Raw genomic sequence first — 60,948 nt, 5'->3', positions numbered from 1 at the left:
CAAACCGAATCACTTGCTCTAGAATGTCTTTCCTCCTATATTGTACACACACACACACACACACACACACACACTCTCTCTCTCTCTCTCTCTCTCTCTGTCTCTGCAAATGAGCACCAAACAGTTTACTCAGGATTCACCCAGCCCTGAGACCTGCTTCCAATCCAAGATTCACCTCTTACTTTTTTAGTGGAATTATTTTCTGGGATTCCACCAGACTGTTGCTAGTACCTTTATCCTGAAGCTTATTACAGTTTGCTGTTTACTGTCTAGTCCTCCATTTCACAGTTAATTGCTGAAAACATAAAACAGATCTTCATCTTTTTTATCTAGAGAGTGAAATCCATTTACTTGTTTCATTCTTTAAATGAATGAATGGGTATCTTAATTGGCTGCCCACACCGCTTTTTGCTATGGCTCTCTCTTCACCTTCTTCCCCAGCTAGACATGAGTTGGGCGCTACATATAACTTGACATTTTCTGTTTCACTCTAGTCTCAGATGAATCCGAAAATGATTCTTGCCGCTGTTCACTTTTCCCTTTGTCTTTTATTTTATTTTATTCAGTTACTCAAAGTCAGCATTTTCATTTCATCATGACTGTGGCCATACTGCCTAGCAGATGATTTCAACCGGAAACTCTGTTGTTTTCCCCCAAACTCAAAGCCTCTACATTAATTCCTTTGTTCAGATGTTTCTTTTATGGTAGAAAGGTCACAAGGAACTTTAACTTCAGGAGTTTACATGGGGATGGGGCCCGTATCATTTGTAAATAAAGGGTTGAATAAATAGTCATAATTATAGCGGACATATACTACCCTTAGTAATGTGGGACAGATAGGTAGAGGTATATATATGGTCATTTAATCTTTACAAGAACCCTAGAAAGCATTACAATTATCATTATTTTGCAAATGAGAGGACTGAGGTGCAGAGAGACTAAGTACCTGGTTCAAGAGCATAGTAAGTGCAGAAATGGATTTTATAGTCCGGATCCATTGTCTCTGTCCTTACCCACTATGGACTTCTAAGATGCCCTGGGCACACGGGTACCAGGCTATGTCTGGCAAACGTGGATTCCATAGTGAAGTAAGTTTGGGAGATACGTGGGTCCCCGTTGCTTCTTGCAGATTCACAATCCCCATCATCGTGTTAAAAGCTCTGAGAATCTTGCAGGAAAAAAACCCAAAACTGTTCTGCTCTTTTATCTAGCATATTCTGAACTCTTCTGAACATGGAATTATTTACCTATGAGGGCACATCGGGAAACTCTGAAATCAAGAGACTGTTCCAATCCACTTCTGAAAATTATGTATAAATCAGCATTAGCAGTTTCCTTTCCTTGAGGCCAGTTTCAAATCCAAGCAGCTCGAAAAGACTTGGACAATGAACTGCCATTCCAATAGCCAAGGCAAAGTGTCACCCAGAGGAGATGCTGTGGGGCTCGCGGTTTCAAGTTGCTCTCCCCTTGAGTTCAGTTTGAGAACTGCAGTCTGCCTGTACACGAAGGGGGAAAGGTGAATATTCGTATACCTCAGGCAATTCTAGAAAGTAGAGCAAGGCTTGCAAACAGGACCTCGGGACTACAGATGTTGCCTTGGAGTATGGCCGGTTACCTCCTTCACGATACTCCACTGAGGACATAGGGTCAGCCTCCCCGCAAATCAGGGAGACTACCCCCTTGGTGTAGACACAAACTCACCAGAGGTTGAGTAAACTCAGATTAGAGTGGGTTAGGTTAGCACAAGTCCACCTGCATTACCTCTAGGAAAACAACGGAAGCCAGAAGTACTTCTGACAGCCCTTCCCAACAAAAACAGACACACTTATGTCCATAATACTTGGTTTGTTGAGCACTTATTGCTAACTTAACAACGCCTTGGACCTCTTGCTTATTCATAATAAACTACTTTCAATTTCCCCAAAGCCCAGGAAGGTAGGACAGAGGAGGGGTTGGTGAAATGTGGAATGGACAAGTAGAGCCACTTGAGGCCACCTGAGCCACCTGATACAGGAGACGAGTCCCTTTCTACCTGTCAGGTAGAGACCCTTTGAAGATGTAACAGGTTAACCCCGTAAGAGATACCTCCCTGAATACCACAAGTGGATCCTTTCTTCTATTAAATAACTCTTTTGGAACCTTTTCATCTCTATGTTCAAGAAGTAAACATTCACTAAATTTATTGAGATCTTATTACCTGGTAGGCACTTTAGACAGTCTTCACAGTAAAAGGGTGTTTAACACAGATAGATCATCTTGGTTACCTCAAAATGGTATTTAACCTACATAAACAGGCAGGCTCCAGAGTCAAGTTTTCATGAGTTCAAGTTTCTGCCACTTTTTGTTTTTGTGATCCTGGCCAAGTTACTCAGATACTGTGTCAGTTTCTTGGTCTGTGAAATGGGGATAATGCATGGTACCCACAAGACTGCTGAGGATTAAAATACACAAGGTACACAAAACAGTTCCAACAAACCTGGCACTTAATATGTGCTCATTAAATGACCCACCATTTTCATATCCTGTCACTGCTTCATTGTTTCAGAGAACGTGTAACAAAACACATGTGGCCTCTCCTCTTTCTCAGATATAAATAGAATGAAAAAGCCAGGGTAGATGCTAATAAGACTTTGCCTCATGGTTACGCCTCTGAGGAGTTTGGGGAGGTACATTCCCATTCAGTTGTTTTAAACATTATGGTCTTTTTGCTCCCATTAATTCTAAGAAGAAAGGACAAGAAAATATACTTTGGGTGAATAGAACTCTAAATGACTGAAGTCCAGTTAGGTTGAAATTCAAGATTAAGGTCTCTTATTATTTACCACCCTAAAATGGACTTGTTTCCCAGATCAGAGGGGAAAGGGTGCAGCTCTTTCGAGCACTAGCCCTTCTCTGCTCATTAATGGGTCCATTCACTAAAGGCCTGCAGAACTCCGACAAGATGCTAAACAAATGTTTGATATCACAACTACTCATCTCTGTCCAGGGTTTTACCCTCTGGATCCTAGGCAAGAGTTTATGATGTCATAAGTCCTCCCTGACCCTAATGAAAGAAGAACTTTATTTGCAACAACTCTGAAAACTTCCCACAAGGGTTTCAACTATTAAAACTCAGGAGGTAGAAAAAAGAAATCTATAGAACTACTGTAATTGATTACATTTTCCTCTAGTGATACCTGCTAAATGCAAATAACCCTTGAATGTGAAAATATTAAGCCTTTTTTAGTTCTTCTAATTTTATATTTGATGCAGTTCAGAAACACTGGTCGTGTCCTGTTCTGTTTGCATTTCTAGAAGTAAACAAATTTCTGCTCTGGACTAATGAAGCAGAAAGGTTAGTGATTTCCCCAATTATTATCTCCATTTTGTAGCTACAGGTTAATCTAAGACAAAGTGATAAAGAGAAAGGAGGGAACAGCGGGCAGGGAGAAAGGCTTAAAGAGAAGATCAGAGGTGGTGAGAGATAAAGGGATAAACTCACGAGATAGGGACAAGACAAAAACAGCACGGCGGAGATAAACACCCTTTAATGATACTCTGTGGGAACATTCGTCTTACCCTCTGGAATTATGATTAGTTGATGGATTACTGTGTTGGCTTTTGGACACTCCTATCTCTGCATATCACTCCATTTCTGCTCTGTGAGAGTTCCAGCAGGAGGAAGTCTTTCTTTCGGAGGCAGTCTCTCAGTGGCCTGGGCTTTGTCAGCCCCAGGGTCTACTAAAATCTGGTTTGCCTCTGGTGAAGTTCATCCACTAAAATAGCATTTAGGGACTGATAGAAAGAAATGGACATACGAGGACAGTTGGCACAGAGTATAAAATGGACACCTGCTTAATAAAATGCTAGTGTTGTTACAAAGAAGCTAGCCGTGGGATTTTCCTTAGTCAGGGCAGCGTTTGCTACTGAAGCTTACAGAGCATCTATGACTTTCCTCACCCACCACCCAGCAGTCCAGACACACTTCCCAAAGCAAGAAGCCAGGAGTAGGTTGCTGCGGAGAAAGGCAGAGAAGTATTTCAACAAGGCACAAATAAAAATGAAAGAGGAGTAGGGAAAAAGAAAAGGCAAATGATAAAGACACGATTAAGTTCTCATACTTAGAAAACATGAGCATCGCAATGTAAAGTAGAATTTTTATTTTCCAAGATATGTCATCTTCTAAATGAATTTGTCATCATCTCAGTGGGTATCACTGTGTGAAATTCTGAACGTGTGCATTTTCATTAGTGAAGTTACCAACCTGTCTCAAACAACCTTGTCTTCCCGTTGCCCCGATTATCCTGCAACTCTAAAAAATGAAAACGACACAAAAGTCAACAGAGCATAGTAATTGCACATAAAAAGAAAACCTGAGTGTAGCTTTTTATGTTAGAAGGGAAAACTAGTGAATAATTATTTTAAAAAACAGAATATAAGTATACTCAATAAATACTTTAGAAAGCAACATTATATGAGTGGCAATAATCTGTAAAACTGGAGACTCAAGACTACAAACTTTCCCTGATGTGTGAGTCTCAGAAAAGAAAGCTCCTACAACTGGGGTGACCATATAATTCATCACACAAGCCTGAGCACTTTCAAGAGTAAAGAGGATGCTGTTCATAAATACATTAAGATAAAAAGGGTAAACAAGGATTGTCCCAGATAGTTACCCTATTTTGAAATGAAGCCACTTTAAAATCTGAATCTGTAATATCAGTTAGACATTCACCTGTTCTTGGCTGCAGTAGTGATATATTTTGCACATTTCCAAGCCTCTTGGTTTTTATCGATGCTTCAGATTCCAATAATCACTATCAGAGCTTAAATTTGAAAATGCTTCTTTGTACAGCATTAACATTTATATACGCATGCACCACCCCAAACTGAAGCCCCTAAGAGGTGCTTGGTCAAGATTCTTTTGAGCTCCATGAAAGCCAGTCTCCCAATGGAAAGGAAGAAGATCTTAATAATTGGGATTAATGAGCATTTCATGTATTCTGTCCAAAAATTGGTTTTTAAATTTTGGAAAAATAACAATCGATAAGTGAACTCGAAAAGTAAAAATGAATTCTGTCCTCTCATTTTAGTGTGTGGAAAAAAGAACAGAATGTTTCTGTTTGCTATCTGGTGCTTATGGGTCACCTAATACTTTTTTTACATGTTGATCTCCCATGTTTTAATAAACACTAACAGCTTCACAAAACCAGAATTTCACTTAATTAAAAGTATTGTTTCCTGTTAACTTGAAAATTTTTGAGATGGAAATTCCTACAATTTCTTCCTCCTTAGATTATTTCAGTTATGCCTACATGTTCCTTTAAGTACAAAGGCAGTATCCTTACAGTTTCTGTCAATGGCAGGCTATTTACCGTAAACGAAAGAAATACATTTAGAAAATGGGTGTGTGTTATGACCCAAAAACAGACTTCATAATACACAAACAGGATTTTGGTTGCCTGGTCAGTACAGATAAGGTTTTGGGTTTTGCTTCTTTCAGAAATCATCATCTGTTAAGGTTAATTAAGGTTATTAAACAACAGACAATTACAAAGTCAACCTAGTTATTTGATGAGTTGTAAAAATTAAATCTAATCAATGCCACAGTTGTATCCATTGTTCAGAAACTAGCCACTCATCTGGTTGTAGGGGAAAAAAATTTCTATCAATCAGTTAATTCAATGATAGCTTAAATCATGCCACCTAGAGGACAGCAGTGATATTTCTCACAATTTACTATTCGGAGAAAACCAACATGCTCAATTTTCTGAGTATTTTCATCACAGCTTATTAAACAATCATACAGTTGTCATTTTGCTGTAACACCTTTTAATAAAAACAATCAACGGTTTCTCCTCAAGAATATTTCCCACTGATTTGTTGTTTCATTTCCAGAGGAAAAACACTACATAACGAAAACTACCGCACAAAAAAATGAAAGCTACAATTTGACATTTTGAGAACATACACTTTTAGAAAAGATCCCAGGTCAGTAACAATGGAACTTCCTTAATTCTAGTTATCTCCCAGTCGGTATCATTCTAAGCTAAAGCCTAGTCTTCATTCCTAAAACATAATTTAAATATCTAAATTCGTAATAGCAAAAATGTCAGCACTTACATTTTTATGAATCATCGAGTGTCATTAAGGAATGAACAGAAGCATCTGGGCCATATATCGTATCTTGGGAATGAAAGGAGCAGCCGTCATGTTCTAATAGACAGAACTACTCGATCCTAACCCACTAGTGACGGCAGTTGCATTTTGCAGGATCCAGATAATTAAAACGTTTCAATTACCAGACATACTCAAGACCTAAAATAAATTCTTCAGTAGTACGTCGTAAGCTGACAGCAGCTACCAAAATGAAGCTTGAGAGGATAGGTGTTACTTAAACTCGAAACTGCCACTTCCAGGAAGGTTTTCGCCCTTTTGATACTTATCCGTTTCAGGCCATAGGTTGGTGTCCTAAGTAAATGAGACTGAAAAATAGAACATGTGCATTTAGTTTTTCGGAGCAAAGTTGGATTTCTAGAATCTCACTGTCTATGAGACACTAATATCACCTAAAATGTAAGGAATTACTGTTGTGGATAGCAGCTCTGTTGATTCAAGCTTGGACTTGACTGTATTGGCTGTGACCTTGCCTGTTCCCTCAACTGTTTTTTGGGGGACAATGACAGCATCTAAAGGCATTATAAGACACTGTACTCGCATCTGGCACATGATAATCACTGTATAAATGTTTGTTGTTATTATTACTTGTTCTGTTCCAATCTAAACTTGAATGAAGGATGGGACTATCAAAATAAGATGGTTGAGTGTGAAGCAACATTTTAAAATAAATCAAGGAAATATTCTTATTTCAAAATAAATTCTTATCAATCAAGAAACACAAAGCGACACATGAAGAGACAAGATTCACATTTTTTATGTTCGATGTTCAAAGCCAGGTAACTACTAACATTTAAAAGAAAAAGCAGGATTCTAGCCAGCAGGACTCTTGCTACAGTCGTCTTTGCACTTCTCCCTGTCAACCCTTCAAGGGTCCTAGGTAAGACGGCATTTTAATGTTTCAGTTCTGGAACAGTGTAAGTAGGCAAAAGATATGTTTTATTTTAATATCTCATTAAATGTCACAATCTTTTTACTCAGTGTGAGACTTGTCTTTCAAACTGTCAAAATTATCTTTACAAAAGAATGTATTCTTATATTCATCTAATGAATTTTTGGCATTTAAAAAAACTGATCCTATCCATGTTTTTAATTTTACCTTTTCAGTGACTGTACCATTGACCATGACAATGTGACCATTGACACATGTGTTTCCACCGGTCTTCAGAGCCATCATTCTAACTGGTAGCAAAAATGTGGAAGGACCGAAATTGATGTAAATGACCTCTTATCACTGAACCTGTAGGTTGTCCAAAATTTCTTGCTATTTAAAACAATGCTACAGGGGGCACGTGAGTGGCTCAGTCAGTTAAGCATCCCACTCTTGGTTTTGGCTCAGGTCATGATCTTGAGTTTGTGAATTTGACTCTACATCAGGCATATGAGGCTTTGTGCTAACAGTGGGGAGTGTGCTTGGGATTCTCTCTCCCCCGCCCCTCTCTGCTCCTCCCCCACTCGCTCGCTCTGTCAAAGTAAATAAATAAACCCTAAAAAAATTATTAAAAAAAAACCCCAACAATGCTGTAATACTGTTCACACAGCATTTTTAAAATCAGGATTTTTTCCTGAGTAGGGTTTCTAGAAGAAGGATTACTGGGTCTCAATATGTATCTACTATCTGCAGACTATAAACTTTTGTTGGGAGGGGGGAGAGGAGACTATCTAGAAGAGAAACATTTACCATTACATAGATCAGAAACGAATGACAAGTCTACATGCACAGCACCTGGCCCTCGAAATGCATAGTAGAGACCCTCCCTACTCCACAGCAGGCACTGTGCTAGATAGGCATTGTGAATACATTGTCCCAATCCTCATTATATGAGCAAGTGTATCCCAATGCCTGATTTATATGCCAGTGATATATAATTTCACCTATCAGTAAGTGTACTTGGGAGAACCAAAACATGGCACTTGTGTGTCACATGATCTAGTTATTACTAGTGCTTGTAGAGAAAGATAATATGACCTGGAATCTTGTGAACTATCAGCTTTTATATTAATAATACATTTAAGAGAGCCCAGTGTTCTTGTCCAAAGACAAATATTATATAGAAACAACCCTGCCGTTATGCTTGGGACTACACGGTATTTCAGGGGACTGCTGTGTCTGGCTGCCTTGCTGGTGTTTTGAGGGCTGATGTCAAGCCACTGTGTATGTCCACTCCATGGGAGGGGACACATTTTTACCTCAGATTGAAGTCTGGTTCTGCGAGCGCAAAAAGGCAACTGTCTAGTAGCCTGAGGGTGAATGGACAGCTGCAAGGCCACCCACGTGTAAGGACACAGCTCTCAGCTGTCTCTCCATTCAGAGCCCCAGTTGGTCCTGACCCCATACAAATCTGGTGTTCTCGCTTTGATGTTTATGAACCGATTGCATTGAAAATGCAGGATAATGATTCAGGGGTTAGAGAAACTGTTATTTATACAAATGTGGTTAACACCTCATCATTTTAAACTGGCCGTGCTAATAATGCTCATTGCGCTCTTTGTTTTCTGTTTTTTTGCCCAAATCTGCAATCTGCATTTGCTCTGGCAGGATGTCGAGTGTGTGCTGAAATAGACTGGAACTGGACAAGCCTAGAGCCCTGCAACCGAAGGCACGCCTTCAGGGAACTTCCTAGCTTAGATGTGATCTGGGATCTGTGGATCTGGCAGGTCCCCAGATGTCCTTTTTCCTGTATCGGGAATCTGTTCTCTTAGAGAATCAATATGATTTATTGGTGTATTCATTCTGAAAGCTGCAGACAATTATACTTAAAAAAAGTGAAATGCTATTTGTTATTAACAGTGGCCTCACATTTGAGGGCAATAGTTACCTGAGAAATAGTGTTAATTGTAAAGCAACTTAATATATCTTCTTCAAAATACAAATAGAAAAAGAGAAATCGACAAGAATTCAATTGATAAAATGACACCGATATTTGTATGTACTTATATTGTATCCATAAAAGTTTGTCAGAACGCATAGACATGATTTCGAAGTTTACTGATATATTATCAGACTAAATATATGCTCTGTAACATTATTCTCTTTAGTTAGACCATGACTAGCCACATGTAGCTGTCAAAATTTAAAGTAATTAAAATTAAGTAAAATTTAAAACTCTGTTCCTTTGGATCACTAGCTACATTTGAAATACTCAGTAACCACTTGAGCTACCGTATTGGATAATGGAGATTTAACATATTTCTAGCACCTCACACGTTCCTACTGGACAGTACTGACTTGAACACTGAAATTATAAGGAGTTATTTTCACTTCTTTAACACACATGCCTGCTTACATCCTTGGTTGTGAATGCTACTTACAAAGAGCATTTTAGCAGAAAGCTCAATATGAACCCCTGCTACTGGAGGGAGGGGCAAAAAAAGTGGGAAGAGGTGAGCAGTGCTGGACTGGTGATTCTTGACAAAACATGTTTTGTGACTCTCTCTCAGGATACCTCTTGTGAGCACAGAAGGTTTATCACACATGTAGATAAAAAGCCCTACATTATAACTCCCTGAAATTATGCTTAGTAGTCCAGATGAAAAATATTACTGTGGTTCTCTAAGCTAAAGAGGACTCTTTAGAAAATCGAAAATTATTTGAGAAGCATTAGAAGTTATCTTCCACCTATAAAATTGTGATTAGATTTGTTGCAACTTAGTATTTTATCACTGTTCTAAATGTCTTAACATGAACTTTGAAGACCATTCTACTTCCAAACCTGTTCCCAGGCCCTCTTGATTAATACATCTAATCAGGTCTCAGGAGAAGTTCACCCAGTGAAAAAGTTCACCGGGCCTACCTTTGCAGCAACAGTCACTGAGATTCATGTATCCAGTTGGCCAAAATTCAGACTCCTGTTTTCTTGGGGAGAGAAAGAGAGAGTTTTTTGTAGGCGTGGAGTAGTCCTCCCTCCTGTTTCCAGAATTTGTTCTTACTGCCAGTTCACCTCGAACAGTCCTCATACTCCTATCTCCAGGCCTTAACAGTCTCTCTACCTATCACTAACATATCGAATGGAGACAAATATGTCACATTAATTCTAAGAGGTGAATTTTAAAAAAGAGCAGAATGAATTCGGCTTCCTTCATTTAACTTTCTAATTGTATTAAATTTAAGTCAAGAAACAACAGTAAAATTATTCTACATCTAAGTTAAAAATGTACAGTTTGCTATTTTACACACTGCTATGGATTGAAGATGTGTCTTCCCAAATTCATATATTAAAGCCCCAATCCCCAATGTAATGGTATTTGGACATGGAACCCTCTGAAAGGTAATCAGGTCACGAGAGTGGAGCCACGGGGTTAGTGCCCTTCCACAAAAGACTGAGAAAAGCTGATCTCTCTCTTCCCCAAGGAAGACACTGCAAAAGGTCAGCTGTCTACAAACCAAAAAGAGGGTTCTCACCAGACATCAAATCTGCTGGTACCTCAATCATCCCACCCTACGGAACAATGGGAAATAAATGTTCTTTGTTTTAGCCAGTCTTTCATATTCTAGTATAGGAACCTAGGCTAAGACAGACACAGAAAGACAGACACACACGCTTCTCCTTAAGAAATTACAAAGGTTGGGTGTCCAAACACTTCACTTTGGCTCAGGTCATGATCTCACAGTTCGTGGGTTCGAGCCCCATGTGGGGTTGTGAACGACAGTGCAGAGCCTGCTTGGGATTCTCTCTCTCCTCTCTCAAAATAAATAAATAAACTTAAAAAAATTACAAAGGTCCAAAAATGTATCTACTCATTTTTCAAATGTTTGTTTTTAAAAGTGAAATCAGATCTACATACTAAACACAATAGTAATACTCTGAAGTCATTAAAAAGACTGAAAAAATAAAACCTACATCCCATTTCCCTTCAGACTCTTTATTTAGCACATATATTTATTAAAATCTATCATAAAAATAACAAAAAATAAGTAAAGATAAATAGTGAGCAAAACAATTATCCAAAGGTTGTGAAAGTTATCACCTTATTTATTTGACCTCCTCCTCTCTCTTCTATAGAAATACTTATGCTCTTTGGAGATTCCTTTTCAGGCATGGCCTAGGCTTTACAATTCCTTTAACTCCTTAGCAACACAATTTATATCTTCAGTCTGTCTATGTTTCTGTTCACACTTCAACCTCAGGACGTCTCTGCTACTATATGTTTAACTAGGACATCTTCAGGCATCCGTGAACTGTAGTCAGATGGCTTGGTAATGAAGTACTGTACTCTCATGGCCTGAAGACCGGCACAGGGGGCAGGATTCGTTGGTGGCCACTGAATATTAAGTATATTCATAAACGCAAAACACAGTGATTAAAAGAGTCCTAAGAGGTTTTCCAGAATATAAACATTCCCTTTTCACTCCCTTGTAAAACACACCAAATATTTTAAAGAACTTGGACTTACCCTCAAATAAACCTTCCAGAACCTCCTAGTGAGTCATTTTCGGCTCTGAGTACTGAAGGTGAGCCTTTGAACTAGCCCATCTAAAGGGTTCCGAGGTATGCTTTTCAATGCGAACCATACTTGATCTGTGTAGAATTCTAGGGAAGTTGAAAATAAATCCAGTACTCCAACTCCAAACTACAGTGCTAAACTACTAAGTTTTTTCGGTCTGAAACACGTATTAATTTTGACTTGGAGATTTCAATGCCTAAAAACAATTACTGACCAATACTAAACTACCCTAAAGATTGAGAGCATTCACTGCAGCCATCTAAATATCTGGATAAGGGGATAATACCTAGTTACAAGTTATCTGGTTACTATTTTTCATATAGTCTTTCTAAACAAAAAAACCTTTTTATTATTATTGTATTCTAAATAGTTAACAAAAATACAATCCAAGTGTTGTTATATTTGGATAAATTGGGGGTTGGGGTACACAAGTGCAATTCTTTTTCTTTTCCCTCCTTAACTCGAAGACAATATAGGAAGATGGGAAAAATGCAGACTTATCTGGCTGATGTGAGAACTTAAATGTTGTAAGTAAAGTACTTAGGGTAAAGATGACAGAGCTAGAATGTTTAAAATATTCATCTCCAGATACATACTTAATTTCTAAAGCAATAGGCTGATACTTGGATTTACATTCACATACGATGATATTCTGGCTACACTTTGTACAGCCAAGAGGCACCATTACTAATATGCATATCAAACATCCCATCTTTAGGACAGAAATCATTTCACGTACTGTGAATATGCTTCACAGCCTTCTGAGAGAAGAGATAAAATTTTTTCTTACACTGGCAACTCATTTTTATTTTGGGATAAAATAATTTCCAAAAGAAGAAAATTTGCATATATTCTTTCTTACTTCCAGTTAAAAAATCTTGACAAATTTTTAAAATTAAACCAAAAACCCAAGTGTATGTTTCAAAAGTGTTTTCGTAAATGAAAAGTGGTCTGCCCACTTCTATCACCCAAACGTCCTATTTAGAAGAAGTTCTGCACAGTTTTCATATGCTCCAGAATACGATTAGTAGCAAAAAAGAAGTATAGCCTTTAATTTTAGGGAGGAAAAAAGCTTTTAACTGCTGCAGAGAATTTTCTTTTCCAAAATTAGGTATGCATTAGGTTATAATAAAATACTTATCTGTGTTAAGTTATGTCGTGATATTTAGCACTCTTAATTACTATGGAGTACTCGAGTACTTGTCCACATTTATTTAAATTATCCTGACCAAATGGTAGTTCTATAATTTAATAAGACATTAAAGTTCAAAAGTTGGGATAATTACAAAAATGCATTTTGAGCTTTGCTGGTTTAATCACTTGATCTTAGGTGGACACCTTCCTTTATGCTGACGAATACCAGGCCACGGACTAATTTAACCTTAGATACCTAATATCTGTGACACTCAAATGGCTTTGAAAATATCAGTATCTCTGCTCCAGCATAATTTTGAGGTGAGGATGCAGGTATTTGCAAATGAGAAGGGAATCATTTTATGATGGAAAAATGGAGAAATTTATTATGGAAAAATGATTCATTAAATAATTCCTCCACAAGCTTTACATCTTAGGCCCAGTCTCACAGAAATTTTGGAATGATATTCAACAGTCTTACTTTCTCTTTTCTTTTTAACAGCTAGATACTAAGTCACCCAATGTAATCACTTTTAAGGCAACAATAAAGACCCGAATCTCCAATCCCATAGAGGATTCTGAAGCAGACCGCCAGCAGTCTAACTGCCATTTCACTGGTTTCAGTCAGACCATAAAAGAGAACTTAAGCTAACCCAAAAACAGGGAAAAGGGGGTGGGGGGAGCTAAAACATGTCAAATATGCTTTCTAAGAAATTAGGCCTCACCGCATAAGTTAAACATGAGAATTTCCGCCCCAGTAAGTCTCTCACACAAAAATAACCTAACACTTAAGATAAATCTAAACCATTATATATGTATTACTCAGCATATAAAGGGCCGTAATATAAAAGTAAAGATTTGGTGTGCTCCTTAAGTCTTACTAACCAGAAGATCTAAAAATGAAATCATCACCCTGAATCAGAAATACTGTATCACTTTAAATGTCACTACACGGGTTTGCTCAATAGCTCACCCAAACCAATACCCCAAATCCACCCCCTGCTGCAAACACACACACACAGGTCTAAGAAGTTGGAAAGCTGAAACACACTGACTTCAAGGAGTTCATTTTTAATTATGAAGAGCACTGTATTTCTAGAAACTAGTGAAACTGGAACAAAACACCAATGTCCAGACCAGCGTGTAAAACTTACAATGTCCTGGCAAATTGTGCCATCTCGCTGATCAATAAGGAACACTTCTTTTCACAAATGTTTTGAGCAACAATGCTTAAAAGTATACATAGTCCGAAAACCTAATTTTCACAAAGTTTTCATGAAAAGGAAAAACACCAAGTTGGTAATAGTAAAAGTCTTCTGGATTTCTTACAAATTTTAGCTTTATAAATGTCCAACTCAGAGAGCATGAGGTATTTTTCTAGGAAAAATACGACGACGGTATATGCGTTTCCTCTACAGCCTATGTGTCGGAGTCGCTTCCAGACCCCGGTCTGCTGTTATCCGCGCCATCGCTTTCTTTGTCCCAGTCTTTCATGGACGCTCCCATCATGAAATCATCTCGTAGGATTGTCCATCCAGGGCCCTCTTCTGATTTCCCTTCAGTCTGAAGGCAATTACAGAACCAAAATATCAAAAGGCAATTTAATTATAAGGAAATAATAAAACCCAAGCTACAAAACAAACTTATCAACACTTACTTTTACAATAGGAATGAAAACAAGACAAATTATAGACTGATTTAATTTATATACTACAATATATGCATAAATATGTAATAGAGCTATACGTTAGTATTTTAACCCCATAAAGGAACAATGAAAGCAAAATAATTTTTTTGCAGGGGGAGGGAATATAGTAAAATCTAGGTTTATTGCCAATTTTTTAAAATCTGGCAATCAAAACCAACAAATATTATTTAACATTCAGTGACTATTAGAAAAATGTTGGCAAATTATTTTAAAACAAACAGAAATTTAACAAAGGCTTCTAACCCCCCAAAACAAGAAATAAAAGGAAAAGTAACTTGGTTCTGTGCTAGATTTTTATAGATGTTATCTCATTTAACACTTGATAAAAATTTGAACCAAATGTTCTTTATTTAAGTTATGATCTCATTGCCTGACCTAATTATGTAATCAAAAGACTAATCACATGCTAAAATGATAAATAACTGAAGCAGGCAATAAACATAATAGGTAGTCAATTCATTTTACTTATTTACAGGATTTACGTACAACTGTATGACAGCCTAAGAATTACAGCCTTTCATTTCATGGTACAACAGTACCACCTTGTGGTATTAATTAAGTAATACAATATATGCGGAACTCAAGCTCTGGGATTTCTTTCCTTCATTCCACAAACATTTACTGAAAACTGTGTATCAAGCACTGTTCTTCATGTTGGAAATACACTGATGAACAAAACAAAGTCCCTGTCTTCCTGGAGCTAACAGTCTATGCCTTTCTATTTATACCATTTACAAAAATACACAATGTTGGAAAAATCTCCCTAAACATGTAAGAACCCAGGATATTTGGTTAGAAAATAGTGTTATCTTTATTGGGGCTATGCAATTTTTAAGAGAAAAGATATTAAAGACATTTTCTAGGTTACAAGAGACTACTTATCTAATTCTGAAGCTACCTTTTATTTTAAAAAACATAGCCCTGAAACAGTCACTCCATTTAGGGGGGGGGAAAAAAAAAAAAGAAAGAAAAGGACACTATTACAAACCAGAAAACATGTCCTACTGGATTACTCGTGTCTTCCTGGGATCAAAGAATCAAGCAGAGCTTGTACCCAAATATAATGGGAAGACTGGAGAGCATATAAATAAATGTGAGCAAAAATTTCAGAATTGACTTAGTATGTCAAAAGGCATACTTGTACTATAATTTAACCAACGTAAAGAACAAAAAATATCTGTGCTGGTTAAAAACCAACAGTAAAACAGTTCTAAAGGCTCTCCTGCCACACCCATAGGGGAGCAATCAAGTAAGAAGGAAATCTGTAACTCTCCTCATGGAGTATGCTAACACCTTCCCATCCCTCGTTTCTACAATATCAAACCTACTTTCCTAAAACTATTTTTGCTTCTGTTAGATTAAGTTACTTAACCGGAAAAAAGGCTATTTTTATTTTCTTTGCTTCAACTGAAGTTTTGTTTGCTAATCTCCTCACCTTAATTACGAGAAAGAGTTGTTCCCATGAAGGGACCCACTTTGACACAACAATTAAAACACCTCCCTGCCAAATTAATCATTCAGTTTTCAAGTAAATTCTAAAAAAATGTATGCTTCCTGGTATAGCCACATGCAAGTTACTGACTAGTAAAGACTTACCCTGACGTTGACGTTTGTGTTTACGTATAAATATGCAATCTCAACGGTAAGCTTCCGTGTTCAGACAAATGCACCCAACATGCTATCAACATGTTACCAACCAGAAGGCAGATCTCACATGACTGAGCTCAATCCAGACTGTTCCTACATGAGAGCTCATCCTGACAGCCAACTTCTGCTGGACTGAGTTACTCCTCTACCAGGCGGTGCCACTAAAGCTCTTAGCACCTGAAGAAATGAGGGAGGCAGGAAGGGTGGGAAGGGACAAAGCCTCAAACCCGTAGTTCAGAAAGAAAGAAACAATAGTGGACCAAAGGAAAGGACTCCTTAATTAAAATGTTGAGACCATGCTTGTCTTGAAAGACAATTATGTGAACATGTATTTTAGGCAAGGAGAACAACAACAATAAATTCAAAGCATCTCTCAATTGATCAATTTGAAAAATAACAATGAAGTAAAGCTTTACTGGGGAATTCTGGTGGTACTGTTTTGTTTTTTAAGCATTCAGTATCATCTATATCAGTAATTTTCCAAGTGTGGTCCCCAGACCAGCAGCATTAGCATCAGTATCACTCGTTAGAAATTGAAAACCTCAGACCCCACTCCAAGTCTACTGACTCAGAAACTAGAGGTTGGAGCCTGCAGTCTCTTTCATAAGCCATCCGGTGCTTCTGACACTTGCTAAAGTCTGAGAATCACCAGTCTATAAAGAACAAATATTTCTTAGTGAGTTTCACTCACTGCTACAAAACCAAGTACACTTTATAGCTAGAGAGAAAAGATTTTAAGTTTTGGAAATCCAATGTTAGACACATCACTGGATATTTTATAAATTGCCATCATTCAAGATTTCATATTACAGTTGTATTTTTATTCTGTGAAGCAAAAATATGGAGAGAAAAAAAAACCAGACAATAGAAAACTCAGTATAAACAAGTATGGGTTAATACATTTTAAAAACAGACTTTTTCCTATAGTATCTGTCATGATGGCAGTTCAAGAAAGAAAACTCTGTCTTAAAAACAAAAGGATAACCCTTTACTCTCTACGCCTACACTTGCTAAAGAAATACACAGCAAGAAAAAAGGCAGGGGGGGCACATAAGGGGATAGTTTGAACAGAAACAACCAGTCTTGCTCAACTGCAAAACTCAATAAAACAACAGAAGAGTGATTTGTTGTTTTGAAGATATAATCCACAAGGAGAAGGTCCAAATAGAAAACAGCAACACAATTTTAGAAGGTGGAAGCAAGACGGGACTACCCCGGCAAACTCAAGAAAGCTGACTCCTAACACTGCAATTGTCAAGCTGCAACCAACCGAGTTTACACTGTAGGATCTTCAAAAGCCAACCAACCAACCAACCAACCAACAAAACCCCCAGGAACTGGCATTGACTGGATACTTTTGGAAGTGAGGGTAGGAATGGAAGGATCAAAATAAAGAGAACTGGGCAAACGTGATGTTGAGAGGAATCAGATCTCTGGATCTCCTCCCAGTCTCACACAAGCTTGGTAGAAGACTGTTCAACCTCTGGAGAGGTCACAGGTGGGCACAGATGAAGGCACATGTACATACCAGAAACAGGGGATTCAGTTATATCCCCTGCCCCCCAATAATGAGTCCCAGCCCCCTTCTCACTTTGGGCTCCTGAAATACTGGGAGGCAGACCCTTTCCTTCAGACAGAAGATCAGGAAGGCTCTAGAGAAAATCTAGCCAGTTGCTAATAAATAATCGAGAGAATGTTATACTAAAGTTCATGTCACATGGGTAACACCCACATGGTTCAGAACTTCAATCGCCTCTGGGATTATTTGTTCTAATCATGAATACACATTTTAGGATTATCAGAAAGAGAGTATAACAAACACAAATGTTTCGAAAGCAACTTGTAGGAAAGCAACACTGTTCAGAGAGAAGAAAGTTTAGGGGAAAATACCATTAATATCCTCAAAGTTAGGAGATTACAGTGCACCCACAAAACAAAAGTAGTTTGCTATTTAAAAAGAAACATTAACAGAATAACAAAGACCTTGAAATTAAAAATGTGATGGAAGAAATAAAAAATGAATACAAGGGTGAGAAGATAAAAGTGAGGAAAATAGTGTAAAAAGAAAAAAAGTAGTGGAAAAGAGGAGGATGAGTTCAGGGGGTTCAACATACAAAATAACAATTATACAGAAAGAATGCCAAAAAGGAGGGGAGGAAAATCAATGAAACACTTCCAGAAGAATTTCCCAAAAGTAAAGGACACACATTTCCAGAACGAAAAGAGCCTTCCTGAAGGTCCAAAATACAAAAGAAAAACCAAGCCACATCAGGGTCATCTGTAAAATTTCAGAATTATAGATACTAAAAGAATATCCTATAAGCTTTCAGAAGGAAAACAAGTCACATACTTAGAGATGATCAGGAATCAAAATAGATACAGATCTTCCTATAGCAATCCTGGATGCAGGAAAGAGACAAATTCTTTCAAAATGCTGAAGGAAAATAAATTCCAATTTAAAATTTGATACCTAGATACATTGTTATTCAAGTATGAGGACAGAACAGAGGTACTTTCAGACATACAAGTTACCCAAAAGTTTACTTCTAGTAGTTCTCAGGAAACTACTGAGAATGTCCTCCACAAAAAGGTGGGGTAAACCAAGAAGAGAAAGACACAGGATAGAAAAACTAGGAAATCCAACACAGGAAGAAGAAGAGAAACTGCAGGATGAGAGAAAATGGAGACTCCGGAATGGTAACTAAGCATCAGGCAGACAATCTGGAGCATGACCATCATTTTAACCTGACAAAAACATGGAGGATATGCTTTATCAAAACAGTGGGAGTAAACCAAGAAAGAAGGAATGAGATCCAGGAAATATGGAATCCAATCCAGAAAACTCCAAGGATCACAGAAAACTTAAGTCCCAGGATGACAACTGTGAAGCAGCCTCAGAGCGCAATCAGCCTAGAGAAAGAATGGAAGACTCCAGGAGAGAATATCTCAAAGAAAATAATTAAAATAGACGTATTACCTGAGGTAAATGGATTGTGAAAACCTAAACTAAGAAAGTTACATACAAAGACCAAGACAATAATTAACTTCAGGAAAAAACAGAAAAGAAACAAGTTAAGGATAGAGATGTGTATTCAATGCAATTCCAATCAAAATTGCACCAAGCATTCTTCTTGAAGCTAGAACAAGCAATCCTAAAATTTGTATGGAATCACAAAAGACCCTGAATAGCCAAAGTAATTTTGAAGAAGACCAAAGCGGGAGGCATCACAATCCCAGACGTTAGCCTCTACTACAAAGTTGTAATCATCAAGATAGTATGGTATTGGCACAAAAACAGACACATAGACCAATGGAATAGAATAGAAACCCCAGAACTAGACCCACAAACGTATGGCCAACTAATCTCTGACAAAGCAGGAAAGAATATCCAATGGAAAAAAGACATTCTCTTTAACAAATGGTGCTGGGAGAACTGGACAGCAACATGCAGAATGAAACTAGACCACTTTCTTACACCATTCACAAAAATAAACTCAAAATGGATGAAGGACCTGAATGTGAGACAGGAAACCATCAAAACCCTAGAGGAGAAAGCAGGAAAAGACCTCTCTGACCTCAGCTGCAGCAATTTCTTACTTGACACAAAGGCAAGGGAATTAAAAGCAAAAATGAACTATTGGGACCTCATGAAGATAAAAACCTTCTGCACTGCAAAGGAAACAATCAGCAAAACTAAAAGGCAACCAACGGAATGGGAAAAGATATTTGCAAATGACATATCAGACAAGGGGCTAGTTTCCAAAATCTATAAAGAACTCACCAAACTCCACACCCGAAAAACAAATAATCCAGTGAAGAAATGGGCAGAACACATGATAAAGAAGACATCCAGATGGCCAACAGGCACATGAAAAGATGCTCAACGTCACTCCTCATCAGGGAAATACAAATCAAAACCACAATGAGATATCACCTCACGCCAGTCAGAGTGGCTAAAATGAACAAATCAGGAAACTACAGATGCTGGAGAGGATGTGGAGAAACAGGAACCCTCTTGCACTGTTGGTGGGAATGCAAATTGGTGCAGCCACTCTGGAAAACAGTGTGGAGGTTCCTCAAAAAATTAAAAATAGATCTACCCTAATGACCCAGCAACAGCATTAGTAGGAATTTACCCAAGGGATATAGGAGTGCTGACGCATAGGGGCACCTGTACCCCAATGTTTATAGCAGCACTTTCAACAATAGCCAAATTATGGAAGGAGCCTAAATGTCCATCAACTGATGAATGGATAAAGAAATTGTGGTTTATATACACAATGGAATACTATGTGGCAACGAGAAAGAATGAAATATGGCCTTTTGTAGCAACATGGATGGAACTGGAGAGTGTGATGCTAAGTGAAATAAGTCATACAGAGAAAGACAGATACCATATGTTTTCACTCTTATGTGGATCCTGAGAAACTTAACAGAAGACCATTGGGGAGGGGAAGGGAAAAAAAAAAAGAGAGAGAGAGGGAAGGAGCCAAACCATAAAAGACTCTTAAAAACTGAGAATAAACTGAGGGTTGATTGAGGGTGGGAAGGAGGGGAGGGTTAGGAGGGCACCTATTGGGAGGAGCACTGGGTGTTGTATGGAAACCAATTTGACAATAAATTTCATATTAAAAAAAAAAAAAAGAATACAGAGATGTGTAAAAGCCAATATAACAGCTAAAGGAGTAACAAGTGGTTGCCCTAGGGTAGGAGTCGTAGAAAGTAGGCAGAAGGAGGCAGAAAACTGTTTTATAATAAATAACCCTTTTGGCAAAATGAGGCCTTTTAAACCACATGGATAAGTAAAAATTAATTTAAACAGAAAAAAACAGGACAGCAAGAAAGGAGAAAACGAACTATCCCTCAATCATTTTCACAAATAGAAGTTTTACAAGCCTCCGCTAAGATCTTTCCCAAAAATCTCCCCTAAGGCACCCTCTGGTTTTATTAACCATATGATTCTGTTTTCCTTTCCAACTTTTTCAAATGAAAAAAAAATATTAAAAACATGAATTATACTAGGAAGATATTATATGCCGGACAGCTTACATAATATTGCCTTTTTTCTAAGTCTCTTAAGATTCCTAGCCAGACAGCGATTGTCTTTCTCACATCTTCTATAAGGAAGTTAAGGCTCAAAGAAGTGAAGCAACTTACTCAAGTTCAGTTAATAAATGGCTGAGTCAATACTCAAACCAAAATCCAGGATTCCAAGTCCAAGCTCTTTCTGTAATGCTATACTGCTCTACAACTTAATTGATAACAACTCTCTATATTACCATATCACCTGTTATAACCTATACATTACATAGTAGGATAAGTACTAAAATACACTGAAAATGCCATCTATAAAAGTCAAAACTTGGGAAAATTATCTTACACAATAGATTTACATACTGTCAATTTACTTTTTTTTTTCATAAAGATGATCTGCCATTAAGTATAAAAAATTCCTGAATATCTAGAGCATCCACAAAGAAAAGATGCATCAGAGATAAATATAAGAAAATAAGGACGCCAAGGGAAATCCTGTATGTGTCATTCATTGGAAAAACTTGCCTAAAGTGATTTGTAAGTAGATTTCATTATGTGTTAAGACGACATGAGAATTAGGTTTTTCGTTTGTTTTTGTTTTTTTGCTTATAAAACAGAGGTAGAGGTAATCTGATGCATTATTTTCACACCAGGAATGAAAACCAAAGAGTTCTGGATTTGAATCACAGTGAACTATTGATTACAACACTGAAAATCAGAGGGTTTAGACATCTAGGACTTGAAAGAAATTAAAGATAATTCCCTTAACCTTGGTATATAGTGCATATCTATATGTATTCACTATACTATATATATTCACTACATATATACGTATATATTTACTATCATCAGATGGACATTGTATTAACATTAAACATATAGACTGGAAGGATCAAAATTTAGCAGCTTGTAAAGCCTGTCAGTGTTGCTGCAGGCAGTACTAATTCAATAACCAAAAGCAACCTACGAGATAACTCTCTGGGCCTACATCAACTGAAAAGGAGAACTGATTAAACGCAAAAACTTAATGAAAACCACATGATACAAGGAAACAAAATAGTCCCTTCTCTCATTGGCCTGGTTTTATACAAATATTTAATCAAGATCATACAGAAGCAGTCTGTGTCAATTTTGATGATGACAACCCTTAAAAACGTTAATCAGCTTCCATTTCAAGGTTCAAACATACATTGGCAGCTAATGAAAAGAAAACTGAAAACAGAGGTTTGGAATTATTCATTAGTCTAATACCAAATAATTAAGAGCTTAACCTCATTTCAATTTTGAAGGGGAAAATTAAAGTCAAATCCTAAAACAATAAACAGTATAATCACATCTATATTTAGCAATCAGCAGTAGTTGTGATTTCATTGCTTTCCCTGAGAAGAAAGTTCAGTTTTCATTTTAATTTTGTTTCACCTAAATTAAAAAAGGTTCTTAACACACTGGCTAAATTCACCTTAATTTGTTGTTGCAAATTTTCTGTAAGCTGTTTATAGCTGTAGTTGTTGTTGCAAATTTTCTGTAAGCTGTTTATAGCTGTAGTTAGTAATCTCCTGATTACTGACTACCACTTATCCAAAAGTTCTGCTGGAGAAATGAAGGATATATGGGAGATCCCTGACACGAAAGATATACTCTGGCAAAAATTAACAAAAGTGAAATACAGCCCCAAATGTTTATAATTTGAATAAGGACATCAATGATTTTCTCATCATGTCAGATATTAAAACATCCCACTAACCATAAAGGATTGGAAATTTCATCATGAAGCATTAAAATTTTCAATCTAGAATGTGTAACAGTTCTAGTGGAGTCAAGCTTACAGGGAAGATCCCATATCCGTACACACTCAACTTTTCTCTGATTCTCAAAGAATTTTTTATAAGCAATTTCTAATTGTCTTGACCAATTTGTGCCTTCTTCATTCCTTCACAAACTTATTTTAATTCGCCTTAACTATATTACTAGAATGGTATTCCAGGCAACAAGCCCATTTGTGCTTTGTTTTTGTTAGCTATTATATAGCTTCCAGGTTCTTGTACAGTTTACAAATTTAAACAGGTCACTAATAAAATCCAAGCAAACTAGAAAAGATCAAGATGCTAAAACTATGTCACCTTTAGGTATAGTCCAAGCACATGTTAAATGTATAAAGTTCTCTAAGAAAACCTAATTCTGTGTAGCTTGCCAAGAATTCAGGACTCCTATTCCTTAAAAAAAAAAAAGTTTCTTTGATGCAGTTTTTTTTTCATTGTGCTGCATCCTTTTTTATTTTAACTTCATTTGCTGCCCTTGGTTTTACTATGTACGCAATACATATGCCTTTGCTCAAAGTGATTCTATTTGGTGGCTTCTATTCTAAATTGCTATCTAAACACCTCACTTCAGAGTTAAATCTGAGAAAACATCCATGCAATGGAGCTTCTCCTCATTGTTTATAATATCTTAAGAATTGTTAAGTTGAAGTTGACTAAACTGCCAGGAAGACAAATGTTTAACACCTCAAGGAGCCTTTTTGACACAAGTGCTCTATGTATTTTTAGACTCAGTTAGGAGCTTGAAACATTCAGAATACACTCTGCCGATTAGTCTCTTAAAGCCCATTCTTTTACCAGCTATACTACATAGTACATAGATGAGAACTCAGATTTATAAACTAATTAGGAAAGCCTAGTATTCATCTAGAAAACAGACACTGATGTTTTAATATCATAAATTTGTTAAAAGGTTTAAGTGAGAAAACACTGTAAAAGTTCTTTGTAAAACTATGAAATATAAAGAAAAGTAAGTAATATCTAGTAGAAATATGCACACTCCCAATCTACCTACTGAAATCAACAAAAGATTTAAAAATATATGGACAGTCCTCACTCAAACTCCCGGAAAAGCATGTGATTCTGGGTCTGTAATCTAAGAGCTTATTGTCCCAGAAACCAAGAAAGTATGCCAAGAAAAATGAGGTCATGTCAGAACGGCACAAGAAGCTAGTTTGCACTGGTTCTCATTGTTACATTTGTGAATTTAAACATCAAAAGAAGCATAATGATACTAAAATACTGAAAAACTAGACACTCATTCTTATGTCTGTGATATTAAACAAAGGCAAAGAAAAAAGGTGGGGGCGGGGAGAAGGTTCACTTGCTTCTACTGGAGATGACAGTTAAGCCAACACCTTACTCTGGAAAGCAATAATTAAAAGGAAAGGAACATTAACCCTCATCTTTTGGAACTTAAAACATATTCCTAAAAAAGTAAGTAGAAATAAATGAGAAAATCACCATTCTGCAAATTCCAGTAACATACCTGTTTTAAGCAGGGGTCATCACTTGGCGCTAAACGACAAAAGATAGATGGGGAAAGGTATATTTGCTCCTTTCATATTATTCATCCCCAGAAATTACTCTCTAACTGTAGAGGGGAAAATGCACCTTTAATAAGGAAAAATTTATTACCACTTGAACCAAATGAAACAGGACAATCACTAATATGGGACATTCTGATAATCTGGCTCCTGATGTGACAGCATACTAACTATACATTTAAGTATCACACCTATGAAACAGTTATGCCAAAAAAAGTTTAACTTAAATCCTGACCTTTGGTCCTAACTTTCCACTTACAGTGAAAGGGCACAGAGGAGAAACTGAAAGACATGATGTGACAGACAGATTTAGAACCTGGATTCCTTGTTCAAGACACCTGGTTTAGTTATAAATGAAACTTCTGAATTGTATGATATATGAATTTTATCCCAATAAAGCTGTGAAAAAGAGAATTTCTAGGATAGTATGGGTATTACCTTCCAATAATCACCCCAAACAAAAACTAGACGGGGATAAAGACAGGCAGATAGCTCTATAAAACAAACACACAGACAAGTGTCAACAAATTTAGAACCTTGTGAGAGAAATACTGGTCTTTCCTTACTTTCTTCCTGTTTGAAAATTTCCATAAAGTAATAGGGGGGAAAAAAGATTCTAAAATTTCTATTAGGCAAACAGTGATTAAATACAGAATGCATTTGATACCCAGTAAATTTTAATTAATTCCTTGATAAAAGAATAGAAAGTCAAGTCTAACAGTAAACTTATGAAGAATTCCTTAAACGAGTTTAATGAGTTTGTTTTATAATTCTGAAATGTTCTACCGTGGTAATATTTTTATCTTCCTTAACAATTCAGTTAAGCGTCTGACTTCAGCTCAGGTCACCATCTCACAGTTCAAGAGTTTGAGCCCCGCATGTTAGGCTCTGTGCTGACAGCTTGGAGCCTAGAACCTGCTTCAGAGTCTGTGTCTCCCCTCTTTCTGCCTCTCCCCTGCTCGTGCTCTCTCTTTAATGTTTAATGAATAAACATTAAAATTGTTTTTTTTTAAGCCTATCAGTCTGCATGTGCTGCTACCCATCCAACAAAGGGGATGTGAGACCCAGGGAAAAAAACAGACTGCAAACCATCTCTCCCATCATCCTCCTTCTGGGCTGGGACTGGGGCGGGGGTGGGGGAGGGACCATGTCGCTCACTAGCCAGACCCACCTCTTCTAGCTCATTTAGGTGAGAGAGGGGAGGACACAGTTTTCAGTTCTGCTTCTAAACAGAAGTATCTCAAATCTTCTTAAGTGGCAGGCACAAATGACTGAAATGATTCTGGGGCAATACAGACGCAGTTTTAATCCAGATTCTACCAATTACTATCAATGTGACCTGGGGCAAGTCACTTAATATTTCTGATTTGGGGTTTCTCACCTCTAAAATGAGAATTCCAGTACTTCTTCAAATGGTAATTATATAAAAACCACTTTCAGTACCTGGAACAAAACAAACACTAACAAGCCCCCTCCTGGTCCCTCTACCACCTTTCCTACTTAGTAATGCCCCTAATCATCACATATATGAACAGAATCCCCAACTAGGGACATGTGTAATCTTCTAATGATGTTCACAGTGTTCACAAAGATGAGAGCCTTCAAATACCATAGGACGAAAACACCCGTTTAGAAACCAAACTTTCCTTGGCAAGAAAAATCTTGTCAGTAACAGAGTTAGCTTAAGCATAGCTTAAAATGTGGAAGAAAAAGTAGACAAATTTCTAGGTCCTCAAAACCGAGTTTTATTATTTTGTAAGAATTATACATTACTAGAGTAGATACACTTAAAATGAGAGAGAACTTTCCAAATCTAAACATAATTTTTATTAAATTATTGGATAATTCAAAAATTCATAAGCAGTAACAGTTTCTTTTCAAATTGGTTTCCAACTGAAATTCATTTTTGACTACTATCTGTTAGGAAAAATAAGAAGTAAATACAAGGAACACAAAATTTAAAGAAAGACTGCCAGCATTTATTTAAGCACTGTTCTAAGCACTTTACCTATACTAACTCAGTTGACTCTCTGTTATCTCTAGGAGATGTTTACTACTACTAGAATGATTATCTTAAACACACAAGAAACCTGAGGCATGGTTTGGGTAAGTAATGCATACACAGTAAATGGCAGACCAAAGGGTTTCAACCCAGGCAGTCAGGTTCCAGGCCTTTGCTACCATCTGATTCGTCATGCATCCCCATAAACATTCTCAGCTGCCTACAACTCAAAACAAAAAAACAAAACAAACAAAAAAGCCAAATCAAACCCTAAAACAAAACCCCCCAACAAACCCATAGATGATTTTCAGCAAGAAACAGCAAAATATTCTTTAGATTTTTAAAAATGCACCATCTAAGGGTAAGCATGTAGCATAAGACTCACCATGCACAGGACAATTAAAAATTAAAAAAAGCTTCAACCTCGCCGATGCAAATCCTAAACAAGCATCCACTTCAACTTCAAATAGAACATTTCTTAAAACAGGGCCAGGAGACATATGGCACCGTTAGTAATTTTTACTTTAATGGTAACTAAAGATTTCTACACAAGCTACGTAAATAGTTCTTTTCTTCCCTCATACCCATACATCCCCCGTGTGAAAATGCTGCTCGTACCACTGTGCCAAACATAAGTTCGCTTTGATTACAACTGCTGTCCAAATCTGAAACCACACTACATTCAAGCTAAACAGCCTATTTTAAAAGGAGTTGAGAAACTGGCTTTAAGCTGTTCCCATCAACAGCAATATGTACAATCATGCTCATTCTCATTTCAAACTTTGGAGTCTCTCTTTTGTCTAAACTCTCATCTATTTAGGCATTTTCAGTAAACAAACATGAAGCTGAATTATTTACAAAGTTAGCATTCCACACATTCCAGCCGGGGCTGCTTTCATGTGCAAGTAAAACACTGTTGCCGTGTGATGCGGGGGCAATTTAAGGACAGCATCCTTCTCTATCAGCTTGCCTGCCTTCCATTCCCCCAAGAAATTAAATCCTAAAAACTTCTGGGGGACCACCTAGGGAGCTGGTGAGGGGTCCCTCCATTCCTAGGTTTCTTACTTCAAAAGCAGGAATTTAGTAGGTCTCTGAACCAGTTTTAACAGAATACAGCAGTGCAGAGTCTAGGTCTAAGTTACTAAGATTCCAAAGAAGCCAGGTATTTGAAAAGTATTCCCATCACTAATTACCTAGCTATGAAGGCAATGTGACTGCCATTAATGACAAATGTATGAGAGACACAGCCCCCAAACTTACCTCTGTGTTTGACATGTCAAGTGTTCGTATCACAAAAATCAGGAAAAAAAAAAAAAAAAGAACAAAAACAAAACCTTTTCTCCCCCAGTAATTTTTTCTCCAAGGGACTTTTTTATAGAAATTTGTTGTCCAGCCATCACAAAGAAAATTACATTTTAACAAAAAACTAGCTAACATTTTCCCTTACTATAACAAAAATTATTGTCGTGGCTTCATCATAAACATAGGTGAACGTGATATATTGGCAACTTCGAATAAATGAAAACCACACAAGTGTGTAATTCAAGAGTTTGAGTCCCATACAGTCAGCCAATGCTTTCCTGTAACAGCAGCCAATATATTATTCTTTTAAGATTCACAGACTTAAAATTAATCATATACATAGTTGCTTCAGGCCCACCTTTAAGGAAATAGACCCTTAAATTCTAAGAAATTTGACTAAATTTAGTCAACTTTTCAAGAAACGAGCAAAAGGAATAACCACAAATTTGGAGAGTATGTGGAAAAAAAAATAACAGCTCCAGATTAAAATCTTGACTATTCAATATATTGGGAAAGCACAACACTCTAGATAGGTACGTGTTCTGAATGCAGGAAGGAAAGAGATATTCCCTAAGGGATTAAAACTTAAAGTTTTAATGAAAACCTTTCTTATACAAAATGTAAATTTTGTTGCTTCCTTAAACAGAGCGTCCTCAATACAATCTTTTTAAAAACCACTCAGGGTCAAAATCAAGGAATCAGTCAATGTGCCTTCTCACATGTTGGTATGTGGCTGATATGGGGTTTCATTTATTTGGTTCAAGAGTGGGATCTTTAGGTCCTGGATTATAGAACTCTCTCCAAATAACTGACAATTCTTTAAACCTAAAACATTTAAACCTAATCATGTGAAAAACTCTCTAAAGTACAGTAGGCATCTTCCCTGACTAGGTAAACGGGTTCAGTTGTTCTTAAAATTTCAGGGCCCTAGAGAGACATACCGGACTCATGAATTTCTGCAACGAGGGGCCTCAAGGTCCATTGCTATTCTGGCTGTCTGCTCCTCTGTGCTCATGTTTCCTGCACTAAGCCAGCGCTCTCCCTACACTTCCTGTTTTTAACCTGCTCTTTAGGGTCATTCTTCTCATTCTGACTACAACCTGGAGCAGACTTGGTCCCATAAAAGTCTTCAGCTCTAGAGGGGAGGGTGGGAGGGGAATGGGTGAAACTGGAGGTGGGATTAAAAAGCCCACTTCTCGTGACGAGCACCGTGTGATGTATGGAAGTGCTGATTCGCTCTATTGTACATGGAAAGCTAATAGAATACTGTATGTTAACTACACTGGAATTTAAAATACAATAAAGTAAATAAATAAAGGCTTCATCTCTCAAACATGTTCCACCTTTTATAGTTTTGATTTTGTGAAGCAGTCACCACTTTTGACTCTCCCAAGGCATAAACCTCGTGGTCCTCACAACTGTCCCGAATCAGGTCAGTCCCAAATCAAGTCAACCTATTCCTCGAAACTACCTCTCCAACCTGGCTCCTCTCTTCCGCCAACCCCCACCTCACTACACCTTAGTTCAGGTCTCCCTCTTGCTTTATGGCAACAGCCAGCCACCGGCTGGTCTTCTGACAGTCTTTCCACCCTTCAGCCTTCTCTTCCTTACAAAGAATCAAATCCGATCAGGTTGCTTACTGATGAAAATTTACAGCTGGCTCCCAAATCCCTACGGAATACAGTCCAAATTCCCTAACAGAAGACAGAAGACTTAAAAATCTGACCCCAACCTACTTCTTCAGAATCCCTTTTTCGGCTTCCCACCCATCAGCAAACACCCTGCACTTCCAACCTCTATGAAAGAAAAAAAGAGGAAAGAATGGAAATTATAAAGGATGTGAAAAATTGGAGAACTGGTAGGCTTTCTTCCCCCATAGTAGCACGATGACTGCCAGTTGCTTTTCCTTGGATTACTACTGCTGAAAATGTCTATTCATTATGACTTCATTCTTTGACACTTATTTCACTTCTTTTCAATGTTTTCAAAGACGCTGTTTCAATACAGACTAGTTTCAACAGCATTGAACACTGGCTCTAATTTATGACTTTTTAAATGAAATTCTTTAGCTTACAGGCAAACATTTCAACAGAAATACCACTCACTGGTGCTTCCTTTCCTGTTATCAACAGAATTCACATCCCAGAAAGGAAAATGCTTCTTCAGATACTCAAAGCAGCTTTATCTACAGACTAGTTAGTCCAATGAACAACTAGTGCCTTCGCTATGCTTGCTTCTTGACATTTTAAAATTATTTAAAAGCTAAGTGTCCTATATTCTCTGGAAGCACATTCCTCTTGAGAGTCCTGTTTTCTGTGAACATCCTCCCGTCATCATTTTTCTGACTTCCAAACCTTCTAATTTCATAAGCAACATATCACGTGTATTACCTGGAACACTTGTTTAAACAATTTGCAAATGGCTTCTCTTCTTGCTTCCTTATAAGATGTCTGGTGGACTGATTTATCCCAAAGAACCAAACCTCCACTGAATTTAACACTCAGTACCTTACCCAAAATTTCTACCGTTTGGATAAGAATCCCTCTTTTCTTAGGTTCTCTCACTTCCACTAACAGTGTTCTTTCTCATGGCCCTATCTCAGAAAAATATACATGAAATAAAAACAAAAAACAAAAATTATCTAAGTCTCTACTATTGATTTAACAAGAATTTTTGTGACATGACATGCTAGTGAATCAAGAAAACACTGGGCATTACTGAGAAGTAGACATAGGGCGCTGAAGTCACAAACACAAGTGACTTACTTCTGCACATAAGCTTTGTAATATAAGGAATTTGAAAGAAAAAAAAATAGATGCTACATTTGTAAATGACAGAGATGTAATCTACATTTATTACATGTACATGTAAATCTACATTGATTAAAGTGATGGATATCCACTGTACAAATGGCCTGAGTTAACATAATGAAAAAGATGTGCAATTGTTATTAAGAAAAAAAAGTTAACCCTTTCATATGTAACAGAAGAAACAACTCATTTGTTTAATAGATGAAAAATACTTAGAATACTACTTACCCTAAGTTCTACTGAAGGCTTTTTGATTTACAGATATTAGCTGTTATCTCTTCTAAAATGAGCCCATCAAGTACCTTTTTGTTTTACTTTGCAGGATCCAGGCTCAGCTCCAAGAAATAAAGTATAGTAATTAAGGACTCAAATGTAATTTAATATATCAGTTTGACATCTTTTAACTTATGTCTTTTCAAACTCCCTTGCCCTAAAAATGATCTTTAAAAAGCAATTATACCTTTTTGGCCTCTAAGGAAGGCTTTCCCAGAAAGCCTTTACTCCAGAAATAATGACGGCATATAATAAAATTAAGAAAAAACAGATTTAAAAAATTCAAGGGCAACAATATTCTCCAAGTCAGCAGAATCAGAAGATTAAAAATACCTTGATAAATAGCTAATGATATGAAAGGCAGTCTTTGGAACATATAAAAAATATGCTCCTATCTAGGAATCAAAAGCCTTTGAAAAAGATTATGGTTTTCAACCATTAACAAGCAGACTTCTAACAGTTAAAGTTGTAACTCACAAAAATAATAAATATAAAAATATAAAATGAAATAAATCAAATGTAGATGTATGCTGCATAATACAAATGACCCTTCAAACAGATTTAAAGGAAGGTCACGGCTATGTGACGGTAAAGAGATGATTTACTAATTCTGCTTATCAGATTAAAAAACAAAATCAATACACTATATATATATATTTTAAATCATACCCTCTCTTTTCTTTATTTTCTAAGAAACATTAACCACACACAGGCCAGAGCATGAATTTAGATATCTAAAGATCCTAAAAGGAATATGGGATGTTCATAAAGCTTGCCTCCAAGAAGATGCAGACCCAGAAAAATGCAGGAAATGCGCGTATCTGCTTTACATGGACATTTTCCCCTCCATAAGGTTAAAACTTTAGAAAAATGTTTATAAACAAGTAGTTTTTAAATAATCCACTTCAAAACATTAACAAATCTCTATTATCAGAGCGCCTGGGTAGCTCAGTCAGTTGAGCATCCGACTTCAGCTCGGGTCATTATCTCACAGCTCCTGAGTTCGAGCCCCACATTGAGCCCCACACTGGGCTCTGTGCTGACAGCTCAGATTCGGTGCCTGCTTCAGATTCAGAGTCTCTCTGTCTCTGCCCCTCCCCCACTCACTGTCTCTCTCAAAAATAAAAATAAACAAAAATTTTTAAAATTTTCTATTATCAAATATTTAAAGATTTACTGTTAGTGAAATACTTTTACAATTAATTTTTTTTGTTTACTTTTTAAAAAGTTTTTATTCTATTTTTTGACAGTGCATACGTGTGCAAGTGGAGGAGGGGCAGAAAAAGAGGGAGAGAGAACGCCAAGCAGGCTGTCAGCACAGAGCCCAACATGGGGCTTGAACTCATGGGGCTTGAACTCACGAACTGTGAGATCATGACCTGAGCTGAAACCAAGAGTTAGAGACTTAACCGACTGAGCGACCCAGGCACCCCTTAAAATTAAAGACTACCAATAATTCCATCAAAGCAACAGGAAGTTACAAGATTAACCTCTTTGCTTTTAAAATAAAAAGGAAATCTTCCAATTAAATAGCAGACATGTATTTATCTCTAATTCTTATGGAAAGGCAACTAAAATCAAAAGTATTAAAGTTATAAACAAACAAGGAAACAACACAGAAGGGGAAATAATTATAGACACAATATGCCAACAAGTTTTGGGATATAAATGAAAACTGGATAGAGTAGTGGTAACCAATTAGAAAGAAGAAAAAGCTAACGTTTAAGTGAGAAATTGGATCCATGCTTAGGAACTGGACGCGAGGGGGCAAGTGGAGGTGAGACGGTGTGATAAAAATACAAGATTGGCTGACAGTCTGTGTTAAGAAGCAGTTGGGCTTCTAAGTTCCCTCCCTGGCTGATGGAGGCTGGTGACAGACCCTAACATGGACAGGTAGTTTAGTCTCTGAAGATACTGAACCAGAAAAGTCTTGAACTCAGGAACACTGATTAACACAGGAGACTGTACTGAACAAGTCTACATACTGAATGCTGTCTGCCTTGTGGGCCACATCACCCCCATCTCTGCCTCTGTGGTTACTTTGCCTCCTCCTACTTCTGTCTGGCAAATCTCCCCTGTGCATCTCTTGTAAGGATACTTAACACTGGATTTAGAACCCACCCAGACAATTCAGAATGATCTCTTCACCTCAAGATCCTTAAGTTAATTGTATCTGCAAAGACCCCTTTTCTAAATAAAGTACATTCACAGGTTCTGGGAATCAGAACATGGACTTATCATTTAAGGAGCCACCATGCTACCCACTACATATAATCAGCCAACACATCAGCCCAAGTTCTAAGTGTTTCTGAAGAATAAAATAAAGCAAAACAAAACAAAAACAAACGCACTCCTAATGTATGTTCGTATAATGGATCCAATCTCTAGTTTATATTATTATAATTCTATCCGGCTTTCTTAACATGAAACTGCTGGCTTTTTTTTGTTTTTGAACATAAGACTTTAATGCCACAACTACGAATAACAGGACAGGGTTAAGGAACTGAAGACATAAAGAAGGTATTTCCAGATTGGTATTCTGATAGCTGCCAGTGAACGCAGTTTATACAAGGACTGACTCTAAATTCTAAAGATTTCATAACATTAGGAATACAGGATGAAAAGCCTGGGTTCCGACCCATTATGCCCAGGAAAGGGACAATGAGAACTTTCACAAAAGCTCTTCTGTTAAGACTGAGAAGGGAAGGGGCATCTATTAGGAAAATGTGCAACAGCAATAGCAATGGTGCTAAGAAAAGGCAAAATATGAGAAAAAACGGAAAATCTTATTTTTTACTTAATTAATATCCTCCTTTATCCATTTCATTAATCTATTTCTAATTTCTGAATAGCATTTTGGCCCACCATTCCCACCTTTAACTTGTCTCCTTCTCTTCAACTGTTTTAAAATCCACCCATTTTGGGGCACCTGGGTGGCTCAGTCAAGCGTCTGACTCTTGATATCAGCTCAGGTGATGACCTCACAGTTTGCAGGATCGAGCCCCGCGATGGGCTCTGTGCTGATGATGTGGAGCCTGCTTGGGATTCTCTCTCTCTCTTAAAAAGTTCATCTATTTCAAGTAACTTCATAGGTTTGCTGACCTACGTCCTAAATGCATATTACAGTTAAATCAAAACTTCTCCCACAAAAAGGGCAGTCACTGAATTCACCTCTTACTATGCCTAGTGTAACTGATAATGTGCAGTCTAGACATACTAATGTAGAATCTGTTAATCTTATTTACCTTAAGTCATCTGTCTGTCTGAATTGTAAGACTTTAAAAGATACAAGGATAGCACCAGGTACAAACAGGCACTTAGGTAAATATTTTTGATATTAATAAATGACCCTATCAGAAATACTATATTACTTTTGTTATGTTATTCACATGCAAAACCAAGCCCAATAAAAATAATGACTCTGGTGGTTTTTCCCATAAAAATGAAATCACAGTGAAAGCAACATTTTAAAAATAAATGTGCCAAAGTGTTGTTAGTATGGGGTAAGAAGTTTTAGAAACAAATTATTTTGAGAGCAAAGCCACTGGTTTGACAGTGAAGTAGAATAAAAGAAAGTCAAGGGCAAAAATGCAAATGGTAAGAAAGAAGAAACAATGGCACTGGAAAGAACCCTTTATGTAGTTTCACAACTCATGGAAAAAATAATCCCAAAGCAAAACAAATGCTTCTATTAAAAATTATTTTGAAATGAACAGAAAAAAAGAAAAAAACCAAAGATCTTTCTTTTTCCGTCTTCCCGCTAGCTCCTTCTTGCTCGATGCTGCTGGGTCTTTCTCTAATTTTTAGAGTAAAATGTCCCTTGTGAGAACAAAGAAGGTTAGATTTTTTTTAACTAAAAAGCATACATCCCCAAATACAGTATTCATGTGTTTATACGTAATTCTGACAAACACTTTAAAATAGCAGCACCAGTGAGCATCAGTATCATACAGATAATTAAAAAAAAATTGGGGCCCCTTAATATGCAAGAGATAAAGTTAAACGGCCTAGAAAACTTCTGTCAAAATTAGGTAAAATGGCAACTTAGTCAAATAACTTGAAAAAATACTTGAACCCCTAGGCTAGCATGAAATTCCTGAATGCCCTTCTTGCCAGAGGTTCAAATGGCAAACCAAAAGACAAGCAAACAACTTCTAACACAGACTCCGTTGCCCGATGCAACAGAAATGAAGCCATCAAGTAACCTGTACTTCGCTTTCATTGAAAAACAAAACAAACAGCCCTACCGAGAGTGCAGCACATTTCAGAACCTCTCACCTGGCACATTAAGAAGGAAACTATTGGGGCCCACAGGTGGAAAGAACTGGAGAAGCAACGTTACGGTGCCAGACGTTACAAACGGTATTTATACTCTTATCTTCCAACCGGTCAGACATCACCAAGTGGCCTCGGCACAAGGATGACTCTCCACGGTGTTCCCCAAAGCTCGTCTCCACCGTGTTCCCCAAAGCTCCGACCCTTCACATTTTGAAGTTACACACCATCACGGTTACCTCTGTGAGTGAACATCTCAAACCGAAGCCGTATCCCTCACTCAGGTTTCTATTCTCCAAAAGGCACGAAGGGCAGGGTTTCAGATACGGAGATCCCGCTCCATCTCTGACTCCCCCGGTTCCCGACCGCTAACAGCAGGGGTACGTATGTCACTTTTAACTGGCAACTTCCATACTGAATAAATCATCATGAAGCTTAAGAATCCAAACCTTTACATCTGTAGTGTGCTTTTTCACCCCAAAACTTTAGTTTAAGAGCTAAAAGTCAGATGTACTGAATCCTACATAAAAGTCTTACCTGTTTGGCTTTCAAGTTCTTTCCACTCGAACTTTTCTCACTTGTACCTGCATCCATCCCTCTCAGAACGCTGATGAAATCTTTCTTGGAAACAGTCGATATCAATTTAGCACGTTTTCTAATTGAGCTTCCGGCTTCCTTAACCTTTTCGTCAACGTTCTTTTGATGCTTCTGAACAGCATTGAATAGCTGTACCACACCCCTACAGAACAGAAAATGACCAGAACATTAAATACAATTACACTAGAGTACAAACATGGAGGATGAAAACAATGTATTTTTACCACTTAGGAAAGAGGCAGGCATTTAATAGGCACTCAAATGAAAACAGCTGAATCTGAAAAATGAACATACATCTCAACGAAGGAATATAAATTTCTGAACAGAGAATAAATATACGTGAATTTATAGGTGATTTTTCTTTTCAGCTTTCATCTTTCTCAATCAACTTCTGTGCAATTAGAACTAAAAATTACTTTTAACAAAACATTTATTTCTCAAAATAGAATTCTACAATAACTGAAGGCATCATTATGTGTTGGAAAGAGAGCAGCCTTCACAGTTAGCTGTCTAACCATCTGACTGTAACATCTAGAAGGTTTTCTAGATCTCAATTTGTTATATAAATGGGAAAAATTATACTCAAGTAGCTTAAAAAATATTCAGTTATATTATCTGCAATTCTTCTAATATAAAACTAATTTTAAAATCCAGTTTTAAGAAATACTTATTTAAAAAACTTTGTTCTGTAGTTAAGTTCATTCCAAGATGAATTCTGAAGGTTAGGACCTGCAGTGTCCATTACAGTAGCCATGAGCCACACAGAGCTAGTGAGCCATGAAATAGAACTGGCTAGTCCAAATTGCAATATACTCCAGGTTTACGATACACACTCAATTCTGAAGACTTAGTATGAAAAAAGAGGATTTTAAAATCTCATTAATAATTGTTTTCTACTGACTATATGATAAAATAAAAATGACTTGGCTATAATGGGTTAAATAAAATACATTACTCAAGTTAATTTCACCCCTCTCTCTTTTTTAACTGTTTTCAATGTGGCTACCAAATAATTTTAAAATATATATGTGGCTCACATTATATTTCTATTGGACAACACTGATTTAAACTATTAACATCCTTTCCAGCTCTAGAATTCTATCACTGGGAGAGGTACTCTGCCATGGACCCTGAGCATCTCTGTACATTCTTGCTAAGTTTTTCAAGGATGCAAGGCCCTGACTGTTCCTTACACAGGTCACTTCTGAGAGTTAGTTTATGGTATGCAACCTCGAGGGAAGAGGTAACATCTCCCCAAGACAAAGAACAGGTTTGTTACCATTCACCATAAAAGCAACAGATTCCCAAGAACAGTGTTCTCCTGTAACACAACCCATCGCACACTCAAGCATCCATACACGGCACCTGTGTTGCCCCTGAGGGACAATGGTAACCAGTGGGAACGTGACGCTCTGGCCACTGCTTTGCCAACAGTCCTTTGTCTCTGACCCAAAGTCTCCTGTCTTCTGCCAGTATCCAGGAAACTAACAGGCTAGCTTATTAGCTTATAAGGAGGATAAAAATCCATAGCCTCCAAAGCAGGGCTGGGACCAAAGTGAGGGAAGTGACGTACCTAGGGTATAAAATCTAAGGAGGTACTTATTCTTGTGCACCAACCATACACTTTTCTAAATTCTTTTTATGTTATTAATTTATTTAATTCTCAGAGAAATCCTGCAGGGTGGACACAATATTCTACTGTTTTTACAAGTAAATAAACTGAGATGGAGAAAAATTAGGTAGCATGCACAAGGACACACAGATGATTAAGTCGGCACTGGGATCTGAACCCAGCAGTCTGGCTCTACTGTTCAAACTCTTATCTCACTGTAGAACAGTCAGATGGATTTAAAAAATGACCCAAATAATGTAGGTAACTAGAAAATTAAAAGTAATTCCGTTACATATAATTGCTATATTCTTCAAGTAGCAGCTCAAATGTTCTCTCCTCTGTGAAGTCTTCCCCACTGCCCTGACAATCTGCTGCTGTATGTTCCTAACACACAGGATATACCTCTGGTCTCAAAGAGACTAGAATTCCTACAGGTGAGTAGGCAAGGACCACCCAGCAGCCACCAGGTTCTATTTATCTTTGGACACAGAGGGCATCAAGTAAACATCTGGTGCCAATGATAAAAAATGCAGAGTGAAAGGCCTGCATAAAGCTGCTATAATGCAGAATTCCTTACGCCTCAAGTACAATGCAAGACAACAAAAACAGTCATCTAGTGCCATAAATTCAGACAATCGTCATAAGAGAAATGCATGTCTAATTACACTGTTCTCGTGACTATAAAAACAAGATGATCTCAAATTGGTTCAAACCAAATATACACTGAGGACATGATATTCTTGCCTCACGAGACCTGCAAAACCTTTGGCTGAATTCAGTATTAAGTAGGCAGGTTTTGATATAAATCACATGGCTCTGAGAAGGCAGAGCTTAAGAACCAGGTCTAGTCAGAAATGGATCACTATCAAAGCTTTAGTATACTTATTTTTTAAAGGGCAAGAACAGTCTTACCTTGTTGCAATTCTCTGAAGATTTCTCTCTGTTTCTTTGTCTTTGACAACATCTGGCTTTACTCTGCACATCATTTCCCATTCCCGCTTCTTATCGAGCTGTGTTATAAATATTGTTATGTGAAAGAATATTAGGCATTTTTGAAAGTGCAGCATACTTTGATATGATACTCTGTGAAAGGACAAAGGTAATAAATCATTCTGGCTTAGTTTGTCACAAGGACTGAAAAAACCCACATTTGGGGGGTTCAGCTCAGGGGGCCTGTGGTTAGCACTCAGCATGTCATGTGAGAAGCACAAAGTGAGTTTCCGTCAGGCTCTCTGACAGCAGGGGCCTGGAGAACTGCCAGAGCAGGGGCCTGACCGAGCCAGGCAGGACAAGGTGGGTGTGAGAGAGCCACCTACCTGACCTGCCACCACCAGATCATCGGAGGTTAAGCATCAGGCAGACCCCAAACTACCGTCTTTGGTAACCACAAGTTTAAACATTCTTTATTTTTCAGAAACTGTCTTTCTCAGTAGTCAGAATTGTTAAGAATTTGTATCAGCTTTTAAAAGCAGAGCATCATATCCATTAGTACTCTGGTCCCAGGCACCTGACGTGACACATCAGCACACTCCATTGGCATATACTGCTGTCTCGGGCCAACGTATCACCTAATATCAAATACACCAAATACGATGAGCTCATCCCCAAGAAGCTGGTGAGCATCAAAGGCATAATTAGAACCAGTAGGAAAAAATCTCCTTTTATCTGTTCCTTTTCTCCATCTGTGTAATGTCTCATTTTGTATTAATGAAAACGTCTAATCACAGTAAAATCAAATTCCTGCTCTCGCTATAAAAGATTCGCCAGATTCCTTTCTAAGGGAATAGATTCCTTCCCAGATCAGATAATTTACTTTAACTGTCATGAAATTCAGTAGCAGATTATGCCAGAAATTTAAAAATCTTACTTGTAAGTTTAAAACAGCTGAGTCTTAATTATCTGTAGTACCCAAGGCATGCATAATCCCCAAATACTTTTAAAAAAATTGGAAGTATATTTTTATACTTATGATTAGAAATAAGTACTTGATATTCCAGAAACTGACAATATTTAACAGTAAAAAACAATGATGATTTGCATAGACTCTACTCAGAAATATATAAGAGCGTTTGTATCTATTGTGTCCTGTTTCTGGTATCAATAGGTGTGTTTTCTTTCTTTGTCCCCCCCTTTGTAAATGTATATTTTTTAGCGTTTATTCACTTTTTTGAGAGACAGAGACAGAGTGTGAGCAGGGCCGGGGCAGAGTGAGAGGGAGACACAGAATCCGAAGAAGGCTCCAGGCTCTGAGCTGTCAGCACAGAGCCTGAGGCAAGGCTGGAACCACGAACCGTGAGATCATAACCTGAGCCGAAGTCGGATGCTTAACCAACTGAGCCACCCAGGCGCCCCAATGTTTTCATATGTTATGTGAACAGTATCATCTCTAGCTTACAAAGCACTGGCCTGGAGCAGAGTGAAGAGACCCATTTCTCTTGGCTTCAAAATGTTCTTACCTTCACTAGAACACTGGGGCTAGAAGTAATTAAGGATCTTATTTTTAAAGCTTCCTCCAGCTTTTGTCAGAAAATAAAGATTCAAATTTTCAGTTGAAAAGCTATTAGTAAGATCTAGAGATAAAATTTATCTTAAAGTAAAATGAGAATACTGAATTAATAACTGTTTCTAAATGCAACACTTGAAAAAGCTCATCTTCATATAGCCTTCTGCACAGAGTAACTAGCATTAGAAACAAAGAAAACAATTCCCTTGAAACAAGGGAAGGGGGATGATGAACTTAAAAGGAAATATATGCCAATTCAAATCTATTTTTCTTTTTTTACCTAGGAAGTACCTCTTGGAAATCAGTACTTTTACATTGTCAGTACGATTATAGAAAGTTATTTTTCTTTCATTAAAAAGTATTTTAGACATAAAAATACATCATCAAGTACAAGAGATTTAAAAATCTTATTGTTTCTTTATTTTTATAATATACAATGGCAAACTCAAGTCGAACTTCTGCCCTCTAATCAGCAGACAGTGTGAGTCTAACTTCTATCATCAGTGCTTTAACCAAAGTTATAATGAATTCAAGCTTATCTAGCACTGAAATAGTCCGTTTGCAGAACTGCAACCAATCCCTGAGGATGACATCCTCATAGATTTATATTACAAAATAGGTTTTTAGCAAAAAGTAACTAACAGGATTATATTGCTTCAGAACCTAATGATGATGATACAAACAGCAAAACTGAATGAAATACTTAGCCCTAGGAGTCACTGCCACATGTATAACTTACTTGCTTTTAAAAGGATAAATTGCTTGGGAGTTTAATTTCTATTTCTTTGCTTAGATGCTTAAAAAGTGAATGTGCTCAATGGAGTAATTTAGATGAGGTTTCTGAACAAAACTGTGGTTATTCACCCCTGTGTCAGAAGCCAGTTAACAGCCAGAATGGGAACTGGACCAACACTGCCAGGAAGGATTCGGTGCAGATAGTAACGAGACGAGGCAAACAGTCTGATCTACAAAACAGCCAGTAAGACACACCTGTTTTCTTTTCTCCAGTCTCTCTTGTTTTAACTTTTCTTTTTCCCTTTCCAGCTCTCTGTTTTTGACCAGAATCGCGGGTTTGCTTTTAGGAGTTTTTTTGTTAAGAATTTTGGCCATGGCATCCGCCCAGCCCACGTTAGTTCCAACACTAGCTCCGGGTGCATTTCCATTTTCATTGCCGCTGGGTTCAACTTCATCTTCATTATCAGCTTCCGCTGCTTCATCATCAGAAGAAAAGTGATCCTTTTCTGGCCCACAGCTTCTTACAGAACCTAAGAGTAGACACAAGTTAACTCTAACACCTGAGGAAGAGGCTGCCAAGGCCATGCCGACCCCCAGGGCCTTTCTAAAGCTGACAGTCCTCCATCTGCCTCTGTTCCTGCAAGAGGGGGCTTTTCAAGTCCCGCAGCTCAATGCCAGCAGAGGGCAAAAGGACCCTCCACCCTGCAGTCATCAGGCCCCAAAGACCTGGCCCAGTCATGCTGGGCCTCAGCACCCAGGACCCAGGTAGGAGAAACAAATCCGACAGCCCACACCACCTCTCAGCCATCGAGGTAGCAGCAGGTACTGACATGGGGGCAGTGTAGGCTGCGGTCAAGTCCATGGGCCTTAATTGTGTCATTAAACTACTCAAAGAGACTAATGAAGATTATATTTTTAAAACGATTAGCAAACAACTTTAATCATCAAGAAAATGGCATAATGTCTCCATGGTACAGGAAGTCAGAATAACCTCTCTGGAGATTTGACCCAGAGATTTAAAATTCTCAATTTGTGTGTGTGAAAATCTATAAAACAAACATAAAAACACAGCCTTCTTTTATAGAATTTGCACATAACATTATAAAGTTAGGTGTTTTAACATTTCTGAAAAATAATCTAATAAAGTAACATCCACCCAAGATACTGAAGATTAAATGGCAACTGAATGATAACATCAAGTTCTGAGCCGCGGCTATGAAAGTGGACTGCTGGAATTTTATCATGCACAATCTCCACGAAAAGTACAGATGGGTTATTTGCCACCTGTCCATCTGGGTTTTTTTTTTTAATGTTTGTTTATTTTTGAGAGAGAGAAAAAGGGAATGCAAGTGGGAGAGGGAAAGAGAGAAGTGGGGACAGAGGATCCTAAGCAGGCTCCATGCTAACAGCACAGAGCCCCATGTGGGGCTCGAACTCACAAACCATGAGATCACGACTTGAGGGGAAGTCAGACGCTTAACTGACTGAGCCACCCAGTCACTCCTGCCAGCTTGTTCATCTTTTAAGACTCAAATAGCTGGGGTCAGAAGGTCGGCAGAAAGAAGAGTCTAATCAGTGGCCTTGCCTAAAAATCAAGTTGCTGAGAAGCTCTTGAACTTGAAGTTTTGCATGCTTTCTCAACTTCCAGAGCTCAATGCACTTGACCAACAGGACCACCAGCATGGTATGCCTACATCGACAGGAGCCACAGCCTTCTGGACAGCTTCCGTTTTGTTCTTCAGAAGCCTATGGAGCTTATTAGGAAATCCTTCAAAGGAGACAATCATCTGACAGCTTAGTAACTTGGAATATTTCTTCATAAGCAGAAGAGGAGCTAGAAAAGCACCGCGTTCTGGGGAGTCTGTGCTGGGTCTATCTCCCCGCATCAGAGCGAAGCATCATAACCAGGACGTCTGCTCCTACCTCTGAGAAGTCTCATTGTTTTTCGTTCTTACTTGAAAATAACCTGCCTGCCCCTCGACTCAACTCCCCCCTTCCTTAAGTAATTTCACTTAAATGTGCATATTGTTTTAAATATCCTTTCTTTTTCCCCCTTAATTCAGCTTATTGTCATGACAAAAATAAAAGGAGCTGAACGTATAGTCAGCTGTTAACTTCTGGGTGATCCTCTCTATCTCCCTTGTAGGTCACGAATTAAGAGACATGTGCCAGAAAGATCCGACTTTGCTCGTCATTGTAATACCTGCAATTCTGCCATTAATACCTTTATTTAAGTATTGGGAATTTATGAAATGAAAAAGATGTAAAACCAAATTATTTAATACATTTCAGATGAAAATTTCTAACATAAGGAAACGGAATATAAAAACATATGAAACATTTTACACGTATAGAAAAAAATGAACCTCAAGCACATGAGCAAAAATAAAGTATCTTCAAAGCGTGATAAGTGTGTCAATGTTATCAAAAAGTAAATGAGAATGGAAGAAATTGCTAATAATTCTACTGCTCTATTATGCTATGCTGCACATTTCTTTTCCTTTTTTTTTTTTTGAGAGAGAGCGAGCACGAGTGGGACAGACACAGAAAGGGGGGGAGGGGAGGAGAGACAGAGAGAGAGACAGAGAGAGTCTTAAGCAGGCACAGAGCCCAGTGAGGAGCCCCACACAACCTTGAGATCATGGCCTGAGCTGAAATAAGGAGTCAGGACATTCTGCACATTTCTTTATAAAGAGAAAAAAAATTTAAGTAGATACTCATTTGCCACATATTTAATCGGAAGCTTTCTCTGTATCCTGCATGCTGGGTAAATGTACAAAATCTAACAAAGTGTGACTGTAAGCCTTGACAAGCAAATACAGGTGATTTAAGAACTTTATTATTTATAAAACATTTTAAAAAGTACTTAGATTTTGCCAAACAAAAGCTTTTAGCACCATCATTCAATTCAATGAATCTGAGTGTCTACTATATACCAGATTTCAGAGTCACACAATTTTTCCCTGAGAAGCATCTCCTAGGACCAGTGTTCCCTGGAAAGTACACTGAGAAACAAAGTTTAGAGAATGTAATTGGACGAAAAAAAATATACATGTTTTATTCCTGAGTTAGTAGCACTGCACGGATATTAAAAGCAAAATAAACAATTCTGTGACAAGTGCTTCTCCTAGTAAGAAAGGAATCTAAATGTAAAGAGGCATAACAGCTTAAAAGTTTGTGTTGATGAAGAAGAGCTGGGTGATGAAAAACAGAAGTCTGTACCAGCTCCTGGTAAAATGTCAAAACTACAACACTGACATCTAGTGTTTTGTCCTGATGAATTCACACACAAACTGCAACAAATTTCACATTTTCAGTTGCACTGTAAAGGCAGCCAAAAGACTTTACGACTGTAATAAGCTACTCCAATTCTCTATTTCTAAACTTTAGTTAATTTTCTTGACGTTTCTTACTCAGACTATCGCAATATGCATATTCTAGGCACAAAATAAATCCATGAAAAGTTTTATAACACCATTTTATACAACCCATATAAACCAATTAAAAAATCCCAAAATATCCACATGATTCATAAATTTTGATCTCTAAAAAGAAGTTCTAACTCAGAGGTGTCAGGCATTCACTGCAAAAATGGAAATGATCAGGTTTTATATAAATAAAAAAATGCCAATGTAATGAGGTCCTCCAGCATACTAAGAAACAGGATTTACTTCAAGGATACCGAAGATAAAGCAAATCACAAAGTAGAACTGGTTCTTAAAATTTCACTGTACACTATGAAAATGAGATTTTTTTTGAATTTTCTACTAACTGATCTTTAACAACAGAAGGTAAGTGAATATATCCACAGCACCATATAAGTAAAACCTCCTTTGAAGTCTTGTGTGTTACCTTAAACATTAACTCTAAGTTTACATCCTATTTTTAAAATCTGGAAATTAAGGAAGGGCTACAAAGAATGCTTACTGGAAGTAATAACTAAAGGTTCCAACGTAACTTTCTGCATTCATGGAAATATTCTATCGGAGCTGCCCACTAACCACCAGGTATTAGAATCTACTGAAGTGCTTCCAATGAGGCCAGGACACCTGAGGAACTGAATTTTCAATCCCTTTACATTTAAAAAGCCACGTGTGGCTAGCGGTTACTACCTACCATACTGGCAGGCCAGGGTTAGAGCTCTGCGGTACTGTGGTAGGCATGGGCATTTCCATCTCCTGCTGCCTTCTCCCCAAACTTCCAGCTCCCTTTCAAATTTACCATCTGTCTCTGATCCCAGATTTAGTGAGCTACTTTCCTTAGCCTTTGGAAATGGGATAAAGTTTTAAGAAGACTCAGTCCTTCGATATTTATTGGGCATTCATGAATGATGGGGAAGGAAAGGGAAAATGAAAAATCTAGATGTAGGTTTCTCTCCTTGAAGAAGTCACATGTTTTAGTAGGGTCGATAAATCCATTAACCAACTGCAAAATTTGGTTTTACAATTTGTAAAATTCGTAAGTGTTCTTTTGAAAAAGAAAAGGTAATGAGGAAAAAGGGTGACTGTTTGGGGATATCTTTTACAAAGGATATTAAAGTTACTTCTTAGGTTAAGCAAGGGTTTCAATGACAAGAGAAGGGAGGAGGCCAAGGAAGTAAGATTCCACAACCCAGGGGAATTGAAAGAGGCAGGGGGCATGATCACTAAATCTAGAACCAAAAACATCCTAGATCTGAATCTGCCCTGTATAAAAATTAAAATTATTATAATCATCATTATTATGGGCATTCCAGGCAGCATAAACCAGCACGTCCAAAAGCATGGGAATGTTAAAGGTGAAATGTTTATGAAATGACAACAAGTTCAGACCAGCTGAAACCGGATCTGGGAACTGGAAAGTAAGGACTGAGTATAAAAAGCTGGCTGGTTTATAAAAAAGCTGGTCTGATTTACGATCCAAGAAATAAAATATGCACATTAACCCCCAAATTAAAACCAAGCAGTTTAAAATTACAGCACTATACGTGTGTTCCAGTAAGAGGCCAAATTTCTCGTGTTTTTTTCCTTTTGGTACTTACCTTAGGACTTTATTTTTAAACAGTTTCTCTATTGGATTAAGAAGGTTGTTCTTTTAAAATACAAATACCATCTGGGAGCATTAAGGCTATTGGTTAACATTTAACTTACTTCACACCTTTAGAATTTACTCTAAATCAAACAGAATCCCTCATAAAAACTTGGTAGACATCAGCTAGTGGTAGTTAAAAGTATGAAAACAGAAGTCTGGCTGCCTGAATTCAACCTCAACTCCAGATATAAATCTATGTGACTTCTCTGACGGTTATTAAGTTCTCTGCCTTAGTGTCCTCACTTGTAAAAATGGCAATAAAATAGTATCTACTTCAATATCTGATACCGTTTATGACGACTAAGAGTTAATATATATAAAGTCCTTAAGAGTGCCTAGCCCATAGTAAACATTTAAGTGTTGATTACATACCACACACATTAGACACACATGATAAGAATTTTAATGTGGTTGTGGAGAAGGAGAAATGAACAAGCAAGGAACACCACTGGTAGCCGGAATCTACAAGACATGTGAAGAGCTGAATGGGAATCTTTGGACGACCAGTTAGTTATACAGCTCAAGGATGACAAGCTCAGGTTATAAAATCAGACAGACTTGGCATTAAGTCCTGATTCCATTACTTCCCAACAGTATTGTCTCCTCTTTGTCTCAGTTTCTTTGTAGCAAAACAGGCATGAAAACAGGATTTACCTCATTGATTTGTTATGTTGATTAAATGAGATAACACATGAAAAGCACTTCCTACAGATCTGGTAGTCAACATGAAATAAATAACAGAGAGTAACCAGGCAAACAAGGACACTGAAAACCTGGAAGACAGACCAGAGATGAGAGATAGCAAAAGCTTTAAGGTTGCCAAAAGGGGCTCCTGGGTGGCTCAGCCAGTTGAGTGACCAACTCCGGCTCAGTTCCTGATCTTGCAGTTGGTGGGTTCAAGCCCTGCGTAGGGCTCTGTGCTGACAGCTCAGAGCCTGGGGCCTGCTTCAGATTCTGTGTCTCCCTCTCTCTCTACCCCTCCCCGCTCGTGCTTTGTCTGTCTCTGTCTCTCTCTCTCTCTCTCAAAAATAAACAAACATTTTAAAAATTTTTAAAAAAGAAAAGGATGCCAAAAAACAGAGGGTAAAACGAATTTTGCTTCCATTACAATTCTATCTACTGTCTCAGTTACAGCCTATAAGGCACGTGCCAGGGAATTATCAAGTGAAGACTAATTTTGACTTTATTTTAGAAGTGATCAATGTCACTGTCCCATGACTTTTTTTTTTTTTTTTTTTTTAAAGTAAGCTCTACACCCAAAGTGGGGCTTGAACTAACGACCCCACGGTCAAGAGCTGGATGCTCTACCAACTGAGCCAGCCAGGTGCACCATGTGCCACAACTTTTCAAAGTACTCTAAAATACTGACAATTCTAACTAGCTAACATGTATTTAGAGCAAGACACTATTTTTATTGTTTTTAAAGTGTATTTATTTTGAGAGAGAGAGAGAGAGAGAGAGAACGCACCAGGAAGGGACAGAGAGAGAGAGAGACAGACAGAGAATCCAAGCAGACTCTGATGTCAGCACAGAGCCTGATGTGGGGCTTGATCTCACAAACTGAGATCATGACCTGGGCCAAAACCAAAAGTTCGATGCTTAAGCAACCAACTGAGCCACCCAGGCATCTGGATGGAGCAAGATACTATTTAAATAAACACTTTTTATGATTACCATTTCATCTTCAAAACACTCTATGAGTTGCTCTTATTCTTCTATTTACACAGGGGATGATTCCAAAGCTTAGAAAAGTTAAAAATTTGTCCAAAGTTACAAAGTTAACGGGACAGAGAAATACAACTGTTTGACTCCTGAGGCCCTAGAAAGCTTTGAATCAAAGATTCAACTCAGACTAATCTGTACTGAGCTAAAACAGAAAATATTCATTAAATGATTTAAGAAAGCTTGAATTAAAAAGAAATTTCTAGGGGCACCTGGGTGGCCCAACTGGTTAAGCATCTGATTCTTGATCTCAGCTCAGATCGTGACCTTGCAGTCTTGAGATTAAGCCCCTTGCTGGGCTCTGCCGGCTTGGGATTCTCTCTCTCTCCCTTTCTCTTTGATCCTCCCCACCTCACATGCTCATGCTCACGCTCTCCCTCTCCCTCTCTCTCAAAATAAATAACTAAACACTAAAAAGAATTTTTTCTAAGCCTCAGTAACCAGAAGAGTCCCTTCCTCATCCCCATTCTGAGTCTGCCTAAGAATGCACATTGCCCTAGTTATCAAGAGTTTTGAAACTACTGCTCCCCATTCTAGTTGTAAATCATTTGTTCTGCTCAAGCCACATGATCTTTCCTGCCAATTACTATTGAATTTAGAATATTCAAAATCGATGTTTTAAAAAATTTTAAAGCACTTATCTTTGAAAAAAATGAAGTCATCCCAGCTTTCCATAAAAATAACCAAAATTAAAATTAAAGTTCTACTATAAGACAAATTAAAAGATGTACTATCTAGGCAAGCCAAAGCATAGGGCCTGAGGTAGTCTGTTTCCTGAGTCTGTCCTATAAATTGCTAAACTACTCAAGTAGGACTACGATATATTTCATTTCTTAGACGTGTTCCTTTGCTATTTTTAAGTAACTTACATGATGAAGGAAGCTATAAGCTACAGTTTGATGAAAAGCACATTTATCTGCTAGGTTATTGTATCTAAAATACAGCTTTATAGTTTATCAAAAATGAAGCGATAGCTCTTAGGACCTTCTAAACTGGATTGTTATCAAGTCTTGTGTCAGACGTATATGGCCATTTTTCACATATGTGACCAGAACAATTTAGAAAACATGAAATTACCATTCTTCTCTACCAGGTTACAGTCACATGGGCCCATGCTACGAGGGAGGGGTTGATTGCATCATTGCGCTGGATAATGACTGAGGCTTTTTTCACCTGGGTTAATTTACTGACTACAGAATCTTTTTTTTCAAACAGACTACAAGCTTAATAATAAAGTTAGCATTGTGTCTAAACCTCCAACACTGCATCAATTCAATAAATCTGAGTAGTTCCAGGATAACACAGAGGTGGAGGTTATCAACCTCCCCTGCATGATACTTGATATCATCAACCATTGTTTTTACGTCTTCACCTGACTTGTTTTACTAACTAGGGAGGCTATGTGTGCCTGTGTGTGTTTTAAGAATACAAACTTAAGAACCAACTATACACTGTATCAGAACCTGCAAGAAGGTATCAGTTCAATAAATCTGAGCAGTTTAAGGTTAACTCAGATACAGGTGTCATCATCCCCTTTATAATGCTTGATATTTTACCTCCCACATGGCTCTGATTTGTAATCACTTGTGATACTACTATGATCAAATTCCAAGCCCTACCGAAAAGTATTACAATTTACTAAAATTCAGTCTGAATCATTTTGCTATCATGTAAGTTTACATTATATACACTTTGTTAATTTTACCCTCAACAAAACCTACTACAAGAGAAGAGTGTAAAAAATCACAGTAAGTGAAACTTCCAATTTATTCAGTGACTAACTAAATGGATATTAAGTACTATATCATGTATCAGGTTCTATGCCAAATTCTGATACTGCTGTTACCAAAGCTGACAAACTCTCTTATCAGAACCAGGAAACTTCTGCAAAGTCTCACAAACAATACTTAAGAGTTTTACACTGGTAAAAAGCATCGATGTATATATACACTTTTATGTTTCTTACATAATGTGTCAAAACAAATTAAAGCCAGAGGGAAAAGTTCAAACAATGCATGGGTTATACCTGTGTGTTTTCTACGGAATTTAAGTAGCATCTTGCTAAATGAATCTGCTTTCAAATATTCATGATAAGGCACATCTTTATCAATTTTTAGGATCCAATTAAAGTTCAAAGAGAAGCCTCTGATTCAGTTTCCTGATAAAATGAGTCGGTACACTTCACTTTAATAAGACTATAATTTGCACACTGATTCATTGATGTGTCTGAAGCCAAATTCAATCTTCTGCTTTTAAAGTTTCTCAGCGTCCATTAGCTGAAATTTTTTGAAATCTTACTAGTTCTGCTAAGGCCACACGTACATAAATAACCAAACTACAAAAGATGGGTCACCTTTCCAGAAACAACTGATTTCATGAAAGGAAAACAGCGAATCGTTATATTAAATAACAAATTCTGAATTAGGCAAAGGGAGGACGTGCCATCTTATAACCAATGGACCTACATTACTCAATGTATTATTAAATAAAAGGCTTTTTATAATTTACCTCTGTTGCAGAGGTACAGTGTAAATCCTGAAGGAAATCCTGATGGAGACAACGAAGTCAAAACTTACAGGGTACAGACCAGAAAGTGAAGAGAAAAGAAGTAGTGGTCAAGAGTGTAGACACTAAAGCCAAACTTCAATAATGGCTGTCATTTATCAACCCGATGATCAGCTTATGTATTGGGATAAGCAAGTTATAACTTCTCTGGGTCTCAGTTTCCCATAAGTAAAGTAAAAATAATATCTATTTCATAGGGCTGTTGTCAGAATTAACTGCACTGATGCACCTATGAGAAGCATAGAACAGTACATCGAAATGCTCAAAAAATACAGCTGTTATTATGTAATTGCTCTGCCAGTAGAGTACACCTGAAATTTATGGTGCTATGAGTTTTTTGGTAAGTTGGTTATTTGGAAAACTGAATGTTTTCCTTCTGAAAAACATTTCAAGTGGGTCCCTTCTCTCTCTTCAGAGTCCTGTCCTAGTGCAAGCCCTGACACAGGTTTGCAACTGCCAATCAATGGTTCTAGCACTCCATGTCAGTCGCCATAGAGCGGCAGTGGTATTTATAAACATGTGTCATCCTCTGCCTTAAAAGTTCTCAATAGCTCCCTACTCCCTACAAATGGAGAGTCCAGTCTCCTTCATGCGACACACAAGGCTCTTTACAATCTGGCTTCACCCTCTGTTCCCAGTTTCACTTGTTTAACTTCTTTGAATAGCTACAGCCATAGCAGACAATTCATTGTGTCCTAACTAGCCCACGCATCTTAAGAGACTGCGTGCCATCGTACTTGCTTTTTCCTGTAGGCCTGAGGAAACCGTCATCTCCACCCCCAGACTTACGAAATTATTCATCCTTCTAAGGCCTAGATGAAATGCCACCTTATCCATTTATTCAACAAGAAAATCTACCTAATACTAAAATATGCAAGGAAGGCCCTATGAAAATAAATAGGACATAGTTCCAGCATTTGGGGAACCTATATCTATAAGGAGAAAGACATGTTAAAATAATAACAGAGTATACTCTGAGTAATACGTGTAAGACAGGAAGCAATGCCTAAGCTGGGTTCTACAGGATATGGGTTTCTGTTTCCATCCTTATACCATTTTAATTGGACCGTGATTGTAACAACTACTTTTTAATAATACTCAAAACATATTGCAGTCCTGTGTTTAATATCTATCTTCCCTAAGACTATAATTCTAGAGCAGAAGTTTATTCATCTTTTGTATCCTCAACGTGAAGTTATCCAACTACATTAGATAATTAGGTTTCCACATTACCCCAGACCTTTCTTAATCCACAATGTAATGGATCTACAGTAGTGAGAGAACCTCAGGACCTAATCAGCATTGACAATACTGCACTGAGAAGTCAGAACAGCTCTAACTTGGAATTATTCAGTACTTGAACAGACAAATCTGACTGACACCCAAATTTGTAAGCAGTACTGACATTCTGCTTCAAATGCAGGGTTTCTTTCTCTGACAACCCCACATGAACTAGTCTGTTGAGTACAAGAAATATCAGAACCACAACTTCTAATTCCTGCTCAACAAATGGACCGTTTTCCTCAACTCCTTTGAAAGGGGATGAGGAGTGTAATTACCTAGAGACTGCAGTAGTAAATGGCAGTTTCTTCTTCTTGGTCTTGGGAAGTCCAGGTTTATCCATTCATTTACTTAAATTTCTGCGAAAAATCCAGTATGCAGCAGGCACTGTTTTACGTACTAGGAAACAGCAATCTCTACTCTTAGGGAACGTACATTCCAGCTCGGAGAGATGCAGAGCAATTACACAGTATGTCAGATGATTGGGGAAAGACAGAAAAAGAAAGCCTGAGAAGTCAAAAAATGAAGGCAGGGAGGCAAGATGAAGGAAGAGCAGTGGCAGTACGTTGCGGAGGGTGATCAGGGACAAGTCTTGCAGATAAAACACTGAATCAGAGATGGAAGGAAGTGAGGGAGAAACACACAAGCATTTGAAAAATACTCTAGGCAGTGAAGCCCCAGGGAACGCTGAAACCCTGGTGTGCGAGCCTGTCTGATGTGTTAAATCACAAGGATATCGATGAGGCTAGATTACAGTTAGTAGTTAGTGGGGGGCAGAGTAGGAAATTAGGAGAGAAGATGGCCTGAAGGTCACCATACAATCTAAGGAGTCTGGATGTTATTCTGAGATGGGGAGCCACTGGACCATCTTGAGCAGAGATAACTCCCATGACCTGTACATTGTAAAAGAGTAACTCTGGCTATTGCAAAGCTCTAGCTAGTACAAAGGAGCAATAACTGGACCGCAGAAGGTCAGGGGCTGTCTGTAATTTCTTGTAACCTAAGAACTCAATGCCAAGGACGAAGGTAAAGAGGTGCAGCACGGTCACATCAGGGCTGAAGGCCTCAGAGTATCTTTCCTTCCTTTCAATAGCAAGCGTTTCTGAGAGTTCAACTGATACTTTTATTCTACTTCAACCACATACTCGTTTCCTTCATCGCTATCAGGTCTCTAACTCCCAGAGTCACGCAACTACCACACAAGAAAAGTCAAGTATACCACCTACCTCCCTCTAACCTCTTTTGGCCTTTTGCTCCTTCCCTACGAAACCTGTCCCACTCGTAATTTCAAATGGCCCCCCTTCCTTTTGCCTTCCGTCTCTGTAACCTTTTTGCTTCTATCAGCACTAGTTTCATCCGTTTTCATTAATAACAGTGACAATGGAAATGTGTAGCAAAAGAATGTGGAGTTTCAAAGCGTCCGTTCCCTGAACACCGCTTCCTCGTCTTCTCACTGGGCCCAAATCGCCCCTTCGAGGCCACGCCGAGATAAAACTAGCGGCAAAGCCACTCGCATCCCCTCCTTGCTCAAGTTCAACCGGGCCTTCTTTTTCAGTAGCCAAAGCTCAACCCTAGTACGTTACCTCCACTGTCGGCAGCGTCTTTGCCCTCTTCTTCCAACTCCGAAGCCACTGCCCGGGCTACCATTTTCATCTTCTTTTTCTTCTTCAGTGAATTTTTCAGCCTTTTCCCCGCACCCACACGTGAGTCCCGAGCGGCCGCCGCCATCTTTCCTCACCGGAAGCGACCCGTGAGAATTGCGACCGGTGGTAACAAAAAGGACTTCCGCGTTTAGTTCCGGGAACACAAGGTTCCGGGGCGGGGCCGTCTAGCCCGGAGTTCCGGGACTGGGGCCTCAGTTTGTGAATTGGTGAGTGTCCAGGTGAGGTCCGCTCCTGGGAGAAAAACCATCGGTGGCTGTACGTTCTCAGCCGACTCCTAGGCCAGCTCGCCCTTGCCCTGGACCGCTGCCGCAACCAGGAGCGGTTCACTTTGATTTCCTCCCTACACCGCTTCCCTTCTGTGCCGCTTTATTGAAAGTTGGTTTAGGAGGTTCCTCCAGTGCCCCTTCCGGGCCTACTAACCGCGCCCACAGCTGGGAAGAGAGAAAAGCGTGCTCGGCGGTGCCGGTTAGAATATCTGTATCCTCCCCTCTCCCCGGGCACCACCGCCAGAGACTCACAGCGCGACACACCGGATCTGTCTCAAAAACTTAATCACATAATCTCCCTCTGATTAACCCTTGCCGTGGCTTCCAATCGCGAAACGAGTAGAATGTCGCATTCTTCCCCTGGGTTCGAGGTGGCACGGGGCCCAGGCCACCCTCTCCTGCGGGCCTAGCTCTGGCTCCGACCGCGCAGAGCGGACGTGGCGTGCGGATCCCTTGCTTCCACGCGGTGCTCCTGCCTCCCTCCCCGGCCAGCTTCTCCCCAAGGCCAGCCTCTGCCTGTGCAGCGCCTCCAGGCAGCTACTGCAATCTGCCCCTGCCGTTCCCCGCCCCCCCCCCCCAAATTGTTGGCTCCTTCAAAGTAGGGACCATAGCTCATTCACCATTCCATCCCTCAGGCTAGCAAAGCTGGCCCAGAGTAGGTGCTCAAAAAACATCTTTGGAGGGGGTGAATTAATGAATGACAATACAGCTATTGACAAAGTTGGTAAGTCAGACCAAGACAGTAAAACTTGGCATCACGTTCTGTAGGCCAGATACATTCCAAATAAAGTCTTCTCTTCTTGGTTTTTCATACCTAAAATCTGTAAAGGAGTACAGATTTCTCATTTCCGCACATCCCAGCTGGTGTTTATGGGGGGGACGGGGGATTATATTTACATAACCCCAAACAAAATACGTTTTAAAATAAAACGCTGTTTTGTTTTTAACAGCACAGGAAGTGTTACATTCCAAATACAATTGGTGAAAAGGATAAAATTCCAGCATCAATCTTTTGAAAAGTGCAATTGCTGTCAACTCCAAAAGTACATCCCCTTAGGATATAGCTGGGACAGAGAAGTTGCCCAATCCTGGTCAGTGTCCATCTGCCATTCAGTGTCAGTCACCTGTGACCTGCTGACTTTCATACTTAACCCTTGCTTTTGCCTACTGTTCTACATTGAGTTCAAAACAAAGTTGGGAAAGCCTTGAAGAAAATTGCAGGCAAGGAAGCAAACCTGAGAGAAAGATGATTACAGTGCAAAGGAGGCGGTGTGGCATCCAGGTACCATTTGCCAATATTACTGAAGGTCAGCATTTTACATCTTAATGTGCTGGTTTATTTATAAGTAGGGATTTACTATGTTTAGTTGCAACTGAAGTTGCTTGGGGGCTTGAATTGGTTGATGGGTATTCATTCAATTTTTTTCTTTTTTAAAAGTGACACAAAATAGGCTCCAGATTTTCCTGCAGAAATGTGATTTTCAGAAAGGGATTACTACTACTAAGTGGGAGATTGCTGTATTAACGTATTTAATCTTCACAATAAGCCAGTGAGCTAGGTACTATTGTTCCTGTTTTGAAGATGAGGAAACTGAGGCACAGAGAAGATTAAATAATTGCTCAAGGTCATGCAGCCAGGAAGTGACAGCATCGCATTCAAACCTAAGTAGTCTGCTCCAGGGTCTGTTCAACCACGGAGCTGTACTGCCTATTCATACCGTTGCACTTGTGCATTTAACAGGTAGGTACTGAGAGCAGACAATGGAAATTTCTGGCAAGCACTGGAATTCATAAATTTAAAAAGTGACAAATTTCTGCCCTTATAATGAACTAAGATAATTGAAAGGTTTGCAAATAAAATATCCATTGTATGGTGGAAATGACTAAAGTCACCTATATCCTTGTATAAACGTACCCATGACAGTTGTCAGCTTGTTACCTCTCAGTGCCGCATTCACCCTTTTTGGCTGCTCTCTGAAAAAATAGGCAGATCCTTTAAATATTTTTCTGTTGCCTACCAGCAGGACATTAAGCTTTGTCAGTAGAGGGCACTATCATGACATTATAAGAAGAAGGAGCCCTCTTCCCAGGACGAGTATGATCCTCCGTTCAGACTCCTGCCTTAGCTTTTCTATCCCCAAACTCCTGTGGTACAGGTAACTTCTCCAGCATCTGGTTTCTGCAGTGCACAGTGGTCAGCAGTACCTAGTGGCCAGCAGCTTTCCCTGTCCAACCCCCTTATGCATCACATACCAGAATACTTCCAGCAGGACACCTGCCCATGAACAATTTTCTCTGGCACCTTAAAGGGCAGCAATTTCCAGAAAGTTCTGGAGGGTAAATTTCCAGCAAGTGTTGCTGGCTCAGCCCCAGTGAGCCACTGCTGTGCCCTTTCCAACAAGATCTGAACCTCAGTTATGTGTGTGAGTTTGGTGAGGGACTTCTTCCTTGGGTGCTTTATTTCAGCTCTGGGGGTATTCTCTGTTCCTTTTATCTGCTGTTACTATACCCCTTAGAATTCTCTTCATTTCTGACTAGCCAATCCCTTGTTACTCCAATGCTCTGTTATAGTTAACCATTCTTTATATTAAACATTCCTATTTAAATTGCTAAGTAATTTTCATCTCCTGATTGGCCCTGACTGATACAAAGCTAGAATAAGTGGTGTGATGGAAATATTATCAGCACCCACATACTGTCCCTGCCTGCCTACAGCACTATTAGAAAGTTCCATAGAGGGTTAGTCATTTTTGGAAGAATCAGAGGAATTAAAGATTCCTTGTTAAAACACCAATATTTATAGGAGGAAAACAAATAAAATAATTTCTTCCAGGTGACTTGCTCCAGCTTGGCTGATGTCAGTACACTGAAGTGCTCTAAACTGAGGAACACAGAACAGATCAGAGGAAAGGTAATTGCACAGCGTATCTGGGGCAGAGGGCGCTGCTATCTGTCAAGGTCTGAATGCGAAAATGGTTGGACAGGGGCTGTGGATAGAGATTCTGGGTAAGTGATAGTTCAGGGGCTCTCTACACAGAGAAAAAATCTATGAAGGGAGACCATAAAGAGAGAGAAGATATCTTAGTGACTATCAACACTGCTACTTGGGAAAGCACAAGAAAGAGGGATGGTGATAGAGAGTTAGGAGAAGGAAGAGCACCGCTGGGACAAATTCCCCCAAAGAAGAGATTGTCACTGATGTTAAATCCTACTGTGATCTCAAAGGAAAAGAAATCACAAAATTTAATTGATGTGTCACTTTAATGAGAGATATAAAGGAAAATTCTTAAAAACTGAGATTATATATTGTGTTCCTAAAGGAGAGATCGAGTGTTGTGAAGTTATTTATTTATGCCAACCAAAATCCCATTTGAATAAATTTTGGGAGAGAAGAGGCAGAGAGTAATGTCTTGATAAAATAATTCTAAGATTCAAAATAAGTAAATGAGAATAATATTTTTTAAAAAGACGAGACTTGAGGTGAAGCTTCTCTGTTTAGATATTAGAATATTATAAGTGTATGGTAATTCAATTTTTGTTTGATGTTTACTTACTTTCGAGAAGAGAGAGAGCATGAGCGGGGTAGGAGAGAGAAAGACGGAGACACAGAATCTGAAACAGGATCCAGGCTCTGAGCTGTCAGGACAGAGCCCAACACGGGGCCTGAAGTCACAGACTGTGTGATCATGACCTGAGCCAAAGTTGGACGCTTAACCGACTGAGCCACCCAGGTGCCTCAAGGGTATGGTAATTAAAATGTACAAATCAAAAGAAAAAACAAGGGTAAATGAAACAAATTCTAGAATATATAAAAACAAAATATTACACAGGAAGTATCATGAATAAAAAAGGGGCATTATGCAACACTTATTTCAGTAAAATTAATTTACAGAGAAAAATAAAATTAAAGGCTCACATCTTACACTAAAATTAATTCCAGAATTAAATATGAAACAAAATGTAAAAAAAAAAAGAAAAAAGAAAAAATAACTGATTTATTGGGATTGTACAAACAACTCTCCAAATTTAAAATCAATGAGAGTGAGTTCTAAAAACAAGAACAATAGATGTAATATATAAAAACCAAAACTATAGGGGCGCCTGGCTGGCTCAGTCAGTTAAGCACCTGATTCTTGGTTTCGGCTCAGGTCTTAATCTCTTGATTTCGTGGGCTCGAACCCCGCATCAGGCTCCGTGCTAACAGTGCAAAGCCTGCTTGGGATTCTCTTTCTCTCCCTTGCTCTCTGCCCCTCCCCCACTCACGCTGTCTCTGTCTCTCTCAAAATAAATAAATAAACTTAAAAAAAACTATATATCTAAAAAAAAAATAGCCAAAATAGCAAATTGGATGTGAATGAGAAAGAAAGTTAATTTTAAGATGATTACTTAGAAGAATTCATATGATTTCTGCATCTGGTCAAGATGAAGTAACTAGAATCAAATTTATCCTCCCGTTTGAAACAACCAAACAATAGACAAAATACATGGAGTGGTGATTGGCGAGAACTAGATATCAGATTAATGAAAGGTAATGATAACTGAGAAGTGAGAATTCTTCCCAAACCTAGGTGAGCCCCATAATTTACCCCAGCATACTTCGAGAAAGTTCCCAGACCTTGGCATGGGGAGGGGAAATTTAAACTCACCCCGGAAAACTTTCCAAGCTGAAAAGATGTATCTGAGAGTCAGGGAAGTCAAGGCAACTGGAACTGGCAGGGCAGAGTACCGAAGAGAAGAGAGAGAACTCAGGAGATGGGCAAAGAGGCTCCCGCAAGAATTTAGGTGACTACCCATCAATGCTTGCATGTGAGAAAATACCCAAGACCAGGGAAAGACCCACCCAAAAGAATTAGAGGTGATAGTTACCTATGCACATAGGGGACTAGGAATGATGCTTATTCCCACCAGCCAGACTAGAAAAACCTCACTGTTCACAGAGCATTTGCTATAGCACATGTCAGAAACTGTAACAGGATATGAGATTTTATTTTATTTGCAAGCCAACAAGCAGCCATGAAGGCTGGTGGAAGACACAAGACTCCTAAGCATGAGAGGAGGAGTGTATTGATTATTTAGAGAAATCACAGTAGCAAGAGTATCTGCTGTTTTTCTAACAATTCTCTGAGTCCCAGTTCCCCCAGGGTGACTCAAAGAAGGCTAGATGAGCCTTGCACATGTGGTGGGTTGCCTTATAGGAGAGAAACTTGAGCTATTTCCGGTAACATCGAAAAGTGTGAAACACTTAAGGATAAAACATGTGAAAGATCTACCTGTGCACTGAAGACTACTGAGCATTGCCGAACAAATTTAAGGAAGACCCTCCAAAGTGAAGACGTATACCATGTTCACAGGTCAGCTGAGTCACTACAATCCTGATCAAAATTCTGGCAGACTCATTTGTAGAAATTGACAAGTTGATCTTAAAGTTCATATGAAAATTCGAAGGAGCTAGAAGAGCAGAATAAAAAACCTTGAAAAAGAAGACCAAAGTTGAAGGACCGGCACTATCTGCTTTCAAGACTTAATATTATAACCCTACAATAATCAAAGCAGTGTAGTATTGCCATCAAGGTAGACCAATAGATCAACTGAACAGAATGGAGAGTGAAGAAATAGACACACACATATATGGAAAACTGATTCTTGACAAAGGTAGAAAGAAAATCAATTCAGCAGAGAAAGGATAGTATTTTCAACTAATGTTTTTGATAATTGGATATCCACATGCAAAAAAAAAAAAAAACCCACAAAAACAGCTGTACTTCAATTCATACCTCACACCATACATAAAAATTGATTCAAAATGAAATAGACCTAAACGTAGAACATACAACTGTGAAGTTTCTATAAGAAAGCATAGGAGCAAGCCATTGTGGAAAAACTTACATACTGTGTGATTCCAACTTCATGACATTCTGGAAAAGGGGAAACTATGAAGACAATAAAAAGATCAGTGGTTGCCAGGGACTGGGGATGGGCAGGGTGGAGGGAGATGAATAGAACACAGGGGATCCTTAGGGTAGTGAGAATACTCTGTTTGATGCCATAAATATGGATACATGTGATTATACCTTTGTCCAATCTGTAGACTGTGTAACACCAAAAATGAAGAACAGTAGTGTGAACCATGGCCAGTGATTTTGATGTGTCATGTAGCTCATCAATTGTAACAAATGTAGCAATTCTGTTGCTGGCTGGTTGGTAACAGGGAGGCTATCCATGTGTGGGAACTCTCTGTGCCTTCTCAAGTTTTCTGTGAACCTAAAACTGCTCTAAAAATAAAGCTAATTAAAATTTAAAAAGGAAGAAAGAAAGGTAGGAAGGAAAGAAGAAAGGATAAGCCACACACTTGTAGAAAATATTTAAAATGCATATGTCTGATAAAGGATTGTGCCCAGAATATATAAAGAACTCTCAAAACTCAACCTTTATTTAAAAAAAAAATTTTTTTAATGGAAAAGATTGAGTTTTGGGAGTTCTTTAAACTGACACTTGATCAAAGATGATATACAATAGCAAATAAACACACGAGCTGTTCGGCATCATTAGTCACTAAAGAAATGTAAACAGAGCCGCGATGAGATACCATTACACTCCTTTTGGAGTCACTAAAATGAAGAAGACTGACCACACCAAATCTTGGTGAAAGTGTAAAGTGTCACTCTCATGCACTGCTTGTGAGAATGTAAAGTGACCGACCACTTGGGGAAAAAGTTGGCAGTTTCTTAAACTTTAATAATTTATCGAGCTGCTAAATCACCAGAGGCTAAAGCCCATGTTACAGGCTGAATCATGTTCCCCAAAGCTCTTACATTAAAGCCCTACCTGCGCTGTGACTATATTTGGAGATAGGGCCTTAAAAAAGATGGTTAAAGTTAAATGAGACCGTATGGGTGCCTCAATCCAATAGGACTGGTGTTTTTAAAAGAAGAGGAAGAGACACCAGGGATACATGCACGCGGAGAAAAGACCATGTGAGGACACACAAGAAGGTGGCCATTGATAAGTCAAAGAGAGATGCCTCAGGAGAAACCACCGTGCTGGCACTTTGCAGCCTCCAGAACTGTGAGAAAATAAAGGTATGTTGTTTAAGCTGCCTGTCCATGATATTTTGTCATGACACTTAGAAAACTAGTACTCCCATCCTATATCTGTCCTTCCACTAGTAAGATAAATTAGACCATCGTTCAGTTTGTAATAAGTCAGGTTTTCCGTTCCTTGCATCCCCAAATCATTACACAATATACTATGTGACCTTTGTCAACTTGCTTTACCTTGAAAAAGGTAAAAGTGTTTCAGTTTTCTTGTATTTAAAGATGAGTGGGGGATGCCTGGGTGGCTCAGTTGGTTAAGAGTCCCACTCTTGATTTCAGCTCAGGTCATGATCTCACAGTACGTGAGCTGGGGCCCCAGGCTGGGCTCTGCGCTGACAGTATGCAGCCTGCTTGGGATTCTCTCTCTTCCTCTCTCTCTGCCTCTCTCTCTCAAAATAAATAAATAAACTTGAAAAAAAAAAAAAGATGAGGCTATACTAAATAAACTTTTAAAATATTTTCAGCCTACATGTCTACGCAATTGTGGAATAAATTTACAAGTAGATTTTGTTTTTCCAAATCATTCCCCCTTGATCTAAAATCCATGATTCACTGGGGCACCTGGGTGGCTGAATTGGTTAAGCATCCGACTTCGGCTCAGGTCATGATCTCACGGTCCGTGAGTTTGGGCCCGGCGTTGGGCTCTGTGCTAACAGCTCAGAGCCTGGAGCCTGCTTCAGATTCTGTGT

General features: G+C 38.4%; 1 protein-coding gene across 1 annotated transcript; it reads right to left on the bottom strand.

The window, feature by feature from the left end:
* Positions 1–12,457: 12,457 nt before the first annotated feature.
* On the bottom strand, positions 12,458–53,358 carry RRP15 (ribosomal RNA processing 15 homolog). Its single transcript, XM_007072819.3, has 5 exons — positions 52,819–53,358; positions 40,853–41,127; positions 38,272–38,369; positions 35,688–35,889; positions 12,458–14,298 (listed from the first exon to the last, which is right to left on the bottom strand). The coding sequence occupies exons 1-5, from the start codon at positions 52,961–52,963 to the stop codon at positions 14,155–14,157; spliced, it is 864 nt and encodes a 287-aa protein (XP_007072881.1). The 5' UTR covers positions 52,964–53,358; the 3' UTR covers positions 12,458–14,154.
* Between the last annotated feature and the right edge of the window lie 7,590 nt (positions 53,359–60,948).

This window comes from Panthera tigris, chromosome F3, assembly GCF_018350195.1.
Source record: "Panthera tigris isolate Pti1 chromosome F3, P.tigris_Pti1_mat1.1, whole genome shotgun sequence".
NCBI lineage: Eukaryota > Metazoa > Chordata > Mammalia > Carnivora > Felidae > Panthera > Panthera tigris.
The sequence above is the reverse complement of the archived record's forward strand: the minus strand, read 5'-3'. Positions and strand labels throughout refer to the sequence as shown.

Coding starts and splice junctions, on each gene's coding strand:
- RRP15 (XM_007072819.3), bottom strand. CDS start 52,963: ATGGCGGCGGCCGCTCGGGACTCACGTGTGGGTGCGGGGAAAAGGCTG. Junction 41,128..52,818: donor AGACGCTGCCGACAGTGGAG/GTAACGTACTAG, acceptor GTCTACTCTTAG/GTTCTGTAAGAAGCTGTGGG. Junction 14,299..35,687: donor AGAACTTGAAAGCCAAACAG/GTAAGACTTTTA, acceptor AATTGCCTTCAG/ACTGAAGGGAAATCAGAAGA.